General features: G+C 47.2%; 1 protein-coding gene and 1 long non-coding RNA gene across 2 annotated transcripts in view; one reads left to right on the forward strand and one right to left on the reverse strand.

The window, feature by feature from the left end:
* Window positions 1–746, forward strand: part of LOC107319776 — a 19355-nt gene extending 18609 nt beyond the window's left edge. The window contains exon 4 of the long non-coding RNA XR_004308861.1: window positions 1–746. This exon is cut by the window's left edge and continues 3939 nt beyond it. This is a non-coding gene — a long non-coding RNA (uncharacterized LOC107319776).
* A 16635-nt stretch (window positions 747–17381) lies between these two features.
* Window positions 17382–40533, reverse strand: ATP1A1 (ATPase Na+/K+ transporting subunit alpha 1). The gene is made up of 23 exons (XM_015874929.1): window positions 40214–40533; window positions 34595–34699; window positions 33319–33378; window positions 32111–32314; window positions 31648–31761; window positions 30974–31108; window positions 30663–30780; window positions 29632–29900; window positions 28436–28634; window positions 27297–27406; window positions 26711–26845; window positions 26021–26213; window positions 25342–25517; window positions 24694–24830; window positions 23019–23169; window positions 22345–22513; window positions 21555–21709; window positions 21104–21227; window positions 20208–20353; window positions 19951–20081; window positions 19366–19467; window positions 18184–18275; window positions 17382–17707 (listed from the first exon to the last, which is right to left on the reverse strand). The coding sequence occupies exons 1-23, from the start codon at window positions 40223–40225 to the stop codon at window positions 17679–17681; spliced, it is 3066 nt and encodes a 1021-aa protein (XP_015730415.1). The 5' UTR covers window positions 40226–40533; the 3' UTR covers window positions 17382–17678.
* Window positions 40534–60948: the final 20415 nt, after the last annotated feature.

A 60948-nucleotide genomic window follows, 5' to 3' on the forward strand; every position in this document is an offset into this window, starting at 1 on the left:
ATAAAGGTGGAGTTCAGGAAAGAAAGATGAAAAGGACACAAGAGACAGTCACGATGCTGATTTCTTTGAATAATCTCCCCAGCTGTTAGCCCAAGCCATTTCCTTATCAGGGAGTACTGTAATAGCAGCGTTTCAGAGTCTGGAAGGAAACATTTTGAAGTTAGCTTTGGCATTTCAAGGCTATCACTATTTTCACCGAGGTTCCCTGGACTTGTAGATAAAATATTAACTCTGGACTGGGTGTAGAGGCCCCAGCAGGCTGTAAAGCAGTGGCACAAGGGAAGTGACAGGCTCTGGTACAGAGATGGTAACATAGCATCCAGGCATTAAAAACCAGCATGTGGATAGTTTCTCCCAACAGACACACTGCTTTTGGCTGTACATCTTAGAAAAACCAAATGCTTGCAGATAAGTTCTGCAGGTGCCAGGCACTCCAGGATCAGAACCCTTTTCTGAAATAGCCTGTCACCTTCATTCTGGAAGGGAACAGTGGAGAGCCACTTCAGTTCCTCTGCTATGAAGCCTCTCCAGAGCCCTTTGCCTCTGACTATTCCAAATCCCAAGGCTGACTGTGGGGCCCAGGAATCTGGACAAGGTGAATACAAGCTGCTGCTGGCATGGTTTCATTCCTCAGTGAAGCAAGCAAGGGCTTCACAGACAGGGGACACTAAATCCATTTCTTTGCCTGTGCTCTGAGCTTGGCAGGTTCACAGTGAACTCCTGAGCTGCCCCTCTCTCCTCTCCCCTCCCTCTCCCTCTCCCTCTCCCTCTCCCTCTCCCTCTCCGCTCTCCTCCTCTGCCCTCTCCCTCTGCTCCTGCTCCCTCTCCCTCTCCCTCTCCTCTTTCTCCCCCTCTCCCCTCTCTCTCCTCTCCCTTCTTGTCCCAGCCTAATGCCTGTGGAGGAACCTTTGTAAGCAGGCAGCCTCTCTTGCCTCCCTAGCATCACAGCATCACATCGCAACTCAATGGTCTGTGGGCAGACCCACAGCATCCCCACCACTCAGCATCCTCACTACTTCACAGGCAATGGACATGCAAAGAGCTTTTCAGGACAACTCTGTGTGAAGTGGTCACTGCCCAGCAGAAGCAGGGTGTCTCCCAGTATGTGTCATATCACTCAGGCTCAGCTGTGCCAATAGGTCTTGGTTTACAAATGGATTGTATTTGCTTACTTACAAATGCAAGTGAATCTGGTTTGTAGATAGAGTCAAGTTACAAAGAAAGTAAACAAATGTCATACAGAATTAAGATTAACATCATCCCTTTAGATACTTCAGCATCCTGTTTAGCTGACTGGCTGGTGTGTCCCAAGCTAAGACTAAAATGCTGGGAGAAGTCCTAGAGCTTCACCTTTCTGCTTCTGGCATTAAAGATAATGGGGAGACACCAGGGCAGAGGGTCTGTGACCAGCACGTTCCTTCTCCTAAGGGGAATGGACAAGCCCCTTTGCAAATCATAGCTTCTTTGGTTGTTGTGGGCAGTTGGACTGGATGATCTTAGAGGTCTTTTCCAAAATTGGTGATTCTGTGATTCTACAATTGTGTCTCCTTTATTGTTCTGAATTGTGTTCTTTATTGTTTCTGCTTTACACCCAGCCTGAATGCTGCTCCTGAATTCTGAAGTCAAAGTGCTTGATGCCACATCGGCAGCCCCCACACAAGGTTGAAGAGCGTCACAGCAGGCACAGCCTGTGTCTTTCTTCCTCTGCTTGGAAAGAGCGGGGACAAATATTAGCTTCTGATGAAACCGAATGTCTTCACTTTGTTAGGGACAGTGCACTGATAATGGCTCTGCCTCACATTCTTGGCCAGCCTTGTGCCATGCCCTGGGAGGCTGCCAAACTTGCATTCAGGTGATCCTGAGCTATCTGAGAGGAAAGGCAGAGCCAATGCCCACTCAACGGGACTTTGTCCTCCCGATGGCAGGCGGGTTATGAAACGTCAGTCCCTGCGTGTGCTGGCATGGCAGGAAGGCTCCTGCCCTCACAATAGCAGCATTCTCTGTGAACTCAGCTGGGAAAGATGAGCACAAAATTGAACCTGAATGCACGCAGGCTTAGAGCCCTTTTCAACAAGATCTCATTAGCCTCTGGCAGTACCAGAGGCAACAGCTGCTGGTTGGATGGGCTTTCGCAGCAGGACTGTCTGGAGGATGGCATGTGTGTGCACATATATATATTCGTCCTTGCGTGTGCTTTCTGTACCTGTAGACTAAAAGCCACAGGTTCTCATGGACAGCCATGCAATCTGGATGCTGCCTCGGGCAGCTGCTGTCAGCAGAGCTTTGTAGGTTGCCTTCCCAGACCCTGGGCACATGGAGCACATCTTTGCCAATGCAGTAAAGTCTTCCTGTCCAGGGATGCTTTCAAAGTGTGAGAAAATCCCGTTCTGGCTTCAGTTACCCTTTCAAAGGGCGGGTTTATCTGTTGCGTCAATACGTTTGTGCTGGGATCCAGCAGGACGGGGCATATCCTCTGAGCATGCATTGGCCCAGTAGCTGTTTGTAAGTAAGGATTAATGGGGGGATGAGGCTCTGGAGAGTAACCTGCTGTTCCTTCTGGGATCAGAGACAGAGATTTACCACCGAGCTCACATCATTGTACCACAGGGGCTCTGATTGTGCTCCAATGGAGGGAGCAGGACAGAGTGCTGGGGGCAGAATCATAGAATCACAGAATCATTAAGGTTAGAAAAGACCACTGAGACCATCTAGTCCAACCATCAACCCATCACCACCGTGCCCACTGACACAGGTCCCTCAGTGCCACAGATAAGGAGGCAGTTCAGCAGCGTGGCTGCCATTTCCCACAGCCTGCCCTTTTATTGGCAATCAAATTAGCTGACACAGGCAAGGGAAAATGTTTACTCAGTTCGAGACCAGCGGTCCTTGTTTTGAAAGCGGAGTTTTATCCTCAGCCCTAACTTCTCCCTGCACAGCATTAATCACTGGTCTGGGAACTGAGGATTTGAACCATCTCCAGAGCTGTACAAGCAGATTTGGTGACTCTCAGCAGTGCTCTGTAAATACATCCCAGCAGGGAGCTCTGTAAGCAAACAGCTCCTTTGCGAGCAGGAGGGCCTTTCCCCCAGGTTGTTCAACTGGACAGACAGTGCAAGGGAAAAGGGCTGCGCTATTTTGCAGGGACAACGAAAGCACCACAAAGAACAATCTGAAACCACCAACTTACAGTCCAACCATCCACTTTCCTGCAGCCTAGCCAGAGCAGGATTTGTATCGGAGGCAGGAAGCCAGCTGTGTGGCAAAAGCAGCTGTGCTTTGACATCATCTTTGTCCCTCAGCACGTGTGTGTTACAACACAGGCCGTAACCACACAAGTGTGAACTCGCCTTACCCACAGGGCCTGGTTTCTTAAAAAGCTTTTTGTGCCTGCCAGAGGAAAGGTGTGGTTTCAGGATGCAAATTCTCCTCTAACGCTTTGTGGCAGACTTTTAGAGCAAGGCATCATGCTGCAAGGGATGCAAGACCTCACCGGTATTTTTATTAACATTTCCCTTTAGGAAATGATGCTTTTTGGAGCATTTCTATGCAGTGTTGCAGAAATTCTTTGTGTATACATGCATATGGTTGAAAATGTTGAAGAAAAGAATAAAGAAATAAGGAATGTCTCTACCTTTTAAAGTACTCATTTCTCTTAATGGGCTCTTTTCCTCTTAAGAAATCGCTGGATTTTTGTTTCTGTTGTTGTATTTCTTTTCCTGATGTACACTATTGCCTACCCGTGGGAGCCTGATGCTATCAGGCAAGACTCAGATTATTGAACCACCGAGGATATAAATAAATGCTGTTAAATGGTTTAACTCGATGGCCTTTGCCCTTCCTGGGGGATGGAGCTCATCTTACATCAATATGATTAGTGGAGGAGATTGTGTATTGATTAATTGTCCAGACTCGTGTCTCATTAGCTGGCAGTAGCGTGTGCTACATGACCTTTTTCCGCCAAAATCAGAGCTTTGCTTCATAGTGGCTGGCTGCCCAAATCCGCCAAGCTCTCGCAGGACCATGCTGTCAGCATCTGATAGCTGTCCCTTTAGGGTCAATGACTTTCTGCAGGGGATATCTCTGGGACAGAGCTGAAGCAGGTGGGGCAAAGATCACCCTGCTACTCCCATGCCCGCTGCCTCCTCATGGGGAAGCATCTCTAGCACGCGGGCCTATGCAAAAAGCAAGTACAGAACACGTCACAGAACTCACACCTTGGCCAGCATGTTGCTGAATGGCCCAATCACCCCGCCAGAACATTGTCCCTAAATCCCCACTTTCCTGCTGGGGCTGGAGCGCCAGCAGCAGGGCGTTGCTGCTTTCCCGGGGAGGAACTGGCAGTCCTGCAGCAAGAGAGTGCTGGCGCAGCTGGATGTGGCCTCAGCGTTTCCAGCACAACATGTCCCCAGGCTCTCAGCCTTCGGAGCTGGCACCTCTCACTACCTATTGTGTGTGCTGCTGGGGCTGCTGCACTGGCGGTAACCTGTTCCTGAGCTCCACAGTCACACCCAGGCATTGCTGACACGCTTGGCTGGATATTACTTTGTCCCAGGTGCTTGGCCTTGGGACAAGTGGGATAAGAAGGTGGCATTCACAAGCTCTATTCTTGTCGCTGCCATGCGGTGTGACCTTGAGCAAGGCTAGCAAGAAGCAAGGGGAGGCTGTCCCGTGATGCTGCCATCAGGCTTTGCTGTGCTGGGACATCACCTCTAGGACAGAAACGTAGTGGAGGAAATGCGTGTGCTCTGTGTGAATGACACTGATTAGCAGAATGGTGATGGAAAACCTGGTACCCAAGGGAAAGAGACGAGGAAGTTGTGGAGAGAAATGTGCTTCAAGTGTGGGCAGAGGGAAGCAGGAAGTTTGACATCTGGAGTAGGGTGCTGGAGACTTGTCCATCCCATTTGCCTCTGTCTGATACTTGGCTTGGACCAGATGCATTGCACAACAAGAGAATTACTTAACCTCTGTCAGCCACACTGTGCAGTGCTACAGCAGCTGCCTTCCTCCTAAGGAAATGAGATTCCCAGCCATAAATTGCAATTAGAATTACTGTCTACAGGTAAAGGCAGTTGCATGTTCTGACTCTGTGCTACCACGGCCTGTCCTTGCTGTCTTAAGTCAGCAGACAGTTTGGAGCTGGGAGACTCAACAAGGCTTACGACAGGCTTACAAAGGCTGATGAAATCTCACAGCTGTTCTCGTGAGTTCAGGTTTTTGCTTTAGATAGCTGCAGCCAGCACTTTCCATGGAAAAATACACTCTCATGTTCTGAAAGCTATACAGTATTTTCCTCCAGGATGCTCAAGAGCTGCCATGCTTCACTTATTGGTGCATGCCTAGTAAGGATAGCTTTATATCATTGTAGGATGTCAGGAGATGTGGAAATTCCACTAAAGCAAGGAGCAGACACCCTCATCCCAGTCTCTGTACCCTCACTGTAGCATAAGCATGGATATGTTTGGGTCATCCCTACCACACTATCTGAGCAGACACCAGAGAAGAGCTTATCAAACACGTTAGAGAACTCTTTCCTTCTACTACATCATCTGAAGTTCAACAAAAGCTCACAAACTGGAAATGGGAGGAAAAGCATCAAGGAGGGGATTGGACCTGATGATCTCCAGAGGTCCCTTCCAACTCCTAAAATTCATGCTCAGAGAAGCATGAGGAGGGCATGAACCTGACAAGGACATGCTGCAGGAGGGGCTGCAAAGGGGCAGAATGGAGCCAGAGACCTCAGGAGGACCTGGGAAGATAGGTCTGGAAGAAGAGCAAGGGCAAGTGGTCTGTACAGTAGTATTGCCTGCCCATGATGTTGTTGACCGTGAAGGAACAAGAAACAGTAGAGTTGATAAAACAGTATCTGGGTTCATATTACCTTGAGAAAAGATGACTGGATTTCTGCTGCAGTTACCCAAGGTTGGCTCAGGATGTTGATGAAGGTCTCTCATGTTTTAAGAAAGATCTGCACTACCAGGAATTGTCATTACTACAGGTTTTATCTTCCTGTCTGGAGAATAATTGCTACTAGCACTGGCTGGGCTCAGGTATTCCCGGATGCCTCGGCTGACACATTTCCTCACAAAGAGGCAGCAAACTAATCAGAGCTGCTGTTGTGCTCTTGGTAACAAGTGAGACATTACAGAACAATGTGGTGGCAGATAACTTTTAACCTTGACTGGGCACGGGCTGCTTCTGTTTAAATTAAATGGAAGAGTCAATCTCATGGGGCCACAGTGAATATTCTTTTTCAATTTCATTTTATTCAGATCAGGAGGTTCCCAGAGACCTGAAAAAATGGTACATTGAGTAGTAAGTCCAATGGCAAAGATGTTCAATCACCCTGTGAAACTGAGGTGTTGGACAAGGACTACACTACATGGACTACAAGGACTGCTACTGAATGAATAGACGCTGAAACATAAAGCAGTGGGCAATTGCTAATGAAATTCCTTTGGGGCTGATTTTGGCACCAGCCAACTTCATATCTTCAGTAATGACCTTGGAGAAAAAAATGTAGTTGTTGCTGAAGAGACACAATAGAGAGGTGCTGCCAGTGGCAAGGAGGGCAGAGGAACCTTCCAGCAGGACTGGAAAAGGAGTGAGAAATATTTACCAAGTGCAAAGACTGGCACTAGAGTGGTCTGGGGAAAAGGTGAGAGCTGATAGTAGGAGCCTAGCCAGTCTTTGGTTTTTGTTTTAGCCTGGCAAGATGAGTGTTAAAAGGGCATATGATTGCTGCCTATTAATACATTAGATGGGTAAATCCCAGGGAAACCGAGCTGCCGTTTGAACTAAAAGACTGAAGAGAACTGGCATGAGAACATTTTTGTGTCGCCTAAATAAAGCAGAGGGTAGATACTAAAGGGTGATTTTCACACTAATACCGTGGAGACAGCTGCTAAATTGTTTGCAAATGTGAGCCATAAAAAAACAGCTCTGGAGCCAAACTTTCTCTCTCCCCTGACCAATACTGAATAAGCTGTCCTTTGGTTCCATTATGGGTAAAGTTAGCTATGGGCAACCCTTAATTCTAGCTGCAGAATGTCAACGTACCCAAGTGCCCTAGATAAAAGGATAAGTGGTTTTGCCCAGCTTAGCCTGAGCTATAAAACACAAGTCATGGTCTCATTGTTCCTGAGATCTGGATTCAAAGAAGGAGAAAATTCTTTGGTGACCTCCCCAAAACACACATGTTTGGCACAACCTTCATAGCTGTGCTCTATTTCAGTACATGTGGACATGTTAGCATGGCTCTTTGTGGGGCTCTTGTTGGTAGCCCAAGAAAATAAATACATATGGCTTAGAAAGACCACAAACCATCTTGTGCATACCTAACTGGAAGGACCCCAGCAGGGACAACTTGCCACTTATCAGATGTTTCTGAAGTCTTTTCTTCTATGTGAGCAGAGAAAGAGGTCACCCGGACAACCACCTCCAACAACACTCACCTGTGGGGAGAGGTGAGCAAGCAAACACAAGGGATGGGTTTACATTGTTCTGAGAGCAACCACCATGTGTGCCCCTTCCCAAGGGGCAATGGGGGCCTGGTAGCAGTCAGCCAAAGCATTCTATCCATAACTGATGTAGTCCTAAAAGATGCACTGTTCCAACGCGTCCATGAGCAAGTGAGTGAGGTAGAGGAAAGAAGGGAGCCCTTTGTCACCGTGCTGAACAATAGCCTGTCTGTGGGACCGGGAGCAACACTGCCCCAGCCAGCATCAGCTGCCCTTGTTTCTTCCGTCACACTGACAATGCACAGTTGCAGGGCTTCTTTCCCTGCGTGGAGAATGGGATTTAGTGATACCATAAGTTAGTCAAACCGGCAGCCAAGATACCAATTCAAGTCCTGTTCAATGGGGCATTTTCTTTGTGTTGTTTTTCCTCCACTTCCCCTATTTTGCTCTAAGATGCATTTCCTCTCTGTAGCATGAGCACCACAAACACACACACTTACACTCATCTCGATCCCATTTACCTCCTATTTTGGATGAAACAGCTGTGAGCTTGCATTGTTAAGGAGATATTGAATATTCTGTCCTTTGGAGAAACAAACAGTATTAAACACTGGAATTAGTATCAGTGTGCACCAGAGCAGAGAGCCCAGGCCTATGTGCTGAGGTGGCTTTTGGCAGTCTCCAAGGAGGGAACTCCATAACCCCTCTGGGCAGCATCCCTGATGGCTTCAAGGACATTGCTGGGAACCTTCTCAAGCACCTCCCTGGTGCATTTTGCTTGTATATTTAAAGTAAACAAGCGTTCAAAGTCAGGAAAAAGATGTCATCCTGGTCAGATAGGGAAGAACTGTGAGGATGGGATTTGCTACTTTGGGATTTCATTTGGCAGATCTTGTCCCACTGCTGCAATGAGTTGGGAGCCTCTGGCTTTTGTATCAGAGGGTTTCTATCAGTGCTGGGAAGCATTTCTCAGGACAAATGCACATTCCCATTGACCACGGGCAGGTCTCTGCCATGCAATTCTATATATTGTTGAATATTCTCTGGTGATGAAGTGCCAGAGCAGAAGGATCAGGCATTTAAAGCTCTAGCTCTGCTGAATAGGAAGCGGCGGAGGAAGCTCAAAGCCTGTTTTGCTCTGTGTCTGTACAAGATGTAAAGAAGGAACATGTCCCTGCGAAGCTGCCCTTGTGCTTGCACTGCTTGGCTCTGCTGCACTTGATGGGCTGGGTGCTTTTAGGGGAGGAGGAAGGAAAAGAGGAGGGCAGCCAACTCCCTCAGAGGAGACCAGCCCACGGCTGGAACTGAAAACAAGATGGACTGCTGCAGGGCCAGAACTAACCCTGACTGTGCCAATCAACACCACGCATCCCCTCCAACATAAATAAATAAATAAATGGGCAAATAGGGTCCTGCAAAATGAATCAGAAGCTGCGGGGCTCAGTGTGTAGGCCCGGAGGCCCACAGAAAGCTGTGCAAGCCACGAAAATATGGACATGGCTGGCATGTGATTCTATGGCATGGTAATGCATGAGGCTGCAGCTGTTTCAAAACAGACCCAAATAAGAACCTGAATTAACCCGAAACCTGGCTATTTAACCAGGTGTGGCTGTTGCCTGCTAAAATCATTGTTCTCTTTCTCCACAGAGCTCATCTTATGGATGCTGTCACTGTGACATGGACACACCGCAAAGCACTGCCAAGCAGCTAACAGCATAGTTGTGTGAAGTGTGAGATAACCCACTGGAAAGCTTTCCTATCCCAGAGCCAAAAAGGAAGCAGTGGGATTGCATCCCTAGCTTCAACACACATAACTGAGCTTCCCAAATACTGCTTTAACAAAGGACTGAACACCGAGCAGAGCACAGAGGGTGCCTCTCACACAGCACAGTGACACCAAGCCCAGTTCCATGTGGTTCAGCATAAAGGAGGAACAGCAGCAAAGGCATTTTGAGGTTTGTGCAACTTCAGGTGGGAAGGGGCCATAAAAGTGCATGGTGGGTGTAAGGGAAACTTGATCACAGCCTGAACCTCTGATTAACCATCTGAGGCAAGTGATGGATCAGCTGCAGGAGCACAGGTGAAGGTAATTCAGCTGTGCTTCCAGAAAGGGTGGAGCTTGACTCCACCTCTCCTAGATCCCATTTAAGGGCTGACCACCACTAAGGTGGCATCTCTTTCTGGAGATTGCTCCTCTCTGGAGTTTTTGTGGTGAGCCTCAACATTGGTGAGCATCCATCTTGACTGAAGGCCTCTGAATTGGTGAGTCCCTAGATACTCTCTGGCTATCCACTTACTCTGTAATAACAACTATACCCTTGTATTATTCTGACTGTACAGTGGGGAAGAGGTTAAGTAGAGAAGGGTGGAAAAGGTAAAACCACAAATACCCCCATATGAAGGCTGGGATGGGAATATTCTGCTTAGCTGCCCAGGACAGAGGTTATGATTTTTTTTTTTTTCCTAAGCAGTTTGGTGGTGTTATCTACTGTGAAAAATCACTGGCCGTGGAGATATCTGATAAGGGCCGAGCTGGCATCAGTTGGGAGAACAAAATGTCAAGAATGCATTGGGCTGCGCCCCCCACTTTTACCAGCGGGCAAACCATCTGTCTGGGAACAGCGTGTTGTGCGCTCTTATCTCTGATTGTCCGGCTTCTTTACTGCCTCCTAATGAGTACAGATACAATGTTCTGAGATCTGATCTTCATCTAAGAACACCTTCTTCTCCCGTGCCCACCCCCTTCCTGCATTCCCTGCCCACAGCCTTGGGGAGCTCCAGGAGCTGGGAGTGATGTGGTGCAGGGGAAGACTGTGGTTTGGCTGGCTCTGCTCTCCTAGGTCAAGGGTGACATAGTTTTCCCTGCAGAGCAGCAGAAGCCTGCCATCTATAGCAACAGCTGTCTGCTCCCCAGTGCTCTTAGTGGAAGAAAGCAATGAATGAGCCTGCTCAGGCTTGCCTTGCTGGCAAGAGAGGGGATATGAGCTGTGGGGTGCTGAGCCTGCACCACAACTGGTTGGGATGTTCCAGAAAGGTCCCACTGGGCATCAGGAGCAGTGCTTGAAGGTGACACTCACCATAGGTGCAAAGGATGTGTGGGACACAGCAAGGTGGGGTAGACATTGTTAGGTTTGCACCACAAAAGTTAGCCCAAAGCTGAGAGAGGGACTGAGCCACTTTTACTGTTCCAGGTTTGATATGAGTGAAACTGTAGGTGGAAAAAATGGCTTTTCTGTGCTCCCTTCTCATGCTCAACTTAATTAGGGTGCCTCTCCCAAAGCTGGTTTGGGAATCTTTGTTTCCTCTCATCATGTATTTATGGCCCCACAAGGCACAACCTAAACTGCTCCCCAGGACATTCAGCTCATTTCCATGAACTGTTGGTCAAAATACCTCTGTGTTTCCGAGCACTGGGTGCAGCTCCTGGCCCCGAGGGCTGCTGCACCCTTCTCATACCGCTGCTGGAGGACACCCAGAGCCTGCAGGGCACGGCTTTTGAAAGCAGGACCCACCAATGCTGCTGTGCTCTGCCTCAATGCTGGGACAAGCCTATTCAGGCCCAAGAAATGGTAAGGCAAACAAGTATTTGTGTAGCTGTATTTATGCAGCTGTATCTATACTATATATAAAAATATCATATATATATATACATTATGTATGTGTGTATATATATATTTGTATAAGACATGCCTGCACATCTCCAATGGAGGCATTAAGGATCCTGCCTTGACTAATCTATCTGTGACAGAAATACATCCTACCCAGCAGCTCCTGAGGATGCTCTTTCTGGTGTTTAATTTCCTTTCCTATTGTGCTTCCATATTTCCAGGTGGTCGCTGTTTTAACCAGCTGTGCTGGATGCCATGGTCTGCACTGAGGAGAAGACTGTGGGGCTCTGGGATATCAGAGAATAAAGGGTACAACTTTGCAGCCAGCTCAGGCTGTAGCCTGGTGATGATGATGTGGTGAACCTGGTTCTTGACATCAGATCAAACACACCACAGCCATGCAATACAAAGGGCAGATGAGAACAAACCTGTTGGTTCTGGCTTTTTCAGGTGGTGCTGGTAGTTCTGTGTTGCTAATCTCTATGGCTGTGCTACTCCCGGGATAAGGTGCTGCCTATGCTGGCTTTGTCCCAAGTACAGGGCAAACTCTGTGTGGTGCTTGTATATGGCTGGCTGGACAGAAATGAAGCCAGCTGATCAAGGGGAAGCTGTTGATGAGGCTCTCTTGCTCCAGATGTGGGAGGCATTGTGCTCACGGGCTCTCATCCTGGTGGGGGACTTCAACCATCCCAACATCTGTTGGAAAGACCACATGGCAAGCTGCAAGAGGTCCAGAAGGCTCATGGAATCCACTGATGATAACTTTCTGGTCCAGGTATTGGACAGACCAACCAGAGGTGAAGTGTTGCTGGACCTGCTGCTCACCAGTGTGGAGGAGATCATCAAAGGTGTTAAGGTTGGAGGCAGCCTGGGCTGCAGCGACCATGCCCTGGTCAAGTTTGTGATCTTGAGGGATGTGGGCCTGGCAAAGAGTGGGGTCAGGACTCTGAACTTCAGAAGAGCAGACTTCAAGCTACTCAATGGATTGTTGGCCAAGATCCCCTGGGGTGCTGTCCTTAAAGACAAGGATGTTGAGGAGAGCTGTCTACTTACTCTTCAAGGATGCCCTTCTGAAAGCACAAGAGGTCTCTATCCCTCTGAATAAGAAAGTGGGCAGATGAGGTAGGAAACCAGCATGGCTTGGCAAGGACCTGCTGAGTGAAGTGAGGGCAAAAAAAGGGACATACCAGCTCTGGAAACAAGGCCGTGTCACCTGGGAAGAATACAGGGATGCCGTCTGGACTTGCAGACGTGGGATCAGGAAAGCCAAGGTGCAGGCAGAACTGAACCTGGTGAGGGATGTGAAAAACAATAAGAAGACTTTGTACAGGTACATTGGCCAGAAGAGACAGGCCAAAATGGGTGTACCTTCTTTGGTAAATTTAAAAGGAGAGCTGACTTCAAAAGATTAAGAGAAAGCTGAGGTACTGAATGAGTTCTTTGCTTCAGTCTTCACTGGCAGCCAGGACTGTAGTCTTTCTCACATCCCTGAACCCTGCATTTCCAAACCTGTATATAGGGTATATAGGGACCGGGGAGGTTAATCCCTTCCCATTGTAAGGGTAGAGCAAGTCCGAGAGTGCCTCATGAGACTGAATGGGTACAAGGCTATGGGGCTGGATGGCGTGCATCCCAGGGTCCTGAAGGAGCTGGCTGGGGTGGTTGCCGAGCCGCTCTCCATCATATTTGAGAAGTCGTGGCTGTCAGGTGAGGTCCCGGATGATTGGAGGAAGGGTCACGTCACTCCCATGTACAAGAAGGGGAGCAGGGAGGACCCGGGGAACTACAGGCCGGTGAGTCTCACCTCTGTGCCTGGGAAGATGATGGAACAGATCCTCCTGGACGACATGCTTGATCACATGAGGAATGAGCGTGTGATCCGAGACAGCCAGCACAGCTTCACCAGGGGAAGGTCATGCTTAACTAATCTTGTGGCCTTCTGTGATGGAGTGACGGCGTTGGTGGACGAAGGGAAGGCGACCAGTGTCATTTACCTGGACTTAAATAGGGCTTTTGACATGGTCCCCCATCACATCCTCATCTCCTAATTGGAGGGAAGTGGATTTGATGGGAGGACAACTTGACGAATAAGAAATTGGTTGAAAGGCCACAGACAGAGGGTGGTGGTCAATGGCTCTATGTCCAGGTGGAGACTAGTAACAAGCAGCGTCCCCCAGGGGTCTGTCTTGGGACCGGTGTCCTTTAACATCTTTATCAGTGACATCGATGAGGGAATGGAGTGCACCCTCAGCAAGTTTGCTGACAACACCAAGCTGAGTGGTGTGGTTGACACAGAGGAAGGAAGGGATGCCATTCAGAGGGACCTTGACAGGCTTGAAAGGTGGGCTCAGGTGAACCTAATGAGGTTTAACATGGTGAAAGAGTGCGGGGTGACATTATTGCAGCCTTTCAGTACCTGAAAGGAACCTATAATCAGGAGGGGAGTAAACTCTTTGAAAGGGCTGATAATAGCAGGACAAGGGGAAATGGATGTAAGTTGAAAGAGGGAAGATTTAGGTTGGATGTTAGGGGGAAGTTCTTCACTAGGAGAGTGGTTAGGCCCTGGAACAGGCTGCCCAAGGAGGTTGTGGATGCCCCGTCCTTGGAGGTGTTCAAGGCCAGGTTGGACNACGGGGCCCTGGGCAACCTGATCTAGTAAATGTGTATGTTTGGTGGCCCTGTCAGGCAGGGGGGTTGGAACTACATGATCCTTGAGGTCCCTTCCAACCCGGGTCATTCTGTGATTCTGTGAAGCCCTGTTACCCTGTCTCAGCCAGATGAGGTGTATAAGGCTGAGTAATGAAGATGGGCAACAGGTGAAGAGAAAATGACCAGAACCTTACCACCTAATAACGGCTGCTCCAAAAGTCGTAGAATCACAGCATCACAGAATTATTAAGGTTGGAAAAGACCTCTAAGATCATCTAGTCTAACCGGTGACCTATTCCCACCATGCCCAATAATCACAGCTTTACCTATCTTGAACACCTCCAGGGACAGTGAGTGCACCCCCTCCCTGGGCAGCCTGCACCACAGCCTCACCACTCTGCTGAGAAGAAATGTTTCCTAATGTCCAACCTGCACATCCCCTGGCACAACTTGAAGCTGTTCCCTTTTGTCCTATTGCTTTTACCTGGGAGAAGAGGCCAACCTCCTTCAAACTGTTTCCTTTCTGGCAGCTGGAGAGAGCGCCGAGATCTCCCATGAGCCTTCTCCTGACTTAACAATCCCCATTCCCTCAGCCTATGATGTCACAGACAGATGTTGGTGGCATGGGAGTGGAGGTTGAACCTACCCACCAATGTTATCCATATTATCTCTGAGGGAGAAGTATCCTCTTGGACTGCTACTGTACAAATGAGGGTATGAGGTACTGTGTGAAACCCATCACGGGCTGTATGGCATCCCAGCACAGCTGGGTGAGAGTGCCTGATAAAGTGGTGTGAGGACACACAGTCAGAAATCCAGGCTGCATCCCTGTAAAAGGACATCGCCTGCTGCCTCCTGGTCTGCCTCACTGTGTCATCTGCAAGCAGTACGCTGTGCCTGGCAGGCACAAGACCCAAGGTAAGTAACCCTTGACAGAAAACAACTTTTAATGGAGTGGAAGTGCATTGGTTTCACAGTTCATCTTGGGTCTCACTCCCCGCAGCTGCTCCAAACCCATTGCAGTCAGTGTCTTTTTCTTAGCCGTGATTTCAGCCAGCTGTGTGTTTGGGCCCATATGAATGAATGATAACACTGTCGAGAATCCTTTTTTCCATTTAACACTTAAAAATAAACTCCACATCACTGTCCTGCTGGCCACTCAAACTCCATGCATCGAACTCCTGACTCAACAGGGGCTGACACAAACTTTCCACAACGCAGAGACCGCCATCCCGTGATGCCAAGGAAAGCATTTTTCCAGCTGCTGTAGGAAAGTTCAGCGCTGGCATTTCACTGGAGAGAGGTTTTTCAGTATCTGCCTCCTGCTTGAACCTCCCAGCCCTGATGATTTGAGCTGGCTGTTTGCCTGACAGCAGTTCAAGACTCCTGGAAGCGGAGGGAATCTCTGTGTGCACCCTGCAGGAAATGTGGGGCCATTTAAAGTGAAAGGAATGATAGAAATGTGAGACGGCGATGCTGCTGTTGTGAGAGCTGGGCAAACTGGCCGTGTTTGCTTTGCAGCTCTTGGAGGAGTCAGGGGTTCAAAAGGTTACGTGGGTGAAGGTGGTGCTGTGTTTGGGGAAACCAGATGGAAGAAGTCGGGAGACGGATGATCTCACATGCCACCTGAAGGGTGGATGGAGATTCAGACACATGGTGAGTCCAGCCACTTGGTGAGCACCCATTGCACTGAAGAGCTGCAGTGAGTGCTATGCAGGCCCTTTGGGTCCAGCACCTTTGTCCTCCCTTGGTCAAGGATGGGTCTGACTCCTCTGAAGATCAGAGCTGCTTTCCAAACCAGTCCCTGCTCCTCTAAGCCACAGCAGAGGATACAGCACATAGCAGCACAACTTGGGAAGCTTCCAGCTCCAAGCAGGAAACAGAAGGGAGCCCCAGAGCTGATAAGTTATGTGAAAAAGGGCAGAACAAAGACTTGTGTGTGGCCAGGGCCCAAAACACTGCTGGCAGTGCCAAGACGCAGAGCTGGCTGCCAGCAGCATTCAAGGTGCTCCAGCTCCTGCTGGTTGTGCCAGACCTGTGCCCAGCACACCTGGCACCAGGTGCGACCTGCAGTCACTCCCAGTCTAAACCAGTCCTAATCAGGAAACCTTTTGGAAGGCTTTCAGAACCTGGTACTGCAGGCTGTACAGGATCAATAGCCAAACCCCCAGTCATCCCTTCTCATCAGTTGAGAGTCCCACTGCTAAAGGTGTTGAATGCTGAAACACCAGGGAAGGAAGAACAGGTTCCTTCTTTATTTTTGACAGCATCAGACAGCAAGGCACATTTTGCAATTTGTTTGTAATTTTCTTCTGAGAAAGTCTCATGGACTAACTGAAAAGTTAAGGTGTAACATGTGGATGGAGAAAGTGTCATTTCTGCCTCATCGCTCCATCAGCAACAGAGCCAGCAAAACATCCTCCTTCTTCCTCCCTTTAGCACAGCTCAGCTCCCAGCTAAGATCACCTCAGCCACAATCCTATCAATTCCACTGTTGACACAGGTAGCAGACAGATTGAGGACTCTTCCCCTTCCCCTCCCCAACCCCTTCTCCCCCCCCCCCCATATACAATCTTCAAGTGAGGGTTCTACATTACAGTATCTTATACAAGTCAGATTGTTCCGCTTTCAGCTTCTCACTTTCTACCTCCCCAGCTTCTTTTTGAGCCCTTAAAGCTGCTCTCAAGTCTACAGTGTACAGGAGAAAAGTGACTGAGCTTTAAATCCAAGAAGAAAAACAAACCAGAAAAGATGATGACAACGTGAGTTTTAACCACAGATCCTTTCAGTGCTGTGGTTTAATGCAACCCCTTGCAGAGGCAGATGCATATCCAACAGAACCAGGAGTTCAGGAATATGATCAAGAGCCAGAAGAACCTTCATATGGCATAAGCACAGTGACTAAGTAAAGACTTCCAAGATGCTGACAGTCCACATGCAAAAGGCCATTCCTCCCACTGAGCTCTCAGCAGCCAACCACACACGTATTAACACTTACATCAAAATCTATGGTAAATAGCTGGGAATCCAGAGTGAAACAGCACAACCCACTCCAGCCCAACAAGAAATGTCTTATAGCAGTATTGCTTTACTCAAATCATCATGATGAGACTTGCAATTTTGCTCCAGTTGAAATATTAAGAGAGCCAGGGCTAGACAGCTCCGAGAACAAACTCAAGACAGGGAAATAGAAAGCTTTGCAAGATAGGCAGGGCATCAAGCTGCTAATGAGTCTAACTCTACTGAGACACAAAGCCTGTAGCAGTGGGGCATGCAGCGTGCTGGTACATGCTTAGACCAGCAAGTGCATGCAGCATGCCCCATTCTAAACCCAGCAAGTAGATCAGAGCCAGAGCAGATGCTTAGCCTCCAGGATTTTGCATTTGATACTAGAGATACAGGACAGAAGTTGTTTCCCCCCACACCCCCCAGAAAGCAGCCAAGATGCACAGTCACTGAAACCAGGAAGGTTCCTGTGTTTAAGGTACTGACATGCAACTGGTTGCAAGAGTTTGTCCTGTTAGGCAGTGAGCTACAGCATGGAAGCTTCGCGTGCTGCCTCCAGCTATACAGATGGGAAGCCAAGGGCTAAAAGCATACAGTGTTAGCACCACACCCCTGAACCAGTTTATGCCTTGAGGAAAAACATCTGCCTACAACAACATGGGGGCATCCTCTTAGAATCCATCTTTATTCGTAAAAATCCATATATAAAATCTCCTGTTTCCTTTTACAAAAACAAAGACAGATGAGCCTACTCAATCTCTCACCTCCATGGACTGATGGTCTGATACTTCCCCCCACCCTGTTCCTCCCCCTTGCTTTCTCCTCCAGTCCATGTTTCTTCATGCTTCCTTCAGTTTCAGGTCCAATTCTGCACTCGCAAAGACGAAGTACACACACACACAGAGGAGATGGAGAGGTGGTGTGGGCTGTGCGTGGAATGCTCTACAGGCGCTTTTTAGTAGTAAGTCTCTCTTTCCACCCAACCTAAAAGAAAAAGTAAGGAGGAGTTAGCCTTAAGACCAACTGGGCATAAAGTTCACAACAGCTACTTTCAGGCTCTGAAAACTTGCACTGTAATCCCATGCTAGAAAGGGATCTGATCATATAATAGAAACCTTTTCCAGATTGTTCATGTGATGTGATGCAGCTTTCAAGCCTTGTTCTGACTTCCTAAACCACCCAAGCATTAGTCTTTCCTTTAGTTCAGTATATTGATACTTCCATATACTCGAGGAAAAGACAAACAAGGACAGAGTCCTTAATTTGAACCAACCACACTTCACGTTGAAAACACGCTAGCAAGCCTCCAAGGTAGACAGGACTGCCCTGAGCTGCAGAATAAGCAGCACAAGCTGGGCAAAGAAAGGAAAGCAGCAATACACCCTCATGTGATGCTCAGCACCAAGGGGTCACTGAGAGGAGGAGGTGGGGAAAGAAACAGACCAACAACACATGCTTACCACCAGGGTTGCGTCTGATAATGAGCTTTCTGATTTCATCATAGAGGAATATGAGGAGGGAGTACGGGAAGGCACAGAACCACCAGGTTGGCCTGTTTGGGAGAAGAGACAGTGAAAACACAGACAATGGAGACACTCTTTGCCTAGCAGAGCTCTGAAATGATGGCACAAAAGAATTTAGGTCTTGAAGGCAGGCAAGCATCAGCTTGCCAGCATACCCATTCCCACAAGACTGTGGCTTAGTGAGAACCCTCCAGGCCAAGTTTTACCACCTTCTCACTGCAATAGGTTAATCCACTTCTGGATATTCATTCCAAGACAAGGTGGGTCACAGCATCTTTGTTCATCTCTGTACCAGCACCTCCCACCTATTAATCCAGCTACATTTCCTCTCAGTACACGTAACCTTTGTACCCATGGCCTTGCTCAAACTGCATTGGTTTCCCTTATAAGCGTTACCATCCAGCTGCCGCAGGCACTGGGCAGATGCCAGCTTACTTGTTAGGAAATGCTAACACTTCGACCTCCAAACACCACTTCTGAATGGAACATAAAGCATACCACGAGTTTTTGCCATCAGGATTTCATGAAAGTTAAGTGACAGGACTGTTTAAAGCCTGTTCAAGATTAAACCCTGCCATGAGGTGTTGCAATGCTGTTGGGAAACAGTCAAGATGCTGGCACTCTCTCAACCATTAGGAAAGTTACTATGCACCAACTGATCCATCTGCACTTATGGGATAGCTTCTTTCAGAAGACTTTGTGCAAATTCTTTGGAAGTCACAAAATGTCATAATCATTTAGTAAAGAAATGATACTTGGCTTACATTTTCTAGCCAGTTGAATGGCTTCCTTTGGAGGTGCTGTCTCTCACCCCTTAGAATACTACCATATAAGTACAAGAGCAGCTGCAGCACAACACTAATACAGAGGTTGTGCTGCTAGTTATTAAGGGAGTTTGTAGTTCAGTGCCCTTTAAGTATTACACAGGCAGTAAAGAAAAGCAAATCTCTAGGGTGTCACACCATAACAGGAGTTCACTCATTCCCTCTAGCCTGAGTTCTTCTGTGTTAGGAGTTGGTTTCATGTTCTATAAGCCTCTAAGTACTCTTACTTATTTCCCCACTTAACACTATTGTTCTGTGGTGCAGCCTGTTGCACAAGCAACAAGATGCAACTTACTTGAGAGGGTACATCCTTAGCGCAACATCCATGCCAGGGCAGTAGGACAAGAAAGCAGCCAGTGCTGTCTCCTCAAAGAGACCGAATATTAGGATTTTGTTCCTAGTAGAAAGAGGAAAGCAGTCAGGGACAAGGTATTCTTGTGGATAGGATTCTAATGCCCACCCAGTTACCATATAGTAGTGAAGGGAGATATATTCTGGTTTAGGCTAAAAGTCCACCAGTTAGGAACTATCTGGTGATCCAATGTGATGGCTCATATCAGAAGGGCCTGTTATGACTCTACAGTCTAACACACAGTGGCACCAGCCATCAGTTGCCTTCATCAAAAGTTCAGAAAGCAGCTGGGATTCACCAGATTAAGGCCTCAGCTGTTTTGCCACCACAAAAAACAAATTTGCTGTGCTGAAATGCCCCCCCCCCTCCCCCCACATCATTTGAGGTGAGCTCCTCTTTCATCCATTATTAAGGCACAGAACTGCTCAAGCCTTAGACACCAAGATGCCCAGTCACTGATGAGCTGGAAGAACTGAATGCTATGCCCTGTAGTCCCACTCTAAATCCTCCACAGATAGCCCTACTTACTTCATCCCCTGCTGGAAAACAGAGTTCCTTCGGGTCTTACAAATAATCAAGTCTGCCCACTGCACAACCACAATGCTGACAAAGAAGGCTGTATGGCAAGTGAATTCCACAATTTTCCTCTGCTCGAAGGTCTAAGAAACAGACAAAGCAGAGAGCAATTTGTTTAGACATGTCACCTCTACCTTCTGGTGTGAACACTAGTCCAGCAGACATTAGTTTTCTGGCTGATGGCCTCTGGAATGTGCCTCCAAACATACCCATTGCTGTCCATAGCTGTCTTCAACATCATTAATCCATCGGTCATCCCACTGAAGTCTAATCCCTAGTAGCCCAGAAGGCAAGAACCCGTTCTCTGCCATGATTACAAAATAGGTGAAGAAACCTCCAAGGGCCTGGATCATACCTGAACAAATAAGAAGTAAGATAAAACTGATGAACTGACTGCTCAGTGCAATCGTAACAGAATGTGATTTGTTGGAGACCTCAACCACCTTCTGAAGTTCAGTCTCAAGTGACAGCCATAGAAGTAGCTCACAGTAACATCAAACTCAACTGCAACTCTTACAGTGAGCAGTTCCCACTCCCAACTTTGTACAGAGTTACTTCTGCTCTGCGCTGCAAGGGACAGCAGATAAAACTCCCTTTGTATTCTCATGAAGCCTCACCCACCCCAACCTCTGCAAAAAAACAGTCAAGAAGGTTCCCAAGGTCTGCTGCAATTAAGCACGAGCTCTTATCCTGTGAACTGGGCACGTCTCTGTAGCAGCTTTTAATCAAGGCTCCTAATACTGTGTGTTTAGGGATATGCTGGAGAGAATCCTTTACTTCTAATTAAACAAACAATGAGATCTATGTTCTTGCTAAACAAGTCTGAACCAGAGGAGGGCTGGTTGTCAGCCAGCTCCTTTACAGCGCGCTATGCAATTAAATAAAATTACTGTGAAAGCAACTCAGTGGATCACACTGCACCAGCTACCGCTATGTGCTGTGGGGGCAGAATCAGAGCAAGATCTCAACAGCCTGAGGTTCTGGTTTATGCAGCTCAAACCTCAACCCTACCAAAATAAGCAGAACAGTCACCGACTCACGAGGGTGCATAACCCTTGTTACTACTAAAGTCCAGGTCAGTGCCAGAGAAAACAGACCAGCTTACCAATCTGCCCATAGGCCATGCTGATCAGCCTTTCATTCACCAGCTTGTCTGTTTTGGGATTTCTTGGCTGCCTCTTCATGATGTCACTCTCTGCTTGCTCATACGCCAGGGAGATAGCAGGGACCTTTGGAGATGGTATAAGACTGTTGTTAGAAGCACTTCTGTTTGCCAGTGTACATAGCCTCCCCTGCTTCACATCTTCAGCCTGAGAAAGAGTACTGCCCAAAAACTCTACATGCAGCATTTTAGGTGAGGACCTCCCCACTCTTCCACCCTCCCCTTACAGACAAGAAAAGGATGCTCAGACGTGACAAGCCAATATGTATTCGGTTGTCACATATTTATAATGTGAGCACTAAAGAAAACTGTATATGAACATTTTCCTTCTACTTTTCTTTTTTTAAAGAGTACTAGAAACCCACATTTTTTTGAGACAAAAAAAGGCATTCACCATGTCAGTGCCCAGGTCAATGCAGAGGATGGTGACTGTTCCCAGTGGGAGGGGTATGTTTGCAATGATGAAGATCAGGAAAGGCGTGATTTCAGGAATGTTACTGGTCAAGGTGTAAGCAATGGACTTCTTCAGGTTATCAAAGATCAGGCGCCCTGAGGCAGGGAAAAGACAAGCATAACCCTTGCTTAGCAGCAGAAGTAGATCACAGGCAGCTTCAGTGGTAACAAGGAAAAGTAAAATGCTACTGCAGTAGAATTCTAATGCACTTAATGGTTCTCTACGAGGTAGCAAGGCCTATGTACATCAAGCACATCATCACCTATACAAACTACTATTTTCTGGTTATGCCAATTCTTATACTCAAGGTTCACTGCATACAGCAGTAAGATACTAAGTCTTGCTTTCTGCAGGTCAAATAAGACTCTAAAGGTACACCCCCCCCCCCCCCTTCTGTTCCTCTTTAAGAGCTATTACTACTAATAGGAAAACATGTTAAACTCTTGCCAGAGATGACTGCAGAGCCATAGTGACAAGTCAGAGCAACAAAGCAGCTACTGTAACCTAATTGCTTCCTACTGGTAGCTGTCCTGAAACGTCCTGCTGGTTCCAGGGAAAGGGAGAAGATTTAAGGAAGAAGGGAAGTCCATCTCCCCTCTTCAAAACACTTGTCACAGATGCAAGATTCAGTAGAGACAAACCCTCCAGGAATTTCTATTTCAGAAGGCATCAGTAACATTGCCAACACGTGCCCACAAGCTTTTAGACACAACTGCAGTTACAGACTAACCTTCTTCAACCCCAGTGACAATGGAGGCAAAGTTATCATCCAGCAGAATCATGTCAGCTGCTTGCTTGGAGACATCTGAGCCAGCAATACCCATAGCAACACCAATGTCTGCCTTCTTCAGGGCTGGGGAATCATTCACACCATCACCTGTGACTGCTACAATGGCACCCTAGTCACAAAGAGAAAAAGGCAAGGACTGGAAGCCTTTATAGAACACTTGTGGGTAGAGGAGGTTAGACTCATCTTCCAGGAGCTGAAGCATACAAAACATCATACTGTTATGAAGAAGTAGCTGTTTCTCCTCATCCCACACCTTTTAGGTACTTAGATCAGGCTTATCAGAAGACTATACTGCTCCCTCCAAAGGATACGCTGGAAGAATTACAGCCATGTCAAACCCATCTCTCCCAAGTACTTCCAGGGCACTTAAGAAGTACATGTACTGATAACAGTGCTATGATCAGAAGAATGTTTCAGCACTAACTGTGCATTTGTAAGACCTGCATACGTATGTACTGTGATACAGCCTCAAGGCTGCTGAGAAAGACTGAGGTCTTGTCCTGGCCCTTCTGAGGGCAACTAAGCCATGCTACTTCAGAAGGCAACACTTTTTGGCAATTTATTTGCATATCTGGAGATTATTCTGATCACATCCTCAGTCTCCTGTCTCTTACCTGGCGCTGACAGCCTTCCACAATTATAAGCTTCTGCTGAGGAGATGTCCTGGCAAAGACTATTTCTGTGTGGTGAAGCAGGATGTCATCCAGTTGCTCACTAGTCATGTCTTTTAAGTCGGAGCCATGAACAACACATGCCTTAGCATCCCTACAATCAAAAGGCAAGATGATGTTTTAAGTCAAGTTAAACTTCCTCATTAGTTGCCTTTATCCCATAAAGCTATAGCTTTCCAGTGCTCTAGGTAAAGATCAAATCCCTGATGTGTGCAACCAGTCCAGACAGCCTCTGTATTAAAGTTTGATGTTCCAAATTTAACGACAGGCAACAAGGCAGAAGACAAAGCAGTATCAAACAACAGACAAAACCCCATAAGCAATCTAATTATCTGTGGGATTTTTTGTTGTTGTTGTTTTTGGTTTGGTCTTTTTTTTTAAAGACATCAAGGCATGCACAGATCCTCCCCCACTCCTCCCTGCCATCTCTTAGTATCCCTGCAAGAAAGGACCCCCAGGCTCAGGCAGCTGCCTTCTGCAAGCAGTCTTTCTTTCGAACAGACTGATCTACATTTGGATCTACATCAGGGAGGTCATGCTATTGCCAGTTCAGTCTATTTTCCTCTCTTCAGCAACAAAAGCAGATGTTATATTTAGACTGGTTTGGCACACTGCATGCTAGAACAAAATACCACCGCTAATCCAGTATGCCATCTCTTATTGACCAAGGGGACTGTCACGCAGATAGTGGTATCAGGCAGTTTAGACAGGGAAACTACTTCCCCATCCTTACAGGCAGCTCAGTCACACAGCCTGGCAATCCCCAGCCCGCATTGCTAGGCTTTGAAGTTACCTTCAGTAAAAGGGAGAAGTCAGTCACAATACTCATCAACCCCCAGCATCCCACAGGTTGTCTCTGTTCACAGTTTAAAAGCTACATGGCTGTGCTCCAGCCCAAACACAGGCTGGGTCAAGCTAAGCAACAGAGTCAGAGCAGCCTTCCTAAAACAGCCCACTTATGCCAAAGCACATTTTCTTAGGCAGCCTCAGTTTTGCACTAGGCTGTGAAGGCAAGCTTTAACCCCTAAGAACTCCATCTTCACACTTATCCTGCCTGCTGCTGGTCTCCTGCCAGAATTTTCCCCACAAACCTTTAAGTTATTTTCCTAAAGAACTTTGACTAAGTATCTGGGGAGGACAAACAACAACTTAACCTCTACTAGAAAAACTGAAATTAGAGGAATGAATACATTGTTTGAGGTCTGCAGCCTCACTGCTCAAAACAGTCCCCAGATAGCCATCTTTCTTCCCCCGTGCATCTATCAGGCTATTCCTTCTTGCCCAGAGAGCTTGTGCTCTCCATCCAGTCACAAGATTCTTCCCCCCAACTTGGGGACAGATCATAAGCAGCTATAGCTCTGAGAAAGGAAGAAACTGATAGGAGTAAGCTCTACATGGAAAACTCCAGTTACTTCCCCAGGCATTAGAGAGCCATACATTCGAGACAGCATTGTGCATTCTTTACATAACTCATGTGAGATGCTGAAGAGCCACATCAGGCTCAGCTAGCAGAAGTCAAGCTTTTTGTGCCTGGGGAGAGATGCTAAGATATTACCCAAGGCAAGGAGAAAGGCAAAGGCTTAATCCTTTGAAAGGCTTAGGCTTTTCTTGTCAGTACCTTGGGTTGACCTGGCTGACAGGAATGTTGAGTCGAGCAGCAATATCTTCCACTGTTTCGTTGCCCTCAGAGATGATGCCAACACCCTTGGCAATGGCTTTGGCTGTGATCGGATGGTCTCCAGTAACCATGATAACCTGCAACACAGACTGCTGTGAAAGCCTTGCCTAGAGCAGCACTGCCCAACAAACAGAATTCCTTCAGACTGAAGAAGCCATACTTCTGTTCCATACATTCTTGCACGAGCAAGCCTGAAATACAGGCACATTACTGTGTTACTTATTTAAGAGAGCCAGATAATCCTGAGTCAACATATCTCCAGTTCATTTTCCAATCCATGCTTTTTGCTCCTTCATTTTAATACCGGTATGTACAGAGCATACCTGAGCCAAATCACACACTCTGGGACACCAGGGCACTGGCACACACCACCCACCACGTTTGGAATCTAGCTTTTTTTTTCCCCCCTTAAATTAGTAATATACAACCACTTAAATTTAACTTGGCAGTGAAGCCTGAAGTAACACTGGTTAGAACTTGACCAATAATTCCCTTCCGTTCACATTACAGCCCCTTGCAGAGTATGGAAAGCCCTTTGTATCCACAGGTTTAAAGCAAAGCATTTCTCACAGCCCAAGAAGCAGCTACCTTAATCCCAGCACTCCTGCATTTCCCAACAGCATCTGGCACAGCAGCACGAGGAGGGTCAATCATAGACATCAATCCTACAAAGCAGAGTTTTTCTACAGGAAAGTTTACTTCGTCTGTGTCAAACTGGAAGCCTTCAGGGAACTGGTCATCAGGAAGAGCCAAGTGACAGAATCCTGCAACACATCAAAACCCAAGTTCATTCTGTTCCTACCTATTGGGAGGCAGACAGTGAACGCTTATTGCTTCTGCAAACAGCTAAGCAATAACAACAGGACAATGCCAGAGGTTTAGCTAGGGCTATTGAGACAGCAGTCATGCTTATATTCTGATAACTAATAGTTGTTGCTAGGTACCCAGACACAGCACGGTTCACATGCAGCGGAGCAAGTCTAACATGATGTAACCCCATGGAGACTGAAGGTCCTAAGTATTTTAGTTCATTATGAACCAGGCAACAACCCAGCTGCTAGGCAAGACAAAACCCTGCAGACTGCCTTTAATTTAAAAGGCAAAAGGCAGGGTTGCTCCCCAAATCCATATGAATTGCTGAAATGACCTTGTTTCAACACTATGCTTATGCTGCAGGAATGAAGTACAACACTCTACCTAATCAATGGTGACTGCACAGGAGAGTGAGAAACAAGTCTTTAATAATAATAAAGCTGTTAATCCTTACCCAGTACTCTCTCCCCAAGACCCCCCAGCTCAAGGTAGGCATTCTGAAAAGAATCTTTCATTTCCTCATCCAAGGGCTGAATTTTCCCATGAATAAGAATGCTGTCGCAACGATCCAAGATCCTTTCTGGAGCTCCCTTCATTACCAGCAAGTAACGAGATTCTGATGGATTCGCATTCTTGTGGATAGACAGCTGGGATGGAAGAAAATGAAAGTTTTAAAGACACATTGCAAATGCCATGAGTCATCACCATTACTTAGTGCCTTGGTAGATCAAGGCTGTTTGTGACTTTCTGCTCTACCTTTCATCCATCCACACTATAAGGAGTCATGCAAAGTAAAGTACATCTACATAGTATTTAACATAAACGTATAACCACAGATGTAGCAAAGGTCTTTTGAATCTTCGTTTCACCTGCTCACTGATACTCTCAGATCAGTGTTCTTTCATTCTGTGCATTATTGCTGCACAGGTAGGAAACATGTCTGATCCTCCAACAGCTGACACCTTAGTGCTAAGGCAGCTCCAGGAGCTCTTATGCTTATGTTTCACTAGCTTTATAGACTTGAGCAGTCTACAAGCAGGAACAACTAGACAAGATTTTGATATCAGAAATTTTGAAGCAGTCTGCACACAAACTTGCATAAACACTTCACAGAGTGTCTCCCCTCAAGAGAGGACATGCTTACCTGGTACTTATTGGTAGAGTTAAATGGTATTTCCACCACTTTGGGATACCTTTCTCTCATTTCTTTGACAGAACCACAGCACAGTTCAATGCATTTCAGAAGTGCAGATTCAGAGGCATCTCCTGCTACTGCTCTCTGAGGAAAAAGAGAACTATTAAAGAGTACATTCCCATGAACTCACCACAGAATGCACACCATATCAATAATACATATTCTTGAAGTACATTCATCTGAGCCCAGTCTCAGCTTCTATATAAGAGAGCAAGCAGACAACAGAAACTGCCTAGGAAAGCTTTCAGGTCTTTCCTGTTCTGATCAAAGTATCTGATCTCGCTCAAGCTGTAGTTACTATTGGATGGCAAAGAGTCTACTAGACAAAGTGTCATTCTAGTTCCATTTCCTCCATGCATTGCAAATCTCCTGAGGTGTTAGGCCTCAGAAGAGATCAAGAATAGCAGATGCCTATAGTTTGAAGTTTCTTGTGACTCATGAAGTTTAATCTCACTAGCAATAATGCAGAAATGTGGGGGGTGGAGGGGAGGGAGACAGGGAGGGAGCAGGACAATTGTTTCTTTCAGAAACTTACCTTGAGAATTGGTACATTTTCCTGGTTGGCCTGAAATACAGCACGGTTGCAGAGACCTGCAACTCTAGATAAAGCAGTCCAAGTAGCTGAACTCTTGTCAAAGGAAGCACCTGAAAGCAGAGGAAGAGTGTCATCAACCAAAAGAAGCTACAGATTCAACACTCAAGAAGGGTAACAACAGAAGAGTTTAACTCAGTAAACAGGAGACTCACTCAAAGCCCACTATCTCACTGCAGCTAATTCATTTCCCCATCCCTATCCTAAGTAAGGGATACTAGATCCTCCTTCTAGTTGTCTCATTTTATTCATCACACAGGAACTAGACAGAACAGTCCCCACAGGAACAATTTAAGTACAGAGACACTACTTTTCCCAAGCCTCTTGAGTTGACTTCAAGTGAGATGATCAGTTAACTGATAAGGTATTTTCTATGAAGAGAAACCTTCTATGTTTATTTCCACTGCAGCCAAGCCAACTATTTCCAAGCTAAAACAGAATGTTTTCAAACAAATAAGATGCTACAGCTTATTACTTTGCACTAGTGTTGAAGACTAAAACCAACAAAATCAACTTTAAGTAGTTTAGATAAGCAACAAGCCTTTGAGGTGACTGGGGGAGGGGGGCAGGGAACAGCAGCACCAATGCAAAAATGTAGTACCAGCAATGTGTTGCAAGCACAACCTTTCAAAGGTAGATAAAATGCTAGAAGACTCCTGAACTGGGTTGTACTACTCATAGTTTGGGAGAGTTAAGCACCTCTTAACTTTACAACACACTGAGATTTCAAATCCTTTACCAGGAAGCTCCTTCAAGAGACTGATAAATCCTAGAACCACTTAATTATTACTACCATAACCATGATGTTCTAGGAAAACCTTTGGTCAAGGGTAACAAAACAACAACAACAACAAAAAGAGGGTAATAAGAACAAAGCATACAGGTTGGAGATACATGGATTAAACAGAACTGTGGCATACTGCAGAAGTCCCTTTAGGTTATCCAAAGCCTTTCAGTGCTTATTGTAGGCTGTATTAGAAGCCCCCTGCATCATGAACTAGAGCTTAAAAGAAACAACTTTCTTACTCAGAAGGCTTTATTTCAAATGAGATGCCACTTCAAGTACAAAGAGATGATCTTACCACTCTGGTTCTCTGTAGTATCAGCCTCGTGAATCTGATTGTCAAACCACATGTGTGCAACTGTCATGCGATTTTGTGTCAGGGTGCCTGTTTTATCAGAACAGATGGTGGATGTGGAGCCTAGTGTTTCCACAGCTTCCAGGTTCTTCACCAAACAGTTCTTACGAGCCATACGCTTGGCTGTGAGCGTCAGACATACCTGGAGACAAGGAAGACAGATAGGTTGGATGTGCTAGTGCGCCAATTCGGTGCCACCCAACTCACTGTTGGCATGAAATGACAACTTTCTGTGCCCTGCAGTGACTACCTAGCTATTTTGCACTGGCAAGGTGAGTACAGACAGTAGTTCTCAAGGCCCAGCTGCTGGGTTTAAATGACAATTCCTTCTCCACAAGACCTCTGGAAAAGGACTCAAGATGTTTCAGTCTCCTCCTTGCTGCTCAGTGGATTAGAAAGAAATTAATACAACCTGGACTAAGATTCTAGTCAAAGTCACAGTACCCTAATCATAGTGCTCTTAAAATAGGTGGAGGCACGCCTTATACAAAAATATCCCAAAATAGTTCTAGAGATTGGGCAGCAGTTTAGTGGTAAACAAGCAGCTCTGGCTAGCCCTTCTTTCTCCAGAAGCTGTGTGCTTCTCACTCCCAGCAATTCATTCCCAATCTCAGCCACTGCTCCGCAGCTCAAGGCTACATGGAAACCTCTGCCTTTAACCATCACCATCTGCTACAGAGAAGCACAACCAGACACTCTCTCTGCCTTTTAGGGAGACAAAATTTAAAAGAACCCCTGCCAGGACTGAGTGCTCCAGTGGTGCTCAAGGGTTGGAAGGGCACATAGAAACTCCTTATCAAAAGTACAGTGGGAGAGCATCTCACTATCACAGAAAGAGGGGAAGAAGACAACTCTACAGCTAGCTTTGCTCATTTAGTTCTGCTATTCCAAGCCTCTGTGAAGGTCTAACTCAGAAATCCACCATCACTGGATGAACAACTGCAGCATTTAGTAGTCATCTACACAACTGGTCCAAATATAATGCATTTATAAAAGCTAGCCCTATACACTCACCACATACAATACGTACAGGACTTCAGATTCACCTTTGTGATCATCCACTGATCATGAACCACTCCGCTTCCTGAAGTACCACACAGGTTACTTATTCAAGTCAACCTTTTTCCAGCTTCACTCACCGTTACTGTTGCGAGCAATCCCTCAGGTACATTGGCAACAATGATCCCGATGAGGAAGATGACAGCCTCCAGCCAAGTGTACTCAAGGATAAGTGAGAGGATGAAGAAGCTGACACCAAGGAACACAGCTACTCCAGTGATGAGGTGGATAAAGTGCTCAATCTCCATGGCAATGGGAGTCTTACCCCCTTCCAGTCCAGATGCCAGACTGGCAATACGGCCCATCACAGTGCGGTCTCCAGTGCTAATAACAATGCCACGGGCAGTGCCTAGAAGAGAAAGAAGTAGGCTTTAGAAAAGAATAACATCCCAGAAGCCTGCCAAACAGCCTTGTAAGGTTGGTCCAATATAATAACAGTAGATATCCCAATAGGCCAAGGTCTCCCACCACAGCTTTTATCCCCTCTAACAGAATACAGGTACCTGGACATACAGGCTACACAGTCTTCCTGCACAGCTAGCCATACTGCATGCCCTTTCCTTTCACCCTGGAGACTCAAGAATCCACTTGATTCAAGTGCCAGTTGCACAGGGAATTAAAGAGGGAAGCAGTATACTACACCTCTGCTTTAAAGGAGGGAAGAGGACACTTCCTCTTCCCTAGGCAAGGAAAAGATGCTCTGAGCTGCAGCACAAAGAGGACCTACCACCATACATGGAATTGCAACAGAATCTTTGCTGGAGATATCTGAAACTTCTGGTTTCTGCAGCAGCTGCATCATTTTCTATTCCTCTGCCTAGCCCTCTCATTATGGTAACTGCAATAAGGCGCCCACGCCTGAAGACACACCACATAGCTCCTCTTCTGGGAGAAAAGATGGTAAGACAAGGCTGTGGATTCTTCTTTGCCCATTGTACAGTACTGGGGTTAGAATGAGCAAAGTTTTTTTCTGGAAACTACAAGCCTGCTCTTGCATAGTAGGAGTGGGTTACAAACAAATACAGTGTGTGTGTGTATTCAACTTCTGCATTACTTTCCCAGAGTTAATTCCCCCATGTTAATACTTTAATTCACCAAGACAGACACATACCTTCCACACAGTTGGTGGAAAAGAAAGCAATGTTCCTGGTTTCCAGTGGGTTCTCATTGGAGAAGTCTGGAGACCTGGTCTGAGGCTCTGACTCACCAGTAAGTGAAGAGTTATCCACCTGCATGGAAGGAAGTACTACTTCACACACAGGCAGGGAAGTGATTCAGCAGAGAAAACCACTGAAGCACTACAAACCCCCTCCCCCCAACCCACCTTCCTCATTTACTTCATCATTCAATCCATTCACATCACAGAAGACATTCTTCGATACCAAACTAATTTATGAAGTTTCCAGACAATCACTGCTATACCTTGCAACCATGTGCAGATATGATCCGAAGGTCAGCTGGAATTCTGTCTCCTCCTTTCACCTCTACCAGATCTCCAACTACAACGCCTTCAGCATTTATGCTCATCTTCTCACCATTTCTGACTACAAGAGCTTGCTGAAAGACAGTAAAGAAATAACCCATGTCACAAGCAACTCTTAAGGTGCTCAAAGCAAATTCAAGCATCTTGAAATAGTTCCATCATGGTTCTGAGAAGGTTTCTACTTATACTAACATGTTTATCTCAGATACATCTGAGACTTAAGAAAGAGCTATTTTTGTTTTCTTGACGCCAAAATTCCTCGTTGTTGCCAAGGTGACAGCAAGATGGTTAGGTGTGATACAGTCTGTCCATGAAGGAATCCAAGCTTTAGTGCTTGTTTATCTCATCAGTTACATATGTTAATAAACTGGTGCAACTCACAGGGTGCCTGGATCTGCCTTGGACTATTCGCATAATTACTTTGAGCATGAAGAAGAAGCATCCCCTTCGATACTAAAAGCCAGAAACCCACACTAAGAACCTGGCAGAACAGACATCTCGTCTCCTAAAAAGCCAACACCTCACATTCAGTCAGGCCTTTTGCAATTGAAGCTCATTACAGTTAATAACCCTGAGCAAGCACAGCAGGTCAAGGAAATGAAGTTTTCTGTACCTGAGGCACCATGTTCTTGAAGGACTCCATGATCTTGGAACTCTTTGCTTCTTGGTAATATGAGAAACAGCCAGTAATGATAACCACAGCTGCCAACACAACACCTAGGTACAGCTACAAGGAGCAGAAAAAGTGACTGAGAGCAGGATTTACCTCAAAGGCTTCCAGTTTGTTCAAAGAAATTGCTTGGTATTTAAGTGCTCTATTACAAAGTATGGAGATAATTGCAGTCTCCGTACATTTTGTACACAAAGGCTATCCACAAGCCACTGTTATTAAGACAAAATGAAGGAAGTCAGCTGCTCATTTCATTATGTGGAAGCACTCCAAGACATGTTAAGCAGGGAAAATTCAGTGGGTAAGCTTATGGGAAAAGCTTCTGGACTGAATGATTAAAGGAAGCTGATATGCTTTGAGCCACAGACAGGCTGAGGAGACTGAGCTAAGAGACATTCTTACTTACGTTATCAGCATTTTGCTCTCCCTCCATCACACTTGTAATGCCATAAGCCAGAAAACACAGAAGGGAACCAATCCACAACAGGAGTGAGAATCCTCCAAAGAGCTGCCGACAGAACTTGACCCATTCAGGAGTGGTGGGTGGAGGTGTAAGGGTATTTGGGCCATCACGAGCTAAAATCTCAGCTGCACGTGCGGTAGTCAAACCCTGGAAGAGAATTTGTTCTTTATTGTAGCAAGACTGATGGAGGAAAACAGCTTTGAATTTGTTCATCTTCTACTTGAGAAGGGATACAGAGTCCTGCTAGGAGAAATAAGGGGACACTAACAAATAATGATAGTCTGTAGCAGAGCAAATGTGCTGTGGAGAAGAACAGGATGTGAAAGCTGAGTGCTATAAGATGAACCACAAAACGTTGGAAGCTACTCGAGGAGCCCGCAGATCACAGGGCTACAAGCACAGGAGGGCAGGACGAGGTGGCTAGAGCAGCAGACTTTGGTCTCTGAGGAACAGCCCAGTGCAATCTATCCTATTAAATTATGGAACAAGTGAAAGCTGGGGTTATAAAGACGGTGACACTTTGGAATGGCTTTCCAGGAAGTTCAACTTTTAGAAGCCAAAGTCTTTGACAGAAGTATACAGAGACAGAGCAGATTGGCTGCTAGATGCCATCCACCAATAAAAAGAAAAAAAGTTAAAGCAAACATAAGCAAACGTGCAAAAAATAAAAGTAAAAATCACCGCAGAGCTTCTGCACTGGCCTTTGAGGTTAGCCAGGATATCTGTACACTTCTTACTATAAAAGGATAGAGTTTTAACTGCTACTTGTCATCATTAAATCTTCGGTCACGTGCTAACTCACTAGGCTACATCTGTAGTATCACAAACATTTGACTTTATTACGAGTTCCTATGGGGGAAAAAAAAAAATCCAAGAATCAACTTGACCTTGGAGCAATTTGGAAGTAGATAACAGTGACTTTGTTTTCCAGCAAAGTCACTAAAGCATTGCAGGCAGGCTGTACAGTGGAAGGAGGAAGAGTACTACTTGTGAGCTCAACAAGTGTCTGAAAGTCTGGGAAACTTAACTGGAAGAATAGAGATTAAACAAACAGGTAAAACCCAGACCACCCAGGTCTCCCATTGTGAAGTGCCCTGTATTTGAAGAGTCCCAGTTCAGGCAAGGAGGGAGAGAAAACAAAGTCTACCTACCCGACTCAAGTCTGTTCCGTATTTACGATGAAGTTCATCAAGGCTGAGCTTGTGGTCGTCCTGAAAGACAAGCAGGTGAGGGATGAGGGAGTGACCATGGTCCCTGCAGATCAGTCAGCACAAGCTCAGCAACTCCAGCCCCCCACTAGGATTCCTATCTGCATCATTTCAGCAAGATGGGGCTCCTTTCCAAGAAGATAAGCTAGTTTTGCTATCTCACTCAGCAGCTCAAAGCATTCTTACAGCTATTTGGGTACAACTTAACAGCTTTTTTTAAACAACCTCTGATGTATCTCAGTGCTGTCTTCATGATCACAGAAAATTCTGAAGTCACAGTGATTTTTTTGGTGTTTTGCTTCTTGGGAGTGGGAGGGAGGGGGACAAAGTAAAGTAGTTAGAAAGGAAGGTAGGTGTATACACAAGATTAACTCTGTAATTTCACAAATCTTAAATAACACTGTCATCTTAAGCAGTGTTTCTTCTTCACCAAAACCTCCATTTCACACCCAGACTATTTTCAACTAGAAAAAAGAACTGGTACACAGCAGTGTCTCCCTAAACAGTGACACTGGAGGGCACAGATGCTTTAAGCAAGCTTTGCTACCAAAGAAAACATGAACTTTGTTGAGCAAGTTTTTTTTAAGCAGCTCCTCTCTCAAACAAAAGGGAAAAAAATAGAGAGAGCCCAGACTCAATTACAGAGCACAGAAATAAAGCCTGTATCAATTGCATCAAGATCAGATCTAAGCTGAGTGATGTTTATACAGATGAGCAACGTCATCCAACATTCACATATGGAGATGGGAGACTCCTATAGTCTCAAACATCATTAGAAGGAATAACACCGAGGTCAGTCTGAGCAGAGGCCAATTGTAAATGGAGCTTCACGGATCCAACTCCACCACTCCAGCTGAAATGAAAATAGCAGTCTTCTCCACATAGCAACACAATAAAGGCTGCACTGCTGCTATCCAGACAATGCTTGCCTGAGTGAGGGAGTGCAGGTATGCTCTGCTGCATGTAACAGGCAACCAGTGACTTGCATTCTGCCTCAAATGCCTTTTGAGAAGTGACATTTTCAGGGCCTACTGCACTGATACCAAAACACTTGCAAGGTGCCTGGCTTGAAGGCAAAGGGGAGAAGGAAAATCAGTGCTTCCAGTCACACGACGCTGGCAGCTCCCCAGCACTTTTATCTTTCGGTCATATGAGGCACAGAGCCTTGGGAGCAGCGAACATTCTTCTAACTGTTCATTCCACACTTTACAAATCTTACCATTGAGACTTCCTTTTTAAGCTCATCCATGTCCCTCTCCTTCGTCTTTTTCTTCTTTGTGCCATGTTCTGATGTTGCAGTAGGCTCATACTTGTCTCTTCCAGCCTATAAGAGATAACACACTACTGTTAAGAAACATCTACTGGTGTAGGAATTCACTGTATCTACCAGTTACATACATGAGAACGTCAGGTAGACAAAATAACTTCTAGGGTTTTTTGTTTGTTTTTAAGATAAACCACTCCATTAAAAACAGTAAGTGAGCTAACCACTAGTCACTACAAGCACTGCTAATACATAGATTATAGACAGACACCCAGCTAGGATGAGAGCAAGCCACATGCTATTCAATCAGCCTTGGTGAGTGAGCCACAGTTCAAGCAGCTAAAGACCTTCTCCTGAGCACAAATGAATAGTGCATAAAAGGAATAACTCCTCATCCCCCTGCTCAGTCTTCCACACCCTCTGGCAAGGAGCAGCCTGTTGAGTGAAGATAAAAAGTGGTATCTCTAACATATCAGATCTGAGGGGTAAGTTCCAAGCGCTTTCAATTCTCAGTTTGGCACACTAGCTGGGCTGTTACGCAATGGAAATCTGCTTTCAATTTATGGAAGCTTGTCCAGCAAGAATGGTATACAAAGTAGTAATACACTTCCACAGACTTAATCTGTGCTCAGTCCTGCTTCAGCCTCAGATGACCTGCTCAATAAAGTCCCATTACTGAGATGGCCTTGTATTCGTATCACCTATGATTAACTGTACATGAAACCATGCGGAGACTTAGATCCTGTTACAATAGGGTAAACAAGCATCCAAGGGTGAAGAAAGCATGAAGCAGCAAATACAAGCATCACTTAAAAGCAAAAAACAAACTAGAGGAACTTTGACACACTGTCAGATACCAAAGTCAAGCACTAGCACTCATGGAGCAGTTCCTTCTATAAGTACTGCATAAGATTCCAGACCCTCTCTAGCCTCTCAATGCTGCTTTCCCTTCCCTCCCCACTGCCCAGGACCTACAATGCCCTGCCAAGTTTTAGGCAATGACATTTTCAGCTAATAAGACCTCTGAGAAACATTTTGAGCTGAAACAGCAGTTAGCAGCAACACAGTCAAACCGCTAACAAGATGAAGGAGCTGCAAAGGCGCTGCCTTGTTCCTCACACAAACTGGATTCCTCAGAGAACTCTGGACACGGTCTACTGTTAGAGTCTAGGGATTGTCCTGTTACAAGCATTTATTATTATATATTATTTGTTACTGCAAGAAACTACTGTAGTAGACAAAACTAGAAGTGAAACTACACTAAAAATAATCCAGAAACAAAGGAAAGTCACAGCTTCTTTACAAAACCCATCAGGCACATCTAGGCCAGGATTTCAAGTGCTCTAAGCAAGCACTGGGTGTGTTGTGCAGCAGACACAACCAAGCACATGCATGGATATCACATGCACAGAAGCCTCTCCTGCTCTGTTCAGTAAAGGCAGACTTTGCACCTCGCATACACCTGCATACAGTTACAGAGCTGCACAGTAGAAACAGTTTTAACTGAGTAGAAAAGTCTGTTTGCCACCTCCCATCCAGGAGCAAGGCACAAACCGCAGACTGTCAGCATTCTTGACATTCCCTTCCCTGTACCTAAATTCCCGTTGCACTATTTCACACACCAAAAAAACCCAAAAGCTTCTGAACTTCAAACAGGCAGCGCTCACATTCCAGCATCACAAGAATTTGCCACAGGGCAATTCTCAAGTCCCCGTGAAATTTCTCTCTTTCCTTTGGCTAGAAGGAAACATCTTGGAACTTCAGCATTATAACAACTCCACACAAAACATGTTTCTTGCTCACTTCAAGAAAGTAGTGATTATTAATAGGGCTGGAGATGCCACAGCCCTGCCTGGCATTGCAGCGCCTCTGCCTCACCCCTTCCCCACCAGAAGAGCCTGATAAGGTCTTAGAGGTGGTGTGAGGATGGAGACTATTGGGGCAGCAGTGAACAGCTGTGAACATAAGAGTTTTAGTTCCATTATAGAAAGGCTCACTGCCTTTGTTCAAGCATGATTTGCTTAGAAACCCTTCACCATGAGCTGCAGGGTGGGTATCTGCAAGAACCCAGAGTATCTTGCCTTCCTTTTACTACTGCATCCCATCCTCCAATGGAAGCCAGCCTAGTAACACTGGTCTCAGCTTTCGCTTCATGGTTTTATCATTCTGCATCTGAACTTCCTGCTCTGTCACTCACATGCGACCTTGAAGAACAATCACTGTGCTGCCCTCTCTGTTCCCTGTGGTTGGGGCCACTGCAATGTGCTGGCAAGAGGAAGCTCATCAGTTCAACAAAGACTGAACAGTGCTGGCTGGCCTGCAAGGGGCCCTCCATCTTCCCCCTCCCTCAAGAGTCAAAAGGTGTCCCTGCTCTCCCCTCCTTTTCCTGCCAGACAATGAGGAAAGCATACGGCGCTCCTGACTTATCAAGATGCAAGCACACGGCTTGGACACAAAGGAAGGTCCTTCTCATCAGAAATGTCACCTCTGTTAGTTCACTTAGAGGAATTCTGACTCATCAAAATTGCCACATAGGAGGAAAAAAAACTTCTTTTTTTTCCTTCTCATGTATGACTTTTTCCATTGGCTCACACAGAACTTTAAGTAACAGGGTAACGAGTCCTACACAGCCCCCAGCAACCCTATTGTCTTCCAAAGGCAACTTCTGCATTTCCTCCTGGGCTAATGGAGCCATTCATGGCTGGTGTTCTAAACACAAGCCACGACTGACCAGGAAACGGGAGGGGTGCAAATCAGCAGATGAGTTCATAAGTATCCTATTCTAACATCGCCTAATCCAACCAGAAACGTCAAGTAAATGCCAAAATAAATTAAGCAGTCTCTGGAGGCCCGGTTTGTTCCAGTATTTATGTCATTACAATCAACCGTGCAGAGCAAACAGTGAAGTTACTGTCTTGCTGTCTCATGAGACAACCTTCATTAAATACACTAACCAGATGAGCCATCGCACTGACCACTCCTACCAGGGCAGAAATGCTGCTTCGTGACCCTACATAACATTAAACACAGTACACGACTGCCCTCCTGGCATCATTCCTCCTGCTTCCACCTCCAACCCTTCACCAAAGGGCAGAGTCTCAGCATGGACAACACCACAAAGCAGCTCCTACTTCACAGCCTGGTACCGCTCATCATGAGTGCTTCTCAATGGGATTCCACAAGCAGGCGGCTGCTTCCCAAACCATGGGAGGAAAAGCCCTCCCTTGTGTGAGCCATCTTAGCCATCACATCAAGATATTTCCAGCGCCCATCAAGCACTGGGAGATTAATGGGCTGGACACCAGATCCTTGAAGACCTGGTAACTTCAGCAACCCCTTGCTGACACTGTGCAGCACTGTCAGGACCCCACTGTGCTGTGGGATGGCAGCCCACAGGCACAAATGACTTGTCAGATACCCTTTTTACCCATCACGCTGCTTTGAGATGGAGCATTGACTAGGCTGACGTTTTCTTTGGCACCCTCAACTGTACAAATAAAGAGTGGGAATTAAAGAGACAGGGAGGAGGAAGAGTAATATTGATGCCTAAATTATTCCCCATAAGGATTGCTTTGATTGGCATGGTTTCCCCTTAACTGGTGCAATACACCTAACCAGGGTTCAGGCACTAGCTCCAATCCCCAGAAGCAACCTAAAGCAGGCAGTAATGTGCAACGAGGATGGAGAGAAGTGCAGACAGCAGTGACCTCCAGCTGGCTCTCCTCCCCTACACACACACTCTCCCCAGATAATACACACACCCAGGCAGCCCAGGGCCCTCCCACCACCATCTGAAGTGACACAGCATCAGCACAGCAGCTCACACACACACAAAAGCACCTCCTGCAGCACTATGCTCTCATGGGAAGGAGGTTCCCTTTTTGGGCACCCCGAGGCAGGATAAGCACACTGTCCAGCCCAGCAGTCACACCCTGCTTTCCCCTCACAGCTTGGCTCTTTCACATCCCTGTTTTTCAGAGGGTCCCCGTTACTGCGGGCTCACGGCTAAATGAGAGAAACCTTGTGACTTATGGAATAATGAGGCAGTGTGTGGCTGCCTCAGACTTCCCGGCAGTACACTTCAGCCTCAAGCCGATTGTTTACTATGCACACAACCTGCGGAACGCAAAGTGAAAATACGCCTTCTGTATTAGAAAGCAATTGTAAGTCCCTCAGTGAAGCCTGAACTCCAAAACCTGTTGCGCTGCGAAGTTACAAATATGATTTAAAGCATCCATAGGACTGCATCAATCCCCACCCCCCCCGGGTTTCATCCCTCAGATGAGATCATCACGCAACGCTGCCTGTTGCTCACTAGACTGAAACACATTATGCTGTGGGCAACCCAACTGCAAGTGGACTTCACCCATGCAAGAAAACAGCCCTCAAACCCACTCCACACACTCCCCAGCCCCTTTTTCCAAGTGGCCACCCTCGCACTTCTATCTATGCAGGCACTGCTGTTACTCCACACCTATGAGGACAGTAGGGGTGTTTTGAGGAGCACTCTGGAAACAGAGAGCACCTCTATTTTCCACCACCAAGGATGGAGGACAAAGGGCTGCTGCCCCAAGGCATCTCACTCTCCACATAGAAGCATAGAAGGCTGGGGCAGCCCTGTTTGTGGGCAGCTGGTCCAGCCATCCCCCTGGCAGGCCTGATAGCTCAGCTGGTTGGCGTGCAGGGCTGATAACACCAAGTCACACGCTCGAGTCCCATGTGGGCTCCTCTCTTGCCACTCCAACAGCTGGAGCCAATGATCCTTATGGCACTCCGTGATTACATCCAACCTCCAGCTCCAGCTTGAGAGCCTCCAAACGTTTAAGAGAGATCCGGACGGAGGACTTCTCTTTACTCCAGGCTGTAACATGGAGATCGGAGGGCAGGATGGCCGACACAGCCCAGCACATAAACCACCGGTACACGGCATGCTGGGAGCCCATCATCTCAATTAACAGGGCACACACCATCGGCTCACGCCTGATCGCCTTCCTTATGCCATGGACTCCTATCTGCCCTCAACGCCACTAACGCGCAGCGCCTCGCACTGCCAACTCCCTCCCCCCCCCCGGGGCCCAGCCGGCCGCAAGGAGTCTAAAGTACTTCCATGAGGGCCAGGAGACGTCGGGGCAGCAGTTTTGGACCGAAGGCGGCTCCAAAAGGGCAGCAGATAACGCCGCCCGAGGGGAACACAGCCGTTCCCACACCGCCCTCACCTGCAGCCCCGCGGTGCCGGCCGGCTTCACGCCCCCCCATCCCCCGCGGCCATTTCCAGCGCCGCTCCGGCAACGCCCACGGGGAGCCGCCTCCCGGCGCCGGCCTCGGGCCCACGCTGCCCCCTCCACCCCGGGGCCGCTGCTTCCTGCCCCCGATCCCGGCACCGAGCCGACAAGAGCCGCCCCACGGGCCGTCCCCCCGCCTGGCGCACGACATGGCCGCCCCCTCCCCTCGCCTCTCAGACAAAGCGGAGCCGGCAACGGACAAGGCGGGCAGACGGGAGCCTCCCCAGCACCCACCCCGACGGCGGCCCCTTGTGCTTCCCACCCCGGCCCCCCGCACGCTCCGGCTGCTCACCCCCTTGCCCATGGTGCCGAGCGTGCGGGACACGCGGCTGGCAGCGAGGAGCGGCGTTCAACGACGCCACGTAGCTCAGCAGGTACCGAACAAAAGCAGCGCCCGCCGCGCTGCTCCGCGTTGCTCCCCCTTTCCTCCCGCTCTCCTGTACCGCCCGGCTCCTCGCCGCAGCCACCCGCAGCTCCGATACGGCACCGGCTTCCCGCCGGATAAAGTCCCGGCCGCTCCGCCCCGTCCCGCCCGTAGCCCGCCCCTCCGAGCGGACCGTTGGGGCGGGGGGTGGTGCCGCCTTGCCCACGTGTAAAGCTGGGGCTCACCTCGGCCGCCCCAACCGCGCCCCAGCGAGGAGGGTTCGGAGCGCGGCCGCGGGATCCTTCCGGGCTCGGGGTGATGCCGCCTGAGGGCGCTGCGCCGCCCCGCTCCCAGGCTGCCGGCTCTCCCGCCGCCATGTCGAGGCGCTGAGGGGGCGGCGGTACCGGCGCACCACCGCGCTCCGCTTCGTGGCTCTGCGTCCACAGGAGCCTGCTGTGAGGGAACAACCACGGCTCCCTTCCTGCCTGTGTCTGCCACACAGCCCTCTGGGGTTACCAGCTTCTTCTTTTTGTTAGTAGATGTGTATGCGCTCGTCAGAACGGCTTTAAAGCGTTGAGAATGCTGCTCGGTGCCTGGCTGGGTGGTGGTCTCACAGCTCCCTTCCCAGTTGAGTGCATGGGAGAGGGATGGGGTAGGGTACGTAGGGCACACGGAGCTGGCTGAAGGAAGAGCTTTCGTGTATATAGGTGCTCCCTGGGTGAAACTCCCCGTGGCAGGAGAATAAGACTGAGCTCAGCTGTACAAGTCTTGGACAGGAGCTTTGTCATCCGACTGTCCACAGACCTGTGGACACCAGATCCTTGAAGACCTGGTAACTTTAGCAATCCTAAGAGACCTTCAGAGACTGAAGCTTTCAGTTCACCTACAAAACTCTGGGTACCTGGGCAGCCATCTCCTTAAGCTGCACCATCCCATCCCCAAGACAGAGCTGGGTAGAAATCTCAGAAGCTGAAACCACTTATTTGTTTCATCTTCACTCCTTAACAACAATTCACCATGTCAAACTTCAGTTTCTTTCATTGTGGCTGTGAAGCATCATCAGTAGAACATTGAAAGAAGACCTCCAGACAGCTTCCAAGCCATTCTGCCCCTTGATGTGTTACAGCTGTGATCTGTACAGTGCAGCTGAGCTGGAATACTACGAATGTGATCCATCTGCATTTGGAGTTGCTGTTTCTTACTGATGTAAAACCAGAGGGATCAACTGATGCTATCAAGTCTCTTCCAGGAGAAAAACGAGGCTGAGTTCCCTTGCTGGCAGTGACATAAAAAGAGGGCAAATCCATACGGATCAAAGGAAACAGTATTACGTAAAACCAAGAACAGAGGGTAGAGTACGCGTGTTCTCCTCCCTTAATAGGTATCAGAGAGATTAGCTTACGAAAAACCAAGAGAGCTCTGTTTTCAGTATCTACAGCAATTACAATCTCTTTTTGATACCTTGGCATGGTGACTGGGAGAGGCACAGATAACACACAGGGCACTTCACTCCTGCCAGTGGATCAGGTCCAAGTCGGTTTTTAATGCTCAAAAATTCCTGCTCTTTGGCTTGTGTGTCCCTCTCAGCTCATCCTGGGAAAAATCACGAATCCTTTTTGAACATGTGAAGCAAGAGGGTGTTTATCAACCTGACTGTGAAGCCAGTTGTGGGCTGTCACAAAGCTGTTGAATTGCAGGGGTAGGGAGCACTGGGTGCAGTGAAAGGAGTGGGCCTTGTGTAGGTAGTACAGGGCAATGTGTGGGTGCCAACTGCTGCTTTTATAACACGCACATCTCACAGTCCTTCTGGAGCATCTTTTTGTTTTCAGTTTGAGAACTTGAGGATGTTCTACAGCAGGGAGGTTTATTATGGCTATTTTAGGGTTGAGAAGAGAGTGTCACCAAGATGGAAGACAGGCAAGTGGAAAGACTTGAACAAATGCCAGGTGAGCGTTCATAGAATCACAGAATCATTAAGGTTGGAAAAGACCTTTAAGATCATCTATTCCAACCATCCACCCATCCCCTTTTTATGCTTTTATCCCTTTTCAATTGCCACAGCTTAGGGCTGCATTTGTTGGGAAAGCCAGGATGTCAGATCCTGGTAACAGATACCACCCAGAACAAGAAAGAATATCACCTCCCTCTTATTTTGTTCTTTCTGTGAGATCTTCTGTGCCCACCACCATTTCTGATGAGTTGCAACAAGAGCCATGTTCTTCCCTTTGAAAAGCACAGGTGCTGCTTTAGTAGTAATTAATACACACACATTGGGACAGTTTGCTTGTGGATAGTACAATGGCCTTTGCATCAGAGAAGGATCATAGAATTATCTAGATTGGAAGATGAACCTTCAAGGTCACCAAGTCCAACTGCCAAAGCTCCCACTTATTCAGAATTAAAGAAAAAGGAACAGAACTGGACCCAACCAAGCTATTTTTCCTCATCCACTCATGCCTTATTGCTACAGTCACAAGAGGATGGAGTTGCTCACGGCACAATAAAGCAGGCAGTAAAACCAGCAGCAGTGCAGGTAAAGCAAGCTGCGTTCCTCCATGAAGTCTCTATATAAATGCCATTTAGAAAGGCAGTCAAAATGGGGATTCATGCCTTCTGAAGGGTGGTTCATTTAACAGGGGACACGGAGTACCCCAGGTGACTGTATGTAACTATTTCTGTCAACCTCCTGGCTGTAATTACAGGTCTCACCCCCTGCTGGCTTGTCCCCTGCCTTTAATGAGATCTCTTTGAGAGATAAGGCTGTGACCATTAAATCTGACTGTGGTCTGAGCAAAGATCGTGATCTGCTACAGCCAGTCAGGCTTGGCTAAGGTTCTTCATGTGCTTTCTTTCGTCCCTCCGATGATGGATTCAACGTTTTGCATTTCTGACAGTGTTTTGCATTTTTCAGAAGCCTTTCAACTAGGTCATTCAAATGCTGTTTGCAAAAACAAGACAAAGTGTCCTTAAAGGCCCTTTGAACACGAGGTCTCCATCCTTTGCTGCTGCACATGAACGGTCCTACCTTCATTCAGAGCCATGGCTGTGTGGGTTGCAGAGGCGAAGGGCAGAAATATCAAGCATTCCATTCATTTTGAGTATCTGAGTGTTACGCTTGCACAAAACTCCTAACAAATTCCTAAGCTCTTGGTCCTGCCGTAGGTGGGAAATCCAGCTGCTCAGCTTTTCTCAATAGTAAGTTGTAACCGTTGTGTTTTCGTGTTTTTGTTTTGCTTTCTGCTTTACTGAAGAGGAGGCGGAGGCAATGTGGAATTTAGGAGAGCTGGGTTCCTCTCTCACTGCTTGATGAAGGACTTTTAGTGCTAGTTCAAAAAGCCTAGAAGACCACTTGTAGGGGCATGATGTGAGAGCAAGAACAGCCAAGTCATTGCCAGTGTCCAAATACACCACGAAAGCTTTTGCAGTTCTTCAGAAAAACAAATGTTTAGGAAACCACTGATTAATAACACAATGAAGGCCTTAAACTCCCGCTCTAGGAGTTCTAGAGCTGTTTAAAGTTATAACATATGCTTGTGATACTTTTTTTCCTAAGCTCATAATCTATCATTCCATTTTTAGTTACAGATGCTGTTTTGAATTTGCCCTCCTTTGCCAGTTAGTTATCTGGGAGATAAAGCAGCTTTGAAATCCCCAGACTCCCTGGAACCACACTTTATATCTGTCCACGGTTGTGTGCACACTTTGCCATTCCAAAGCAGATAAACCAAGTACCACGTAACTCGCTGCTTCTTTTGAGCACTAGTGGCCATACGGGAACATTTTACAGAGCATGGAATTGAACATAAAATATCTTCATGTGCTCTTTTAAACGTATAAATATATGGACATCACATAGCTCGTGTGGTCCCAGTGTCTGGGGGAACGAGTAGGTGGGGTCATATAAAAAGGGGAAGATACCCCTGGAGACCAGGGTCTATAGGGAGTTAAATGCCTTGTCTGTTCAACGAGTGCCAAGAAAGGATGACGTCAGGATTCCAAGATCTGTCTGGCAGTATTCTGATGAAGTTCGCTGTCCTGATGGTGACCCTATGTTATCTGATCTCACCTGTACGAGGCCGTGCCTCACTCCACCACACCTTATGCAGCCAACAGGGCTACTAAAGCTGGGTGCTGTCGGTAGTAGAATAGAGGATGTGTCTGCAACTTGTTGATCCAAAATAGCCTGAATGTGCTAAGTTTTTAAGCTAGCTACATAAACCATCTAATTGCCAGGGCACTTGGGGAGGACTGAGAATATTATTCCGAGCATGACAAGGATGGATTTTCTGGAGGTGGCTGGTTCTGTTCCCGTAGAGATGATTACTTTAATACAATAAAAAATGAACAATATGAGTTTGGGCACCTATAGCCCTTAATAGCGACGTCTTTAAATTTCATTTAAGTCTGCATCCATCAATAAAATATTTAATATTTTTCACTAGACAACTGAGTTCTGCACAAGATGTTCAGTCTGGCCCTGGTTCATCAAATCACTTAAGTGCTTTGCTGAATCAGAGACTTGATTCTCATTAAATCAGGCACTTTATACAAGGAGGCAGGGAGCATACTGCAGCCTTACCTCACTGTGTGGGCTCACTTGGAAGCTGGTGTGCACAGTAATAGGTTATGGATTAGGACCATCCTTTCAAGGCCCAGGTCTGCTCCACGTCTTCCACCAGATGCATTTCCAGTTGGTTATTTATTGAACTAGCGTGGGACCGCTTGAGCTCTGGGAATGAGCTAATCATTGGTTGGGAATGAGCTAGTTGTTGTTTAGAAATGGTACTGACTTCTTTTTCCCTGAATTCTTCTATATAGCCTCAAGCATATAGGGAAAACGTTGGAAGTGGTTTGCTCTGAAAAGGAGTTGGACATTGAGCTGGTTCACCTTTGGGGTAGTAGTGCCCTATGAAGGTTTTGACATAAAGCTACACAGCCTGGAAATCAAGAACTCCCAGATTTTCTGTGAATCAAGTAGAGATCCTATAAAGGTCCCAAATGAGCTGGTAGCCAGGATGTGCAGTCACACAGTAGTTCCCCTGAACTGGGTTTATATTGTGAGTTTGGTGCCCTGTGCCCTGGGAAACATGAAGCACATACAGGCAGGTCGATGTTTATATATGAGGCTATTTCAGTACAAGGTAACTACTGGGGAAGAAAAAAAGAGGATTTTATAAACGTTTTGAAACAATGAAGATAGCTTCATAAAATCCTCCACTGCCTAAAGTGGAAAACCAGCAGAAAGAAGCCTTGCCAACAAACATAGTTCATTCCAGCTCTTGCGGCAGGGAAACAAGACAAGCGGCCTGCCAGAACAGTGGGTTGCAGTTCAACTCAGGAGTACATCGGGATCATTATAGCTCTGAGATGAGCAGTTGCCCTTCGTAAGAAAAGCACACTCAGCAGCAAAATTGTTCTATGTAAATGGGCTACAGCCCAGAGATATCTTGTATTCCCAGAGCAACTCACATAGACACGAGCAAGCAAATCGCTGACCAACTGCAGACTTTTGTTTCAAGCTTCTGAGCCTTCTTCACCTGTAAAACTACTCTGAAATGTACCTGTTTGCACCAATCACTTCACTTGCTCTGGAGCAGGAGAAAGGAGTTGCTTTTCCACACTCTGTAATTTCACCTAACAGAAAAACAACGTCGGGAAATTAATTACGAGAACTGATGAGAGATAGAGGGAGAACTCAGATGACAGGCATAGTTGGCACAGTTGCTGCCTTTGACAACAAAATGTCATTTTTAAAGTGCGTGTGTTCAGAACATAAGCAAACAAGCCTTAAAAGCACACCCAGGATCTCAAGAATGGATCCTCTGCATGATGGAGAAGTGCAGCAGAGGGAATCTGTTCAGTCTTACAGAGAGTTCAGCCTAACCCCTTCTCCATCAATTACATTACATGGGTTTTCTGGTGCCTGCAAAGACAAGTACTAGCCCTGGGACTTTTCCAGCCTCTTCAACAAATGCATGCATCTACTGGTTTGCTTCATATTTTTAAATAATCTGGGGATGGCTGCTTACTGAACCTGTTGCACCAGGCTGGTTATCGTGAGGCTGTCATGCTTCAGGGCTTCTGTCTGCCCGAGATAAGAGTTGGTTAAAGGCTCTGGTTAGGGGATGACACCCAGACAGATTAGGAAAAAATGGCACTGGGGGTTAATGAAATTTGCAAAAGTTTCAAGCACAAGCAGGCAGCTGACAACAGCACTGAGAAACAGAGGTGTTTTTTTGTATCATTTCTATGCTCCCTACAGAGGCCTCTCCAAAGAGGACATGGTTCTCCCAGCACCAGCCCCTGAACCTAAGGTGAGATGGATCGCACAGAAGTCCCCATGTGGTTTCTTCACTAACCTTGACCCAGTTCAAAGACCTGAACTTTGGGGTGAGACGAAGTTAGGGGCAGGGAATTTCACTGCAACTTGTCTTGCCCAAGCTTCTAGGAAGACTCTTGGCAGAGCTAGGACGTACCCCATTTCTACTTTCTACTATCCAGGGTAACCCAGAAGCCCAACTTCTGCTTAGATAGACATCCGCTATTCAACAGGGTACCAATAGTTCTTTCTCATGTCTTTCTGGGAGCAGCTGCTTTGGGGAAATATGACTTTACATTCATTCAACGCCTACTTTTACTAGGACCACAACAGCAGTTTTTCAACAGTTGAAACTGTGGTAAGTTGGCTGACTTGTATTTGGGGATTTTTCCCTCATGGAGCAAGGAGTCTACTGCCAAGCTTTGCTCTGGGCAAAGATCCTGTTGCTCTCTTTGTAATTTCTTACAGTCTGCTGAGAAAATAGCATTCCCTGAGGCTGTAGTGTGCGCATCTGTCTATCCAAGATACAATTACAGGGGAGCCTGTAGACTGGGGAGCAGCCCTGAGGAGAAAGTCCCGAGAAAACAGTCTTTGTTCCTTGAATGACACTGCCCTGCACAGAGGTGTCTGCCAAGTACATGCCTTACCAGCAGCCCAGCTCCCTATACCCCCACGTGGTTTTGTTTTATATATTTTATTTCAGTTATATAGTGTTTAGATAGGTTAAGACCTCAGCTTGCCAGCACACAGCTAATGTCTGCATGGGCATGTCCTCAAGAAACAACGCAGAGAGCCCATTATGGTTTGGGATAGACCTGAGCTGGGTAATTGAGACCTACCCTTAAGCCTCAAGATGTTCTGCTCTAATGCTCAGACCCAGCAGACTCTTCTCTTGCAGATAATAGCAAAAAACCACCAGACCCAGCATTCCCAGAGCTCAGTTTTCCCAGTTTTAACAAACCTGGAGAGTTTACTTTGGCTCGATAGCTCAGTGTCAGAGTTCAGATCCCACTTAATGTGTTGAGGAGGAGGGCTGGATGTTCCAAGCCTGGTCTGTAGTTGCAATGAAAGTACTTAGTGAGTTTAGCAAGACAGGTCAGTAAAAGTCATTTTCTTTGTGCCAGCATAGCAATATTGTTAAGGAACACTTTTTTTAATTGTTTGTTTTGGCAGATAAGTTGAAATTTCCGTAATGGCAAAAACGTTTGTGCAAATGCCGTTAAATGCACTTCTGAGTCTTTTTGCCAATCCGTTGCCATTTTTTTGTTTCATTTATCAAGATCAGCTAATGCAACAGTAAAAGCAGTAATTCCACAAGGAAGGTTTGCTAGGATAGCTCTGCTGGAATACTTATATTTGGAAATCTTAAGAATGAGACCCTGCTGAAATTAAAATGTATATAGATTGTGCCAAGAACTAGCAAGGAAAACAGCTTACAACCAAGTCATCTTCACACTATCCTAATGTGCGGATGAGAAAGCTTTGCCTTGCTTCCAGTTCCTATACAAGGAACGAGAGCTTCCTCTGTTCCTGATACCCAAGTAAGTAGGAAGACAGGAATAACAAACACCACCAGTCCTGACTTCATTCTTCTCAGCTTATGAGCCTTACAGTGTGCAAACAAACCTGTCCATTGCCAAGCTCACCCCAAGGTATGTTCTGGAGAGCTAATGCATGTCACACCCATTCAGTCCTCCTTTCATGCATCTCCAGGCAAGGGCACAGACCGCCCATAAAAGCATGCAAATCATTCTCTAGGCATTGTACAAACATGTGAAGGAAGGTATTTCCTTGCCCCCAGGAAGTCACTGGCAAAGAAGAAGAGAAAGAGTAGACTGGGGAAGAAATGGAGGTAGTTCACTGTTCTCTAGCTGAAATAAAGGGAAGCTGGAGTAACCTCCAAGGTGATGGATAAGGCATAATGAGTGGGACAACGTGAGCTGTTGTCCATCCCAGGGCACTCCAGATCCAGTCGTACCCAGGGTGACTCAGGTGCTGCATCCAGCCAGGACTTGACACCCATGGGTGGACTTCATGTGGGGAATGAGGAACTGCCCTTGGCCAAGGCCTCCAGCTCAGAGCTAAGGGATATGGGTGTCTTCTAGGTCCCGATGCAGTGTTTCTGTTGCTGAGAAAAGGATCTGCATGGAGGAACTGCCTGCGAGCAGCTGACATTCAACTGCTGACCTTCACAGGTCTTCCCTCTTGAATTTTACAGATATTTTTAAATCTTGCTCCACAGCTCAAGGAAATCTCCTTTTCCTCTTTCTTCATTTTCGGGGCAACATTTCCTAGTTATATTTGCAAGCTGAAAACACAGCTGTCTCATAGGCTTCCTGATGCAAGCTGAGCGTGTTGAGCAAGACACCAGCTTTACTAAACTGGAGCGGTACCTCTCCTAGAGACCCACAGCAGAGGAAACAGGAGGTTTTGCAAACCTCATCAGCTATTCCTGTTGGAAGTCACAAGAGCAGCACACGTCAAACCAAGGCACTGAATGCTTAAACAACAAATTCAGGTGTTGATTAATAGGAACACACCTTTAAATCTATATTGGCCAAGCAAGTCCAAAAGGGAGGTTTATTGTTGCGAGTGTGTATACTATAAATAAGGGGTTATTTGATGTTCTGAATGTTGCACAACAGACTGTTTTATACGACCTGACAAGAAACGGTTTTTGTATGAGTTATGGAGGTGGTTCTCTGAGGATTTCATGGACGTGCTGAGCTCTCTTTGGGGAGAACATCCACCCTAAGAAGGATGGATTAGTAATGCTGCCTTTCTTTGCCTCTTGCAGGCAATAGAGAACAGACAGGGTGATAAAAGGGCACAACCCACTGTGAGAAGAGGGAGAAAAATGGAATTATTTGGGTGAAGGAGGAATGGAGATCTGTTTTCACAGGAGGAGCCTGCTCTGCATCTGAGTTTTGAAAATACAATTTTGTCCATGTTGCCAACACAGGCAGCAGCACACCAAGAGCCTGCTATATCCAAGCACTACTCCTAAAGTCCCCTGTAAGAAAACACAAATGCCTTTATGGTCTGTGACCATCCAGCAATCCCAAAATCAGCTTCTAAGGTGATGAAGAAAAATTATATATATATATATATATATATAACAGCAGCACAATCTGGCATATAATGAGAGATGGGGACACAAGGCAGGGTGATGAAATAAAGAGTGGAATGTCATCAAAAGTCTCTGATGAGCACCTTGAGAGCTCACTAAGTACTGGCAGCCACTGCCATCGAACCAGAATAATGTATTAGTTTCACAAGAATGAGGCCAAATATCTCACTTGTTTTATGTTTTTTATGCTTTCTTTCTTTTAATACAAATATATATATATATTAAAATGAGTGACCGATTTCTGTGGTGATGGAGCAGAAACAAGACCACAACATGGGTCCCACCTGCCTATGGGGATGCTTGTCCCCCAGCCATAACTTCATAGGTAGTCTCTTTTTTGGGTGGTTTTCTTTTCCTAAGTCAAATCCTGCTGTTAGCCACATCCAAACTTTGGATAAACTTATGTTTGAAATGAATGCACAGTCCATAAGCAGAGCCTGACCCACGTTAATTCCTGAGCCAGACTTAAATAATGCAGGGGAATTAGAAACTTGGGATGTTCGGCTTGCTTTACCAAAGAGCTTGCACCTAATGTATTGAGTTGCAGGACCAAGCCACGCAGGGCTCCCATTGAGGCAGAGGAGCCTTTGCGGGCAGCAAGCATCCTCCCACATGCCCCAGCAGCAGAAGGCATGGTGTTCATTACTGATTTGGGTTTCAGTGCATCTACAGGTGGTAACCAGAGAAGCCATAGCAGAGCTACGGGGAAAGCAAGCTGAAATAAATAGATTCAAGAAACACTTAGCCCGTGGGCTATCCTGTTGCAAATCCTACTCAGAGGACATCAGAACAGCAGTAATGGAGATTACTGAAGAGCAGGTATCTCGTGTGTTATGTATTCTAAAGAATAAAAAAGATAAATTCAACAAGTTTGCAGCTTGTATATCCCTGCCTCAGGCAACAAGCCTGAGGAACCATGTGCAGGGAAGCAGCTTTAAAAAAGCTGGATCTCACGGGTATCAACTTGGCCTCTGATACTCTGCACATACAAAGAGGGCAGACCTGTACTACAAGCCAAGAGACACAGTGAGGTGGCCACTCCTGGGTCCCAGCTGCACAGGAGTGTGGCTGCTGCTGTGTATTTTAATATCCCCCCTCTCAGGAATGAGGAGAGGGAGTTAACAGCCCTATAACTACATGCTGCAGCCCAGGGGCACCGTGCATGTCTAGAGCCAGGGAGTGGTGGGCTGATGGGCCCCCAGGCTGTTGCATACATGGGGAAAGGGACAGCTGCACCCTGCTTCAGAAAGCTGTGTTGGCAATTACGCTGCCTTGGAGGACTCCTGGTCAGCCTGACATGTCCCCAGGCATGCACTCTCTCCTTTGGAGCTAGTGGGAATGAAATTCATATCTCTACATAGAATCATAGGATGCCTTGGGCTGGAAGGGACCTTCAAGCCCACTCATGGGCAGAGTTTCCTCTCACCAGCTCAGGCTGCCCAGGGGCCCATTAAACCTGGTCTTGAATACCTCCAGGGATGGGGCACCCACAGCTTCTCTGGGCAGCCTGTGCCAGTGCCTCACCACTCTCTGAGTAAAAGAATGTGTTCCTAACATCTTAACCATATTTTTCCATCTTCTGGTTTAAAGCCATTCCCCCTTGTCCTGTCATTATTAGATGGTGTAAAAAGTTGCTCTCCTTCCTGCTATCTGCCTCCCTGACCATGCTGAAGGGCTAGGAGGAGACAGATTCCTGGTGTTGCCTTTATCTTTCATTTCCAACCTGTTCTAACTGTGAACAGTTAAGAAGAAAAAGGCCCAGTGCTTGGGAAGACTTTGCTGCTGGGGTTGCAGCTGTGCTGCTTTGTCCTATCCCATGTGTGACCTTGCCTCAAGGGGGGAACAAGATGATCTGACAAGGGGATATGGGAGATAAGCCTGCCCCTCGTGCTTGCTTCATTATAAAACCAGCATTCAGCAGAGCTGCTTTGGAAATCTGGCTTTCCAGTTCTGGGCTGTAAGGGCTACATCCTTTCAAATCATGCCTCCTGTCCTCCTTCATCACACACCATGGCACTGAGGTGAGAGGCAGATAAGGTTGATGCTCATGATGTCCTTTACATGTGTTACCTGAAAAGCCATATCCAGATGACAGCTGCTGAGGCAGGGTTTTTCCTGGCTCTCTTCAGCTGGACTTACTCCCACCCTCCTCAGCTTAATCTACTGTCTGCCTTTTCAGACATGAAGAGTTAATGCTTTTATTCTCCCCAAGTTGGCCAAGTATCCAGCTAAGCATGAAGAGAAAGAAAAAGGGTTCATTAGCAACCTTGAAGTAATGTATGAGAAATCTCGGGCTGTATTCATCACTCAGCTCCACTACAGAGACTTGGATTCAATCGATGTTGCTTCCCTGCTTGTAAAACAGATAATTGGTCTGCCCAAATGTGTTGCTGGGACAAAGCTTGTTGCTTATTAAGCCCTGCGAGGTTGCTGAAGGTCAGGCTAGCTGGTCAAAGGAGGTGAGGTCCAGCACTCAGTTGGCAGGCACTCCAACTTCCAGTACAACAGCTCCTTACTGGGGGATACAGTAAATCCCATAGGCACCAGAAAAATGAGAGGAGGGGGGAAAGACAGAGGGGAGCAGCCACTTCAAGTGCCTTTTGCATGTCCTCTGCCTCCTCCCACCCACCTTTGCCATACCAACACAATAAAAATGACATCCCTCTCCAGCAACACTCTGGACAAAACCAGCCTGTGGTCATGTGTGCCAGGTTCTGCTGCCCATGAACCACATCCATCCTTCGTCCCAATTCCTCTTCCTCAGCAGTCTGAACAAACCTCCTCCTGGAAAATGAAGACGAGTGGTAATGAAGGGAGAGTAAGGAGGGAATGGAGGGTTGAACAGTCTTGAGACCAAACCAGAGACCTGCAGATGCCATGCTGCCATTGCTCAGTGCAAGCAGTCTTGCTTCACCCAGCTGCATCCCAGGCCATTCGCCTTCTGCAGTGGGGTAGCATCAGTCACACGGCTATCACCCAACTTGGTCACCCAACTTGTTCTGCTGCTTCGGTTCAACAATGCAGAAAAGCAATGCTACAGGAGCCTGAAGGCTTTCCAGGAGGGCAAAGGCAAGGAAAACAAGGCTGGGATTAAAAGTGCTACCACTGTAATCACTTCTTAAGGGAGCTGGGAAGACAGCACTTTATAAGAGCAGTAACAACCCATGCATAGGTGGTACAGACTGATGGTCCCTGGGCTATTGGACTCACCTTCAGACTCTCCTTCATCCAGAAATATTAACTCCAGGCCCTCGCTGACTGCATTTTTCACAAGTGATGCATGCTCAGTCTTGGTCATTAATTGATCCTGCCGGGACAGTCAGGGATCACAGGCTACTGGAAGCCTGTAGGCTTCACATGCCTTTCCTCATGTGAATGGTAAAAGAATTTGCCTCTTTGTTTCAGGGATTGTTCTCCCCAGCTCTAAGCACGAGCTGAATATTCATGAACCTCCTATGCGAATGGGTTATCTTCTACATGCCAACACAAAGTCCCCATTCTGCCTGAGGTGCCCAGGAGCCGGATAAAGCCCAGTGTCTGCTCTAACAGTGGATTTCCCAGAGGCTGCATGCTGCTGTAAGCCAGTTGTGATCGCTTACTAAAGCAGCATCACAGCAGAACAAAGACTCTTGCAGAGCTGCTCAAGGCAGCTGCAGCTAGTTCTGACTTTTCTTGACCTGATGTGACTCCCAGGCTGCCACAGTGTCTGAATGGGAAGCAAGAAGGAAGCTAACGTGCTTTTAATGGCGAGTGCTGTTCACTCGTGCAGTCAGGCTGGTTAGCGTTAAGATTCCAGGTTGCTAAGTATCTTGCTAGGACAGAAGTTCAGATTCATGTTTGCACTGTATTTGTGGTAGGAACAAATGGGCGTGTTTGTGCACAAATATATATATATAATGGCCCATTTACAGGAATAACTGTACAGTTATATATGACGCATAAGGGAAACGTACATCTCTGGGTGGGAGCATAGCAGCTCTTCATAGCAGCTTGATGGCACCGTGCTTTGCAGCTGTGGCTAAAATGGCACCTATAATACTAGTATTTTGGCTATTGATGAGCCAGCCTTGCACAGCACAAAGGCTTCCTCTCCTTCCCTTGTCTCCACAATGGCAGGTAGGCTGGGGTTGAGTGGGCAAGAGGGAGGGGAGACAGCTGGAACAGCTGACCCCAGTAGGCCAAAGGGATATTGCGTACCATATGACCACACCATGTATCATGCTCAGCAATAAAAGCTCAGGGGAAGAAGAAGGAAAGGGGAAGTTCGTCTAATTTCCTCCCCTGTCCTGCTGTGAGTACTGGGGTTAGCATCAGACAGATGGACAATGTCAACCCAGCACCCTGCCAGTTTGTGTGGGAGGCCTGTGTCTACCCATGTCACTGTAGGGAGGCTGTGGGGCTGTTGGGCAACCAAGGAGGATAGTGAGCAATCCAGTCTGCCTGCACCACGAGCAGCACTGTGCTGGGGAATAGGAAGCAGCACAAGGGGCAGCCTGACCAGAAACATTATGTGTTATTTTTCCTTAGAACACCACCACAGTCTAAGTGCTACAGCAGTACCTCAGGACAGCAGTGCCCCCGGGCCAGCCTTGCCAGCCTCTATGGCACTAAATAGAGTTACCCCTTACCCTCAGGAGATGTTGAGGGAGCCCCATAGGACTGCTTGCTTCATGAATCGACTCCATGATCCAACAGTCACAGAGTGGTTTACATTTTGCTGCTTTCCTTTATGTTTCCCTGGCCCAAGAGCTCTATGGTTTAATTAGGGTCATCCAACACCCCACCTGCAGGGTAGGGTTTTCCCCAGCAGGCCTTGGCTAGTGGCCATATGATTGCAAACAGCTGGAGAGCAGCAGGAGAAACCCAACCTGGCATTAATGAGGGTGAGAGGTTGTCGCATGACTCTCTGAGCAGCAGGAGCTTGGCTCGACAGCACTACAGCATATGCTGCTTTTTCCCTGCAGAAAAAAGATGGCTTGCATTTCAGCTGTAATAGCGTGTGTATCTTGCCCAACTCTGGAGATGACAGTGTTCAGTGTCTTGCAGAATGACGTTGAGAACTGCTTCTACTCCCTGCTGACATTCAGAACCAAAGCCCTCATCCCTTCCTCCCGATGCTTTGGTGAGGCTTGTGTGAAGGCTACCAGATCCAAAACTCTTTTCCAGCCAGGCTGTCTCTCTTGCAAGGTCTGCACAAAGACAGTCCTTCTCAATGTAGCTCGCTGCTCATTGCACAGCAAAATACTTGGGGCTTTACACTAACTACCAGTATCATTTATCCCCACTGCTCCAAGCTGAGTGCAGCAGGGACTTGCCAACACAGCTCAGTAAAAGACTGCACTTCTTCACAGTCTTAACTGCTACCATATGTAGCAAAGCCCTGGCCCTAAAGCCCCTGAGGTGCATGTCATCTAAAGTAATTATGTAGTTTAGTTATTACTGTACCTCTGCACACAATAGTGGTCCCCAAGTGGAAGCCTGAAGGCAATCCATAAACCTTGTGCAATCCTGAGAACAGATTACAGTCTCAGGAAGCCACTGTCTATGCAGGCCAGAGACATCAAAACAAGCTATTGCCCACATGTTCTTTGCACAGTATTGTTAGCTAAGGAATGACATATAATATGCGGTCATATCTATCATCTACTTAGCTATGCCAGCATAATTCACATAAAGAAGTTATGCCAGCAAATTTTCCCTAGTGGACAAGCCTCATCATGGTTTTCTGACAACCACATAATGCAAAGTTTTCACACTGTTCAGAACAGCCAGGCAAGTATCAGACATGACTTTCAAGGTAAGAAACCCCCTGAACAAAAGAAGCACGATGAAGGGTAGGCTGCCATCAAGGAGCTTTTTCTGTTTTCCTGCAAAAAACAGGACCAAACTACCACCCTGTTGAGGCATCAAGGGCTCCTCTTTCTGTGTGCACAGAGGATGATACAGCCCCTAATACCATAGCTAAGAACCTCGTGCTCTTTTGAGCATCTCCAAGAACAACATCAGAGAACAACACAAGGCCAAGCACATGGTTCATGGAGAAAGGAGGGGTTCCGTGAACACCTTGGACATGTAGGTGTTGCAGGTCATGGGCTGGAGAAGCACAAGGCCTTGGTTGTTTGCACACTGGCCCCATTAGACATGTGTGTGTGCATGAAAGCGTACTGTGATAGTGCACAGCAGGTAAGGGGAAGCCTTTAGAGGATGGGGCTACAGTATAAGGTCATTGTCAGCATGCCTGTACTTCATGAGCCAAACATCTTAAACATGCCCCAGGCTTCAGCCTGGCTAAGGAGTGCTGTTGAAATCTAATCTCCAGACGTGATTTTGTCTTGCTGTATCATTCAGACAGATCTGCAATATTAACAGGATGACAGCAGGATTTAAATGTGGGAGGGACAGACGGTAATGCCAGAGATAGAAAGTGCAGCAGTGCAATAGGTGAGACATTGAGCAATGGCACGTTGTAAACAAAGTTTGGCCTCACCTCCTTCAGTTTGCTGTATCACAGGCTTGCAGAAACCATGGACAAAATATTGGTGTTTCACTCACTTCAAGAGTGCCCCAATTTGGAAAACAGCTAAGTGCAGCTTTAGTTCTCTGTGGACAAAAGGGATTGATTTTCTTGTAATGTAATAAGGGCGGTGTAGCTGGCTCCTTCAGGGTAATGGTGTTTGTAACAGAGATGGGGCTTTGGCAGTCCAAGGAGTTGGAGGCAAGAGCAAGCCATGAGCTGCATGTGTGTGGCCGCAACACTGAGGCTGGAAGCAAACCATCTAGATGAGAATTATCCATGGGTGAAGCAAAGACCTGCCTGCAAACACCTGTGTGTGCCTGAACCTGCCCGCTGCAGAGGGTGTTGGAGTGTCAGTCCAAGCTTTCCGGAAACCTGGCACTGTAGGAGGTTAAGAGTCAGAGCAGAGTGTATCAAAGGGTTCATATCAGTAGATGATACAGACCAGGTAGTAGAATCATAGAGTCATTTGAGTTGCAAGGAACCATTAAAGGTCATCTAGTCCAATACCCCTGCAATGATCAGATTGCTCAGAGCTCTGTCCAGCCTGACCTTGAATGTCTCCAGAGGGTGGGATACCCACCACCATTCTGGGCAACTTTTTCCTGTGCTTCATTCACTACCCTTAATGTAAAAGACTTCTTCCTTATATCCAATGTTAATCTCCCCTCTTTTGATTTGAAACCATTTCCCCATGTCCTGTCAAAGCAGACCCTGATAAAGAGTCTGCCCCCTTCTTCCTTATTAGCTCTCCTTTAAATACTGAAAGGCTGCTCTCAGGTCTCCCCAATGCCATCTCTTCTCCAGGCTGAACAGCCACAGCTCCCTTAGCCTGTCCTTGTATCACCAGACTGTGATAGGAGGCCTAGAAAAGCCTACTTATGTTTCTGTCCAGTCTGTAGGAGGCTGAGAGAAGCCACAGCAATAGGCTCCATGCATATGAAGGGTCATTGCAGAAGGGAAGGGAATAACTCACTCCCTTTTCCCACTAGGAAAATTTCAACTCAAGTTTAGAACACGGTAAGGAGTGGCAGGTCAATGCCATGAGCTGCCTTTAAATGTTAAGTTGAGCCGCTCACTTCCTGAGCAGACCAGAGGACTGCAGGGCTGCTAATGACATGTCAAAGAAACATATGCAAGGCATGGGCTAGGTTGAGTTAATCCTTCCCTGGAGAGGAGAATGGGATGGCTGATCCCAGGGCTGTCTGCTATTCCATGTGCTGTGATCTCATCAATCCTTCCAGTATCCAGGGACCGAAGGCAGCTATTAAAAGCTTTGTAAGATCCCTCATGATTTGTGTTTCTTCCATAAACAACAACATGGTTTATTTGAGAAGGAAACACATATTCCGGTAATACTACATCTCCCATTTGTTCTGTAAGACATTGCTAAAGAGAGGACTCCGAAAGGAATCAGGTCCTGCAGTGTCCCTTGGGAAGATGGAGACACCACAGCTGGCACGGCTGTCTCACCCATGAGCCTCTCCAGTCTTTTTCTGTCATAGATCTTTGCAAGATTTTCTCCATTTGAAGATTCAGCCTCATATGGTGAATTTAAACTCAGCGGTTTAAGCCTGTCTTCTTCAGTGCCCCTCATGAGCATTTTGGAAAGAGCCCAAGGGCTGCTGGAGTCTGTAGACCGCAGGTCAAGTTCACTTAGTTACAAAGGCTTAGGTTTAAGCTCTTTAAAACTGAGTGTAAGGAACTGATCTGTAAATCTCCAGGGGGGGGGGCTCACCAGAACTGCTGTGGCATTTCTCACACACTCGAGGATGGAGCTGGTGGCAGGTCAAGATGCTGGACATCCTCCTTGGTCATCTGTGACCCTTGCAAGTGTCCTGACGCACGCAGCTCAGGACCGTGACACCAAGCACCCTCTGGCTTCCCGCTAAGAGCCCCGTGGTGGCTGCACAAGCTCCTTCCTCCCTGCTTGCTGTCCCTGGGGCCTGCTGGGAGTTTCTGCTCTAAGTCCTGCCCTAGAGGCTGGAGCATGCCGTCCTGCTGCCGCGTGGAGCATTGTTCACAGAGACACAAATGGGCTGTGCTTGGCAAGCGCAGTGGAAAGGAAAAAGAGGGTGACCTAAGAACATTTCTGTTCTCACTTCATTTTTCCATTGCATCCACTGGGGGTTTTTTCTTCTTGTTGTTTTGTTTTGTTTTGTTTTTCTATCAAGCCCGAAGAGAGGAGCAGAACAGCAATGAAATATAAACAGGCCGTCTCAACATACATACTACAGGAAAGGAGCACTGTCAGAGAGAAGAAAGCAAGAAGGTGTGGGTTGCAAGCTCCAAGCTTCTGCTCACTCCCTTGTGCCCTCCAACCCCCTGGTCTCCGGCATCCTGGTGCTGCTGCCACTCAGGCCATTGACCCTCACTGCTGCCTCACATGGCTACCAGACAAAGACTTACATCACTGGCCCTGAGGACTAATTTTTGGAAGAGCATTGTCAACAGATACAATGGCTTGAATATGACAGCATTATTGTGATTGTGCTGGAGAACATCTATTTGCAGAGGATTCCCTGTTGAGCCAGATTCTCACCCACGACAGCTCGACTGCCCAAGGGCTGGATGCAGGGATTCATTTTGCTGTGTTTGACTTGAAGTGTTACTGCCCTGGCAATGGGCACAATGCAGGCCCCTCAGTTTGCCCCCCAAACCTGGCAAGAGCTTTGAGATCCAGGGGAATCGCAGCTCCCCGAGGCCTCAGAACACTCTTGCCCTCAAGAATAAGTTTTTAAGATAGAGAAGCATTTCCTCAGACCCGCAGGCAAACACTAAAAGCCAACACTTCTTCACTCCACAGAGCAGCTCTGAAAACTACACTCAGCAGGACTTACCTTGAATCCAGCCTGCAGCCAAAAGCCCCATTAACCCTAATGGAGGGGAGGTGGCTGCTGAAGGCAGCTCTGAGTACAGCCTCGGGCAACCGCCCTGCCTGGGCTGCCTGCACCTCTAACCTGCCCTGACTAATCTCTCTGATCTCGCTGTGCCTCTCCGAGGGCACACATTCCTCTGTGCTCCTGGCCTCTGTGTATCAACAGTGGGTTTAGCAGACTCTCTGCAACAGTGGATGTGCCCCTTTGGATGCTGCTCCGCTTCTTGGAATCCTCCTGTATAACTGGAGCAGGCGGAACTGGTGCTGGCACCGGGAAGCAGTTGCACAATATTGGAGGAGGCAAAACTCTTTTGGCAGGGGAACGTGGAAGCAGACACAGGTGGGAGGCTCCGGGCACTGGAGCAAACGATGACACATCCTGAGAGCCCAGAAGGGAGTGGATGGACGAGCCCGTAGGGCTGGCACGTGCTGGTGGCAGCAGTTGCATCCTCATCTTGTGCATGGGCTCATCGGGAGAAGAGCTGTGACCTGTCAGGGCAGGACTTTGCACTCAGTGTGGTTTTTCACCAGCCATGCAAATCGATTCCCTCGTAACTGAGAAACGTGACCTAACTGGTTCTCTGCACCACCTGCACATGCCGGAGTCACTGGGTTCTGGTTCTCCTCTCTCTGCTCAAGGCTGGCAGCTCCCTGCAGCTGCCCTCCCACCCCTAAGCAGCAGTGCTGCCACCTCAACTGCAAATGAATGGCCATCAGTGTTTTCACCTGCATGAGATATTTGGAAACCCCACGTGCCCTGCATCTTCTTAGGCCTTGACATAGCTGTGCTTTCCCCCAGGGTAGAGCGGGCCTGATGTAGGCTGAGCGCATTCCTTTCTCCCTTCCTCCCCAACTCACAGCTCGCACTGCCCTGAAGTAATTCCCAAGGCATTTCTGTGGCATATGAGACCCTGAGAGATGTGGTTTACATCACGTGCTGCTAGACCTGCATCCCACCAGCAGCTATGGGTGCTGTCCCAGCTGCTGCACGCCAGCTGGCTTTGAGCAGAGTGAAATTGCTCCCCGCGAGCTGACCAGGAAAACACTGTGGTTGCACGCTCTCTCTTCCAGGTTCCTAACAGTCAAAATAATAATTACGTGGCCTGGGAAACAATGATTACTGCCCATAAGCCTGGGAACGGCTTTTGCTATTCAGCTTTATGGGAACCCGTAGAGCTCCCGTGGAAGGGGATTATTTACCTAGTCCTGAGAAAAAGCAGAGGAGGCTGCATGCTATTGTACTGCTGAGTCCCACGGCGGTGCAGCCGGTGAGTGGCTTCCTCTGGCTGTCATTAATCCTTGATGCCTGACGGCCCCTTGCACGTGCATCCTTTGGTTCCTGGCTGCTGGGAAGCCTGGCCATTGTTTCAGTGCTTTTGTCCCAGACCCGCAGCTTTCTGGAGCTTTTCTTTCTGGCCATATCTGGCCAAAATGTCACCAAGTGACCGAATTGCAGAACCAGAAGGAAACTTGTTGGGATGAGGAGATTTCAATGGGGTGGGTGCCTGTTGGTGTGCATAGACGTACTTAGGAGTTGGGGCACACAAGGAAACCCAAACAGGCCCTTGGCTTCTTCTGCTCCAAAAGGAGTCATCAGAGTAGCAGGCAGGAGCTGTGAAGATCCAGATGATGGCCCCCATGTAGCAGGGAGAGCCAGCTCCCTCCGTGGTATGTGCCAGCACCATGCAAGGCTGCAATTAGTTGGGGGAGACAGCATGTCTGCCTGTGGCATGAAGCCTCCTTCCTCTGGGAATGGGCTGGCACAACTGCATCCCTCTTGGGGCTGCTTGAAGGAACCTCATGATGCCAAAAGTGCCAAGGG

The sequence above is a fragment of the Coturnix japonica genome, chromosome 1 (assembly GCF_001577835.2).
Source record: "Coturnix japonica isolate 7356 chromosome 1, Coturnix japonica 2.1, whole genome shotgun sequence".
NCBI classification, from domain to species: domain Eukaryota; kingdom Metazoa; phylum Chordata; class Aves; order Galliformes; family Phasianidae; genus Coturnix; species Coturnix japonica.

Coding starts and splice junctions, on each gene's coding strand:
- ATP1A1 (XM_015874929.1), bottom strand. Junction 31,109..31,647: donor TCAAGAACATGGTGCCTCAG/GTACAGAAAACT, acceptor ACTGTCTTTCAG/CAAGCTCTTGTAGTCAGAAA. Junction 21,228..21,554: donor TTGACCTGGGCACTGACATG/GTGAATGCCTTT, acceptor CCATCTCCAAAG/GTCCCTGCTATCTCCCTGGC.